This window comes from Oncorhynchus gorbuscha, linkage group LG14, assembly GCF_021184085.1.
Source record: "Oncorhynchus gorbuscha isolate QuinsamMale2020 ecotype Even-year linkage group LG14, OgorEven_v1.0, whole genome shotgun sequence".
Classification (NCBI taxonomy): Eukaryota; Metazoa; Chordata; class Actinopteri; order Salmoniformes; family Salmonidae; genus Oncorhynchus; species Oncorhynchus gorbuscha.
In genome coordinates this window covers 20836476-20907985 of record NC_060186.1, presented here as the reverse complement: position 1 = coordinate 20907985, position 71510 = coordinate 20836476, and the positions used below count along the sequence as shown (strand labels likewise).

General features: G+C 45.6%; 4 protein-coding genes across 6 annotated transcripts in view; 1 reads left to right on the top strand and 3 right to left on the bottom strand.

Moving 5' to 3' along the window:
• LOC123995503 (hyaluronidase PH-20-like) overlaps positions 1-2032 on the bottom strand; it is a 16951-nt gene extending 14919 nt beyond the window's left edge. The window contains exon 1 of the mRNA XM_046299154.1: positions 1973-2032. Within this exon, the coding sequence (XP_046155110.1) occupies positions 1973-2032 (60 nt within the window). The remainder of the gene's footprint in view (positions 1-1972) is intronic.
• A 10245-nt stretch (positions 2033-12277) lies between these two features.
• Positions 12278-38048, top strand: LOC123994626 (neural Wiskott-Aldrich syndrome protein-like). The gene is given in 13 exon segments (XM_046297458.1): positions 12278-12906; positions 19583-19717; positions 19959-20045; positions 20238-20334; positions 23279-23308; positions 29400-29595; positions 33329-33371; positions 34597-34750; positions 35747-35853; positions 35856-35895; positions 35898-36259; positions 36708-36813; positions 36958-38048. Coding segments are annotated over 13 exon segments (1524 nt in total). The 5' UTR covers positions 12278-12801; the 3' UTR covers positions 37020-38048.
• A 3477-nt stretch (positions 38049-41525) lies between these two features.
• On the bottom strand, positions 41526-46737 carry LOC123994625 (leiomodin-2-like). The gene is made up of 4 exons (XM_046297457.1): positions 46168-46737; positions 45225-45911; positions 44474-45097; positions 41526-41903 (listed from the first exon to the last, which is right to left on the bottom strand). Exons 1-4 carry the CDS (start codon positions 46444-46446, stop codon positions 41850-41852), a joined length of 1644 nt encoding a protein of 547 aa, XP_046153413.1. The 5' UTR covers positions 46447-46737; the 3' UTR covers positions 41526-41849.
• A 16167-nt stretch (positions 46738-62904) lies between these two features.
• Positions 62905-71510, bottom strand: part of LOC123994623 (ankyrin repeat and SOCS box protein 15-like) — a 9539-nt gene continuing 933 nt past the window's right edge. For all 3 annotated transcript variants that reach the window (XM_046297454.1, XM_046297455.1, XM_046297456.1), the window contains 10 exons: positions 71005-71133; positions 70721-70879; positions 70333-70439; positions 70045-70183; positions 69639-69810; positions 69050-69210; positions 68524-68668; positions 66344-66611; positions 65884-66037; positions 62905-65719 (listed from right to left, as the gene is read on the bottom strand). In XM_046297454.1, the coding sequence (XP_046153410.1) occupies positions 65544-65719; positions 65884-66037; positions 66344-66611; positions 68524-68668; positions 69050-69210; positions 69639-69810; positions 70045-70183; positions 70333-70439; positions 70721-70879; positions 71005-71133 (1610 nt within the window). In that variant the 3' untranslated portion in view covers positions 62905-65543. The remainder of the gene's footprint in view (positions 65720-65883; positions 66038-66343; positions 66612-68523; positions 68669-69049; positions 69211-69638; positions 69811-70044; positions 70184-70332; positions 70440-70720; positions 70880-71004; positions 71134-71510) is intronic.

The window sequence follows — 71510 nt, the reverse complement described above, 5'->3', positions numbered from 1 at the left end:
CTATTCTCGGGATGGAACATTTATAAATACCGGGACAATATTAAACCCTAGTGTGTGTGTGTGTGTGTGTGTGTGTGTGTGTGTGTGTGTGTGTGTGTGTGTGTGTGTGTGTGTGTGTGTGTGTGTGTGTGTGTGTGTGTGTGTGTGTGTGTGTGTGTGTGTGTGTGTGTGTGTGTGTGTGTGTGTGTGTGTGTGTGTGTGTACGTGACTGAGTGAGTGCTTGTGTGCTAAGGTGCAGGTGGTCAGTCCAGTTTGAGTGTTCAGCTGTCTAATGGCCTCCAGACAGAAACTGTCTCTGAGCCATTTAGTATCAGACCTAATGATCCGTTGCCATCTGCCCGACAGTAAGGGAGTGAACTGCTCGTGGCCAGGGTGTGTGGTGTCCTTGATGATGCTACGGGCCTTCCTCGGGCACCATTTTGAGTAGATGTCCTGGAGGGTTGGGAGCACGGTCCCAGTAATGTAGTGGGCCGTCTTCACCATCCGCTGGAGGGTCTTGTGGTCCTGGACGGAGCAATTCCCAAAACCAGGTCGTGATGCATCCGGTCAGGACACTCTCGATGTTAAGCAGTATTTTGAGAGCACCCTAGTCGGCATGCCGAATTTCTTCAGCCGCCTTAGGAAGTAGAGACGCTGTTGCGCCCTCTAGACAAGAGTGTTGGTTTTGTTGGTCCATGTCAAGTCCTCGGTGACGCAGAGGAACTTCAAACTCTGACTCCTTCTTTTGCAGTCCTGTTGATGTGGATCGGACCATGTTCCTTTGGTTTGCTGACGTTGAGGGGGAGGTTGTCCAGGGGTCTCTGAGGTACCGCAACGCATGAGAAGAAATGTGATGGTGGTGAAATGGACAGTGCTCTCCAAGGTGCTGATTCATTAAAATTATTTTAGACGTCACTGCGGAATATGTACTATGAACACATGCTCGAGCAGAGCTGTGGGGCTTACCCAAGTCTGAATCTCTTACAGCCTTTCAAGACGTAAATGTACAGCAACATTTTTAGATGTCACTGCAGAACACCCATCATATGCATATAGAGCCCCACAGTGGAGGTGTCATAATACCCATAAAACCAAGCAGTCAAACAGGGAAATGGTTCCAATTGTTTTTCCACCATTCATTTTTCCCATAGGGGAAAATTCAAATAAGGGCTGTGTTTCGTGAAGGCTTAACCTGGGGTGACGTTTTGAAAACCATGGAAATCTCGTTCAGACAAGGTGACTTTGATCAATATATTAGTCTCAATTTACTCTCAGATTCTAAAATGCTAATTAGCATCAAAGCAGCCATAGTGCAAAACTATAAATCCTTGCAAGCACCTTCAAGTCATCTCTATCTGATACTTTTGCTAACAGGTATTTTGTCAATTTGAAACTTTCACAAGACAGTTCCCAGAATTGTCCATTTAAAGACATTTTCCCAATGTATTCAATACTACATTTAGCTAACATTCAATAGTTAATCCAGAGATTTCTTACCTTTGCCTCGAGTCATAAGTTTCGTCCAGATCATCATGAAATGTGTAGTTATTTATTTTAGACACATTAGCAGCTAATTAGCTAATTTTTTTTTGGGGGGGTAAATACAGTCGAATATATTTATAAAAGTCATATCGTCCAAGAGAGATTTACACAGTTATCAAAATGTCACGCCAGAGTAAGCGTACACAAAACACAGCCCTTATTTTAGTGTTTCTAAAATCCCCTATGTTGTTGCCGATCCTTGCGGCCTGTGCCTGTCAGGAAGTCCAGGATCCAGTTGCAGAGGGTGGTGTTCAGACCCAGGGCTCTGAGCTTGGAGGGAACAATAGTGCTGAATGCTGAATTATAGTCAATGAACAGCATTCTCACATGGGGCGTTCATCTTGTCCAAATGTGTAAGGGTCGTGTGAATAGCAATGGAAATGGCATCTCCCGTGGATCTGTTGGAGCGGTAGGCAAATTGGAGTGGGTCCAGTGTGCCTGGCATGCTGACCTTGGTGTGGCCCATGACCAGCCTCTCGAAGCACTTCCTGATTACCGGGGTGAGTGCCATGGAGCGATAGTCATTTGGGCATGTCACCTTGTTTTTCTTGGGCACTGGGACAATGTGTGTGTGTGTGCTTGATCACTGAGGCCAGGGTTTGCATTGTAGCTGGGTCTGTGGTGGCTCCATCTCTTACAACGTTCACTCTTGGGTCTATTTTCTTTCTGTGGGAGTTTGCTGTAACTCTTCTTGGGGCATTGAGATTTTACAGAACTCTGAGGAGGACAAGGAGTTGTACTTCAATCAAGTGGGCGGATTGATGATCTTCCCCTGAGCTACAAAGATGAAGGGTCAAGTATCCTGAATAGGCATGGAGTTTCAGGCATGGATGGGGCTCCATGCCTGAAGTTTGAAAATTCACATGACTCTGTTACTGGCACAGCCTGATCAGTTCAGTCATTATACATTTCACAAGATGCCTCATCTCAAGTTGATTGGGAGTGAACCTTGGAAGACCTTTTGTCCGTCAGACTTCCCATTCCTTCAAATCATATTGTGTAATCTAATCCTAGAGGTTAGAGTTTCCAGAGCACTGAAAACATTCTCAGTGTTGTGTGTGTATGCAGTTCAGTAGCCTGGTCCCATCTACATGCCCTGCTTTAGCCAACTATTCTGACAACAATGGCATGCATGACACCAACGGTCAGGGGAGCTGGTTAACACACAAACAGATCTGGGATCAGTTTGATGGGCCACAGCCCTGACTCATCAGTCATCATCAGACAGAGCATACTGTAGTTGATCAGCTAACCTGACCTAGGTCTACTCCCAAACAGTCTGTATGTCAACTCTCTCTCTCATTTGGTGACATACTCTTAAGATCCTTGTGATTCGTACCAAAGAATGGTGAGAATGGTGAGAAACCATAAAGCACCCAATGATATTGAAGAATCACAAAAGACGGTGTCCGAATGTTGACAGCCACGTTACCTTATTACACACATCCCTGTCCTTAATTCGATCCAGCTGTAATGTGTGACTGCAGGGCACTCCTTTGTGCTCTGCTCAGTCCCAACCACAGGGAAACACCTCAGAACACTGAGGGATGTGAAGCGGTGTAACTCTACTCAGAAAACAAAGTTTACATCAGTAACGCCCCATTCTCTGGCTTGGTTTGTGTTTCGTTGGCTTCACCACTACTGCCCTTTATAGACAATACAACAGAGCTGTCATTGTACTTAAGTGAGCAGTTAGCCTCGTCCTCTTCATCATGATCATTATTGTCATCGTCATCATCTTTATCATCGTCGTGATTTCCTTTACACTCTGAAAGAGCATTGTGTGCTACATTCTTCTCCTTGACAACATTCATTCTCTCTGTCGGCATGTTTCCTGATAAACACTTGTTTCCCTATCTGTGTTTGACAGGCCTCCTGTGCTGGCATGCCGTGGCCCTCTCTCCCTCTTTCTCTGTTTCACTGACCCATATTGAGACCTCTGTTCTCGGTGAGGAGGGTCCTTCTCTGCCTGCCTGTCTGGTGCCACGGGTTCTTTCAGTCTGCTCCATTGGGCCACTCAGCAAAACCAGCCTACAGGTGTATGTATCATTTTATGGCAACTAATCATTTTCTGATGGGAGTGGCCTGAGTCCACTGTCATGATGTCGACCCGGAGAAACTATAAAGGCATATTGTCCTGATGCTCTCATCAGGAGTGTGTGCGGGCGTATGTGTGCGTCCGCATGTGTGTATGAATCACTCCGTTAGGGGCTGGGAGCCGAGGCTCTGCATCTCTACCCCCTCGAGCTCCATGATAAAATATGCAGCAAGAAACGTGTATGCTTCTCTCGTAGGCCTACATAGGCTTTGCTTCATTGTGAATATTAAAGCAAAATGAAACTGTGAAAACTGAAAAAAATTATTTAGATGTGTGTTGGGTACTGTACTGTCTGAGTTGAAAGGGCCAACAACAATTGCTGACACAATTGGTTAATGTGTGATTTGTTCCAGCCCTGCCACGTGCACACTATTGCCCTCAAGGGAAAGGAAAGGGGGATACCTAGTCAGTTGCACAACTCTCTGAATCAGAGAGGTGTTGGTTTATTCCAATAAAATAAGGCCTAAACGGCAAATAATAGGAATAATAAATAATTATGCATTTAATTAGAATGAATTATCCATGTAATAATCAACTACTAATACATGTTATCTAATTATGTCCTCCTGCCCATAATATATGGCCTATTAGTGGGGGAACGACTGTCCCCGTTCATTGAAGCCACAGAAGTTCAAGGCAGACCATGCTACTCCAGGCATAGTTTGCAGAAAACAGGATCCCCCATTATAGTGGATAGAACATTTCTATCATGTTGGTTAATCTTCCAGTAAGTAAAAAAGGGTTATGAAGACAATCATGTTACCAATAATTGCTTCTAATACACCAGATGTGTGTCCTTGAACTGATTCTTTAAAAATCGCACACAGAAGGATCAACTTAAACAGGAAGCACCCATGGTAGGGACTATTCGATGTTGGTCTGATCAATCTAAATCTATGCTTTACGTATTGTTTTGATCACGCGGACTGAAAAATATTCTGGGTCACCTCTGAGAATAGTATCGACGTATACACTGACTCGGTGACAGGGTTCATCAGGAAGTGCATAGAAGATGTTGTTCCCACTGTGACGATTAGAATTGATCTAAACCAAAACCGTGGACAGATAGCAGCCTTTGTGCAAAACTGAAAGTGTGAACCACCACATATAACTATGGAAAGGTGACTGGGAACATGGACAGGTACAAACAGACCAGCTATGACCTCTGTAAGGTAATCAAAGAGGCAAAGCGACAGTTACAGGGACAAAGTGGAGTCGCAAATCAATGGCTCAGACATGAGACGTATGTGGAATGAACTCCAGACAATCACAGATTATAAAGTGAAGCCAGCCACGTCGCAGACACCAATTCCTCGCTCCCGGATAAGCTAAACACCTTCTTTACCTGCTTCGAGGAAAACAACATCGAGCCACCAACACAGGCCCCTTCCTCTCACGAGGACAGTGTGCTCCCGTTCTCTGTGTCTGACTTGAGTAAATCACCTGAGTGGGTTGAGTCACTGATGTGATCTTCCTGTCTGGGTTGGCGCCCCCCCATTGGGTTGTGCCGTGGCAGAGATCTTTGTGGGCTATACTTGGCCTTGTCTCAGGATGGTAAGTTGGTGGTTGAAGTTATCCCTCTAGTGGTGTGGGGGCTGTGCATTGGAAAAGTAGGTGGGGTTACATCCTTCCTGTTTGGCCCTGTCCGGGGTTATCATCGGATGGGGCCACAGTGTCTCCTGACCCCTCCTGTCTCAGCCTCCAGTATTTATGCTGCAGTAGTTTGTGTCGGGGCTAGGGTCAGTTTGTTATATCTGGAGTACTTCTCCTGTCTTATCCGGTGTCCTGTGTGAATTTAAGTATGCTCTCTCTAATTCTCTCTTTCTCTCTTTCTTTCTCTCTCTCAGAGGACCTGAGCCCTAGGACCATGCCTCAGGACTACCTGGCATGTGGACTCCTTGCTGTCCCCAGTCCACCTGGCCGTGCTGCTGCTCCGGTTTCAACTGTTCAGCACCTGAGATGCTGACTTGCTGCACCCTCGACAACTACTGTGATTATTATTATTTGACCATGCTGGTCATTTATGAACATTTGAACATCTTGGCCATGTTCTGTTATAATCTCCACCCGACACAGCCAGATGAGGACTGGCCACCCCTCATAGCCTGGTTCCTCTCTAGGTTTCTTCCTAGGTTTTGGCCTTTCTAGGGAGTTTTTCCTAGCCACCGTGCTTCTACACCTGCATTGCTTGCTGTTTGGGGTTTTAAGCTGGGTTTCTGTACAGCACTTTGAGATATCAGCTGATGTACGAAGAGCTATATAAACAAATTTGATTTGATTTAAGCACGTTAACCATTACAAGGCTGCCGGCCCAGACGGCATTCCAAGCCACGTCTTCAAATATTAAATCTGCCAGTCTGTTTCCCAGTCTGTTGTCCCCACTTGCTTCAAGATGTCCACAATTTCTCCATTACCCAAGAAAGCGAAGGTAACTGAACTAAATTGCCCCGTAGCCCTCACTTCTGTCATCATGAAGTGCTTTGAGAGGCTAGTTAAAGATCGTTTCACCTTACCCGACAACCTAGACCCACTACAATTCGCATACCGCCCCAACACGGCTGATGCAATCACCAATGTACTGCACACTGCCCTATCCCACCTGGACAAGAGAAATATAATAATGCTGTTCATCGACTACAGCTCAGCCTTCAACACCATAGTGCCCTCTGAGCTCTTCACTAAGCTCGGGGCCCTGGGTCTGAACCCCTCCCTGTGCAACTTGGTCCTGGACTTCCTGACAGGCAGACCTCCACAGGGGTGCATGCTCAGCCCCGTCCTGTATTCCCTGTCCACCCATGACTGCATGTCTCTAACTCAATCAACAAGTTTACTGACGACACAACAGCGGTAGGCCTGATTACCAACAGTGATGAAATTGCCTACAGGGAGGAGGTGAGAGCCCTGGCGTATGGTGCCACGAAATTAACCTCTCCTTCAACGTCAACAAGACAAAGGAGCTGATCATGGACTATAGGAGACAGCAGAGAGACTCCCCCAATCCATATCGATAGGGCCGCAGTGGAGAGGGTCAAAAGATTCAAGTTCCTCTGTGTGCACATCACTGATGACCTGAAATGGGGGCACACTGCCTGCCCTCTACAGCACCTGGTGTCACAAGAAGGCTACGAATATAATCAATAACCTCAACCACCCGAGCCACGTCATGTTTATCCCGCTATCATCTATGTAGAACAAAGGTTTCAAGCTCACTCAGGATATGCATATTTTTGATACCATTTGAAAGGAAATACTTTGAAGTTTGTGGAAATGTGGAATTAATGTAGGAGAACATAACACATTAGTTCTGGTGAAAGATAATGCAAAGAAAAAACCTGCGTTTTTTTGTACCATCATCTTTGAATTACAAGAGAAACGCCATAATGTATTATTCCAGCCCAGGCGCAATTAAGATTTTGGCCACTAGATGGCAGCAGTGTATGTGAAAAGTTATAGACTGATCCAATGAACCATTGCATTTCTGTTCAAAATGTTGTATCAAGACTGCCCAAATGTGCTTAATTTGTTTATTAATACACTTTCAAGTTCATAACTTCTTTCACTGGAATAGCTTCTAATAAGTTATTAGAAGTTATGAATAAGTTATGAATAGCTTCATAACTTCTTTCACTAACTTCTTTCACTGGAATAGCTACTGTAAATTGGACAGTGCAGTTAGATTAACAATAATTTAAGCTTTCTGACAATATCAGAAATGTCTATGTCCTGGGAAATGTTTTTGTTACTTATAACCTCATGCTAATCACATTAGCCTACGTTAGCTCAACCCTCCCTTGGGGGATCCACTGTCACGCCCTGATCTGTTTCACCTGTCTTTGTGCTTGTCTCCAACCCACTCCAGGTGTCACCCATCTTCCCCATTATCCCCTGTGTATTTATGCCTGTGTTCTCTTTTTGTCTGTTGCCAGTTTGTTTTGTTCGTAGAACCTACCGGCGTTTTGTTTCCCTGCTTCCACCTGTTCATTACTCCTGTTTCCTTCCTCCTTGCTGTAGTTTCCCATTTCTGACCGTTCTGCCTGCCCTGACCCCAAGCCTGCCCACTACTCTGGATTACCGACCTCTGCCTGACCTGACCCTGAGCCCGCCTGCTGTCCTGTACTTTACACCCTAGCCGGCTACCACCCGGTACTGTACCCTGCACCGAGACTGCTTTGCCCTAACAACATAGAGTCATTGAACACTGGTCACTTTAATAGTGTTTACATACTGGCTCATCCTATATGACTACTGCTGTACACACCTTTTCTATTCATATACTGTCCATTCACACCATTATAAAGTGCATTCGGAAAGTATTCAGACCCCTTCACTTTTTCCACATTTTGTTAAGTTGTAGCCTTATTCTAAAATGTATTAAATAATTTTTCCTCCTCATCAATCTACACACAATTCCCCATAATGACAACGTGAAAACAGGTTTGCAAATGTATAAAAAACAGAAACACCTTATTTAGATAAGTATTGAGACCCTTTGCTATGACTGTAAATTGAGCTCAGGTGTATCCTTTTTACATTGATCACCTTTGAGATGTTTCTACATCTTGATTGGAGTCCACCTGTGGTAAATTCAATTGATTTGACATGATTAGGATATGCACACACATGTCTATATAAGGTCCCACAGTTGACAGTGCATGTCAGAGCAAAAACCAAGCCAAGATGTCGAAGGTATTATCTGTAGAGCTCTGAGAAAGGACTGTGTCAAGGCACTGATCTGGGAACCGGTACCAAAACATGTATGCAGCATTGAAGAACACAATGGCCTCCATATCATTCTTAAATGGAAGAAGTTTAGAACCACCAACACTCTTCCTAGAGCTGGCCGCCCGGCCAAACTGAGCAATCGGGGGAGAAGGCCCTTGGTCAGGCAGGTGACCAAGAACCCAATGGAGTTGCAGAGTTCAAATCAAATCAAATCAAATCAAACCAAATCAAATTTATTTATATAGCCCTTCGTACATCAGCTGATATCTCAAAGTGCTGTACAGAAACCCAGCCTAAAACCCCAAACAGCAAACAATGCAGGTGTAAAAGCACGGTGGCTAGGAAAAACTCCCTAGAAAGGCCAAAACCTAGGAAGAAACCTAGAGAGGAACCGGGCTATGTGGGGTGGCCAGTCCTCTTCTGGCTGTGCCGGGTAGAGATTATAACAGAAAATGACCAAGATGTTCAAATGTTCATAAATGACCAGCATGGTCAAATAATAATAAGGCAGAACAGTTGAAACTGGAGCAGCAGCACAGTCAGGTGGACTGGGGACAGCAAGGAGCCATCATGTCAGGTAGTCCTGGGGCACGGTCCTAGGGCTCAGGTCCTCCGAGAGAGAGAAAGAAAGAGAGAATTAGAGAGAGCATATGTGGGGTGGCCAGTCCTCTTCTGGCTGTGCCGGGTGGAGATTATAACAGAACGTGGCCAAGATGTTCAAATGTTCATAAATGACCAGCATGGTTGAATAATAGTAAGGCAGAACAGTTGAAACTGGAGCAGGAGCATGGCCAGGTGGACTGGGGACAGCAAGGAGTCCTCATGTCAGGTAGTCCTGGGACATGGTCCTAGGGCCCAGGCCAGTTGAAACTGGAGCAGCAGCATGGCCAGGTGGACTGGGGACAGCAAGGAGTCATCATGTCAGGTAGTCCTGGGGCATGGTTCTAGGGCTCAGGTCCTCCGAGAGAGAGAAAGAAGGAGAGAAGGAGAGAATTAGAGAACGCACACTTAGATTTACACAGGACACCGAATAGGACAGGAGAAGTACTCCAGATAAACAAACTGACCCTAGCCCCCCGACACATAAACTACTGCAGCATAAATACTGGAGGCTGAGACAGGAGGGGTCAGGAGACACTGTGGCCCCATCCGAGGACACCCCCCGGACAGGGCCAAACAGGAAGGATATAACCCCACCCACTTTGCCAAAGCACAGCCCCCACACCACTAGAGGGAAATCTACAACCACCAACTTACCATCCTGAGACAAGGCCGAGTATAGCCCACAAAGATCTCCGACACGGTACAACCCAAAGGGGGGAGTTGGCCTGGGCCCTAGGACCATGTCCCAGGACTACCTGACATGAGGACTCCTTGCTGTCCCCAGTCCACCTGGCCATGCTCCTGCTCCAGTTTCAACTGTTCTGCCTTACTATTATTCAACCATGCTGGTCATTTATGAACATTTGAACATCTTGGCCACAACCCAGAGTTGCTCTGTGGAAATGGGAGAACCTTCCAGAAGGACAACCAGTGCAGCACTCTACCAATCAGGCCTTTATGGTAGAGGGGCCAGACGGAAGCCACTCCTTTGCAAGAGGTACATGAGAGTCTGCTTGGAGTTTGCCAAATGACACCTAAAGGACTCTCAGGCCACGAGAAACAGTCTCTGCTCTAATGAAACCAAGATTGAACTCTTTGGCCTGAATGCCAAGCATCACGTCTGGAGGAAACCTGGCACCATCCCTACGGTGAAGCACGGTGGTGGCAGCATAATGCTGTGGGGATGTTTGTCAGCGGCAGGCACTGGGAGACTAGTCAGGATCGAGGGAAAGATGAAATGAGCAAAGATATCCTCTATTAAACACTGCTCTAGAGCGCTTAGGACCTCAGACTGGGGCAAAGTTTCACCTTCCAACAGAACTAAGAACCTAAGAACACAGCCAAGACAACACAGGAGTGTTTTTTGGACGAGTCTCTGAATGTCCTTGAGTGGCCCAGCCAGAGCCCAGACTTGAACCCAATCGAACTAGAGACCTGAAAATAGCTTTGCAATGATGCTCCGCATCCAATCTGACAGAGCTTGAGGAGATATGCAGAGAAGAATGGGAGAAACTCCCCAAATACAGGTGTGCCAAGCTTGTAGCGTTATACCCAAGAAGACTCGAGGCTGTAATCACTGCCAAATGTTTTTTTAAAGTACTGAGTAAACCGTTTGAATACTTATGTAAAATGTGATATTTCAGTTTTTATGTTGAATAGATTTGCAAAAATGTCTAAAAACCTGTTTTTGCTTTGTAATTATGGGGTATTGTGTGTAGATCGATGAGGGGGGAAAACAATTTCATCCGTTTAAAATAAGGCTGTAATGTAACAAAATGTGGAAAAAGTCATGATCAGAATTCTTTCCAAATGCACTGTATACTCTGAGTGTACAAAATATTAAGAACACCTCTTTCCTTGACAGATTGACCAAGTGAAAGTTATGATCTGTTATTGATTTCACTTCTTAAATCCACTTCAATCAGTGTAAATGAAGGGGAGAACAGGTTAAAGGATTTATAAGCCTTGAGACTTGTATTGTGTGTGTGTGTGTGCCATTCAGAGGGTGAATGGGCAAGACAAAATATTTAAGTGGCTTTGAACTGGGTATGGTAGTAGGTGCCAGGGGCACCGGTTTGTGTAAAGAACTACAACATTGTTGGCTTTTTCACGCGCGAACAGTTTCCCATGTGTATCAAGAATGGTCCCCCCCCAAAAAAAAAAAAAAAAACATCCAGCCAACTTGACACAACTTTGAAAGCATTGGAGTCAACATGGGGCAGCATCACTGTGGAAATCTTTCGACACTTGAGGCTGTCCTGAGGGCAAAAGGGGTGAGTGCAACTCAATATAAGGAAGGTGTTCCTAATGTTTGGTATAGTCAGCCATACAGTGCTTTCGGAAAGTATTCACTTCGAACAGTTACATTTCAGACTTAATCTAAATTGGAATAAATAAACAATTTTCCTCAGTAATCTACACACAATACCCCATAATGACAAAGCAAAAAAACGTTTTTTTAGAAATGTTTGCTAATGTATAGCCTATATATTTATATTCTGGACTCTGACATTGCTCATTTGGATTTTTCTTAATTTGTTTCTTTTTACTTTCAGATTATGTGTGAATTGTTGTCTATGTATTATTGCTGCACTGTTTGAGCTGGAAACACAATCATTTTACTGTACCTGTGATAACATCTGTCAATAACATTTGATGTGATTTGATTTGATTTGTCCAGGCCTAGGCCTACTCCACCATAGCCTCGTCTCCGAATTATCCTCAATGCTTATCCTTATCCTCAGTGCTGTGTTCACTTTCTAGTCTGAACTCGGAAACTCGGAAATGTCCGACTTAATAACTGGTTGCCGTAGCAAGTCGGAATGTCCAGGTTTCCTAGTTGCGTTCAGGAATAACCACAGATAAAACAATGAGCCAGATATGTCACCGGATGTATAGATGTGAAGCATCCGGTTGGCGTGTCCACTCACTACTAAATATGGTGATGAGAGGAAGCCCAGTGGCCAGCAGTGGGAGAAGATTTTGGGAGAAGATTTTGGCCAATGTTCTGCAAGTTTTCTCATCAATTAAACACACAGGTTTATGTTTCCAAAACCAGAATCTGAAACAAACAGAGTGGACTGCGTTTTGTAGACATTACCATTTGCCAAGGTTTAAAAAAAATGCGTTGTTTAGGAGTGCAAGGTTCAAATAGAGTTATCGCACAGGCGCCTTCCCATAGTATTCGTTCCCTAACGGATATATGTAAATTAATGCTGAAACGCGCCAATAGGATCTCACTAGTTCGTGCTTGCCTCTCCCCACCTCCTTGCTCGTTCTGTGCTTAATTTGTTCCCGTTTCTTTGTTCCATCTTGGGTTAGTTATAAGAATCTTTGGTATAAGCACAGGCGGACTGGATCGTACCGTTCTCTCAAAAAGTATTTTAATTGCGCTTCTTTTGACGAATTTGCATTCATTTTTAATATAAAGATTGTATATGTGTATGTGATGCATGTTGTGTAACAACCGTTTAATGCTCTCAAGATGATCTAGTCCTGCATTTCAAAAAGTGCACACTCCCCCCCGTTAGGTGTTTGGTTTATTCCCACAGACTGCCATGTTGGATTGAGCCACAAATCTGCTGCTGTTCGCGCTGGAGTTCCGATGAAACTTTAGTATCTACCTCCTTTAGGACGTTGCAGTAATGTTCTCATAATTTGGATTGAAGGAGGACCTTGCGTTGTGTTTGGAACCAACGGGGATGTTCGCGTACTAAAGCGGTTTCTATCGGGTTGTGGTCAGACGTGCATGGATGTGAGGGTCCGGTTGCAGGCCACGGCAGATCAATGACTATTTGTTTGAGTTTCATACAACGACGAATCGGAATCATAACACACCTTTTGGTTGATTGTCAGTAATGAGTGGCCATCTGCCGCAACGGCGGCCCGCTAACAATGGATCCATACTGCTAACCCCACAAGAGAACGACTGTCTCTTCAATTACCTCGGCAGAAAATGCACGGTAAGTTTTAGCAGTCATACTTTCTTTACTAATTGCTCATGGATGATGTTTACCCGTTTCAGGGTGAATTGAAAACCTGTGTAATTGATGCCTCGATATATTTGATAAAACAATCGAAAGGGAAACGACTCTCGCCACTGGCACTGACGGTCCTTCCATTGGCTTGGGCTAGACCGGTTGAACAGGGTTAAGGAAAAGGGAATGTTGATATCCCAGGACACAGTGCCATTTGGGCGGTAGAAAGTTTGTCAAGCCCGGAGGCCTCTGGTGTTTCCTGACACACCTGCATAGCATGGAAACACCCAAACGAGGTAAACCACTGTTAACAAGAATGTGCTCCTCGGTTTTGTGGATCTGGTAAACCCATCAACCCGGCTACGATTATTATTCGTACCAGCGTTGCATAATGCCTTGGCAGATTTCGGAAGCCGCCTGTGTGTTAGGAACAATCTGTCTGGCATGCTACAACACTTGCCATTCATTGTTCTGCTGTCCACACGATACTTTCTCATAGGCAATCACACGACTCAATTCAGTTGACTGCTCTCCTCGGGTTTTTGAGATGCAGCAATCAGTGAAGAATGTGTCCAATGTAGCGTTACATTGTATCACTGGCAAATTATCTCTGCTGGGCAAGGCGGTATTTAATGTGACGGCTTGAAATGTATATTATATAACGCGTTTTGTTATCAATTGACACTCAGAGAAAATTATTTCAATAGAAGCAATGTGTCCTCTTGAAATATGATCTGCATTGATTGCACTCTTTAACCATTGGGTATTTTAAATTGGTGTAATGTACAATAGAATTGTAACCTACACTTATGTCAACAAAACAGTACAGTATCTATTCGCTGTTTTTTTTTTTAGATCAAGTTGACACACTGGGGTGTATGTCAATAAACTACCTGGCTGGCCTTGGGTGGTTAACTAATTGTCATCAGATGACAATTCAGAGAGAATGCACCCACCCCTTATTTCACTCTCCATACAGGTATGAGCTTCCTGTAAACACCAGGTTGGTTGATACAATTGGACGCCATTTAATGTTGTTCATCGGGCATGTGGCTTAATCAGATTTCCTCGTGGATATAGGTCAGGATGTGTTGCGTAATGTTTGAAACTAAGTATGGCTTCTTGGCAGGTTTCTGCCCCGTGTGAAGACGGATACTGCTCGCACAGGTTCCCTACGGTGGTTGAGCCAACAGTTTCTCGAGAGTAGACGTTCTCTGTCTCGGTAGTAACTTTCCCATGCCACATTACCACACCATTTACTTCCCCATATTATCTGGCTTTGAGTCATGTTACTGTTGCCATGTTCACAAAGTAGGCTAAGGTGGTGTGGAGGAAGTAGTCTTAACTTACTTCCTACTGCTCACGTGGTGGGCCAGAAGAGAGTCCCGCCTCCTACCTGTCAGTCAGTCACACCTGTCCCACGTGTCTCTGCACATGTGTCGTACACCTGCATACACAGCCAATGATGTCATTCCACAGACATCCAGGCCATGTCACTCACCATGTGACACAGCCCAGGCAGTTGCGTGAGGAACATTCCTGCCTCACTCTCCTCTTGAAAAAAAAAAATGTTGTTAAAATCCGGGAGAGGTGAGTGATTGCTTGTTATGTAGTGGTCTCACGTAGCTAGAGAAGAAAATGCAGGAACTCGTCATTGCTGCTGCAGTCTTTACTCTTCCTCCACAGAGAACTGAACACCGAACAGCCCCTGGCTTCTGTGTTTAACCTTTGGTTTATTCCATTCGTTAAAGGCAAGTAGTGTTATGCTAGCTGAGCCCGAAGCTAATGTCTAATACCTAAGTTGCCTTTTGAGACGTAGCTGTTATATGCTACTCGGAATCAGAGCTGTCAGTGGATTTCAGCTCAGTGTCTCTCTCTCTCTCTCTTCTCTTTCAGTCATTCATACATACAAACAGTGAGCCGCGAACTCTGAAACGCAGGGCCCTGCCAGATGATGAATCACACATGTTAGAGGTCCAACCTGTGTTGCTGTGGCTTTACTGACATTCAACTCATTGATATTCCTACTGCTTCACTTTTTACTATCAGCACCAGGCTAGAGTTGGAAGCTACCCAATTCGTGTGTGTATGTGTGAGACTGCCTGAGCAGCAGTCCTCTCCAGCAGGAAGTGCGGTAGTCAACCTCCTTCAGTGTTTTGTGCAGGAGTGGCAAAAACTTGCCTTTTGATCTTTACCACATACTCTCCTTCCCAACCTCTTCCCTGTTCCCACTGTTTCCCCACTTCTGCCTCCCCTTACCAGCCCTACTCTGGGCCACTGCCTCCCCTTACCAGCCCTACTCTGGGCCACTGCCTCCCCTTACCAGCCCTACTCTGGGCCACTGCCTCCCCTTACCAGCCCTACTCTGGGCCACTGCCTCCCCTTACCAGCCCTACTCTGGGCCACTGCCTCCCCTTACCAGCCCTACTCTGGGCCACTGCCTCCCCTTACCAGCCCTACTCTGGGCCACTGCCTCCCCTTACCAGCCCTACTCTGGGCCACTGCCTCCCCTTACCAGCCCTACTCTGGTCCACTGCCTCCCCTTACCAGCCCTACTCTGGGCCACTGCCTCCCCTTACCAGCCCTACTCTGGGCCTCTGCCTCCCCTTACCAGCCCTACTCTGGGCCTCTGCCTCCCCTTACCAGCCCTACTCTGGGCCTCTGCCTCCCCTTACCAGCCCTACTCTGGGCCACTGCCTCCCCTTACCAGCCCTACTCTGGGCCACTGCCTCCCCTTACCAGCCCTACTCTGGGCCACTGCCTACCAGCCCTACTCTGGGCCACTGCCTTACCAGCCCTACTCTGGGCCACTGCCTCCCCTTACCAGCCCTACTCTGGGCCACTGCCTCCCCTTACCAGCCCTACTCTGGGCCACTGCCTCCCCTTACCAGCCCTACTCTGGGCCACTGCCTCCCCTTATCAGTGTCTGCATGTCCTACTACTCTCCAGTCTCTACTCCTTCCCAACTCCACTCTGACTTCCCCCCTCTCTTTCTGTCCTTCCATGCCATTCCTACCCTATCCCACTTTTTAGGATAAATGGGAAATACTGTCAGGACATGGATGGGTGAATGATGCACAGTTGCCGTGCATTCAACATCCTGTTTGTTTCCCCCTGTGAGCCCTCTATAGTCCCACTGGCTGTAGTGTGTAGTAGCACCAGCAGCCTGGAGAGTGGTGCCATGGCGAGCTTTGATGATGTCACTGGGACTGGGTGCCTCCTGTGGCCAGCGGGGCTTGTTCTGGCTGCCGCTGGTGATCAGAGCTGGAGAGGCTGATGGATGATACAGCTCAGTTCTATGTGACCTCACCGCGGTAGCACAGCCCACTAGATGAGCACAGACAGATATTGCTTTCTTTGAAATGTAGGCTGTCCCCAGACCCTGCACAGCCCATCTGTGTGGAGTTAGCTACTAGGTTTTCTAGTAAACTTGGTTTACCACTTTATGCTCTGGCCTGCCTTTCATCTGCAGGGCAATGGGCCTGAACCCCACTGCGACGAGGCTAGTAAACTCGGGGAAGAACCTGGGCCCCGTTTCCCAAAAGCATTTTAAGGCTAAGTTCGCTGTTAGAACTTTCGTAGGCGCATCGGTAAATCTCTGTGAAGTTTCCCGAAACCGTTGTTACTAAAGTTGCACTTGAAAGCGCTCGTTATTTACCGACGGCCTAAGACCACTCGTAAAACAACTAAGTGTCGTTAGCTGCTTTTTTCACCCTTCTTCGTCACTTTATTCATAGAAGATCTCTGCTAAACATAGAATCAAGATATTTATCTGTTTGATTGTGATCAATGATAAATTCAGAACAAAGTTTGACTGCAAACCTTTGCATTTGTTACAAACAAGTGAAGGATAAAAAGCTTTTAAATGAAACCGGAGATGATTGCATTAAAATATACTTTTGGTCATGTAATGTATGTGAACACCTGGTCATTGAACATCTCATTCCTAAATCTTGAGTGTTAATATGGAGTTGGTCCTACCTTTGCTTCTATAACAGCCTCCACTCTTCTGGGAAGGCTTTTCACTAGATGTTGGAACATTTCCGCTGGAACTTGCTTTCATTCAGCCACGAGCCTTATTGAGGTCAGGCACTGATGCTGGGTGATTAGGCATGGCTCGCAGTTGGCGTTCTAATTCATCCCAAAGGTGTTCAATGGGGTTGAGGTCAGGGCTCTGTGCAGGCCAGTCAAGTTCTTCAACACCGATCTCAACAAACCATTTTTGTATGGACCTTGCTTTGTGCACGAGGGCATTGTCATCCTGAAACAGGAAAAGGCCTTCCCCAAACTGTTGCCACAAAGGTGCAAGCACAGAATCATCTAGAATTTTACTGTATGCTGAAGCATTAAGATTTCCCTTCACTGGAACTAAGGGGCTTAGTCCAAACCATGAAAAACAGCCCCAGGCCATTATTGCTCCTCCACTTAACTTTACAGTTGGCACTGGCATCCGCCAAACCCAGATTTGTTTCCACTGATCCAATGGTGGCGAGCTTTGCAACACTCCACCCGACGCTTGGCATTGCGCATGTTGATCTTAAGCTTGTGTACGGCTGCTCGGCCACGGAAACCCGCTTCATAAAATTCCCGCCGAATAGTTATTGTGATGACGTTTCTTCCAGAGGTAGTTTGGAACTCTGTAGTGTGTTGCAACCAATGACAGACTATTTTTATGTGCCTCAGCACCCGGTGGTCCCGTTCTGTAAACTTGTGTGGCCTACCATTTCGCGGCTGAGCCCTTGTTGCTCCTAGACGTTTCCACTTCACAATAACAGCACTTACAGTTGAACAGGGCAGAAATTTGACAAACTGACTTGTTGAAAAGGTGGCATCCTATGATGGCGCCACATTGAAAGTCACTGAGCTCTTCAGTAAGGCCAGTCTACTGACATTGCCTATGGAGATTGCATGGCTGTGTGCTCGTTCTTATTTTATACACCTGTCAGCAATGGGTGTGCCTGAATGGCCGACTCCACTAATTTGAAGGGGTGTCTGCATACCTTTGTGTGTGTAAATAGACATGTACATATATATTTGTCACATGCTTAGTAAACAACAGGAATAGAGCTCAGCACAGGCAAAGTCCTAGAGGAAAACCTGTAACCAGTCTGCTTTCCACCAGAAACTGGGAGATTAATTCACTTTTGAGTAGGACAATCGCTAATTCACAGGGCCAAATTTACAATGGAGTTGCCTACCAAGAAGACAACAAATGTTCCTGAGTGGCCAAGTTAGTTTTGACTTAAATCTTCTTGAAAATCTATAACATGACCTCAAAAATGTTTGTCTAGCAATGATCATCAATCAATTTGACAGAGCTTGAAGAATTTTGAAAATAATAATGGGCAAATGTTGCACAATCCAGGTGTGGAAAGCTCTTAGAGATTTACCCAGAAAGACACACAGCTGGAATTGATGCCAAAGGTGCTTCTACAAAATATTGACTCAGGGGTGTTTGTACTTGCATTTGAAGTCGGAAGTCTACATACACCTTAGCCAAATACGTTTAAACTCAGTTTTTCACTGACATTTTCATCCTAGTTAAAATTCCCCGTCTTAGATCAGTTAAGATCACCACTTTATTTTAAGAATGTGAAATGTCAGAAGGATTTATTTCGGCTTCTATTTCTTTCATCACATGCCCAGTTGGTCAGAGGTTTACATACACTCAATTAGTATTTGGTAGTATTGCCTTTAACTTGGGTCAAACTTTTCGGGTAGCCTTCCACAAGCTTCCCACAATAAGTTGGGAGAATTTTGGCCCATTCCTCCTGACAGAGCTGGTGTAACCGAGTCAAGTTTGTCAGGCCTCCTTGCTCCCACACGCTTTTTCTGTTCTGCCAACACATTTTCTATAGGATTGAGGTCAGGGCTTTGCGATGGCCACTCTAATACCTTGACTTTGTTGTCCTTAAGTAATTTTGCCACAACTTTGGAAGAATGCTCTGGGTTATTGTCCATTTGGAAGACCCTGCGTGAGGAGACTACCTAGATGTCAGTAAGCCATACAGAGGACAGTACTGGTACACGTATACACACACGAGGACTTTATTCCTGCTGAGAAATGAACAACGCTGCTGTAGTCTAAACTCTGCCAGTGCTGTCACACCTCTGTAGTAGTGTTTCTGCGCATACATTATTTTGCTGACCTTGATTTAAAGGTCGACTTGGTGAGATGAGTTTACCCTGAGCAGATCCGCGGACTTTGAGATGAGCACGATGCAAACATTTTGCGCAGTCAGAGTATCTGCGCAGGTGCGCTTCACACAGTTTCAGCATGACCGCTACGGGACCAAAACAGCGGAGATGTTTAGCCACGCGCTTCCACGCTCTTAGTTGTTGTAGAAATCGGCCTGATATTGTGTTTTACTTGGGTCCTTGAGTGTACCTTTTTTGTTTTTTTTTACTTGAAAGTTGATTCCATCAAGGTCGAATATCTGTTTTTTTTTTAAGTAAAAAAAAGTCACTGTAAACAGACGGTCTGTGGGTCTCGGTTAAATCCCTATTCCATCCATTTTACATTTTAGTCATTCAGCAGATGCTCTCATCCAGAGCGACTTAGTTAGTGCCTTCATTCCTTCTATTGGGGGTACTCTACTCTCATCACATCATTCATCAACCCCTTGTGCCCCTCTCTGTCACTCTCTCTGTCACTCTGCAGTCGCTGTGTTCTGCGGTGGTGCAGGTATATGCAGCAGACAGGAACTCAGCCTGGACCAAGAGGTGCTGTGGTGTGGCCTGTCTGGTCAAAGACAACCCGGCACGATCCTACTTCATCAGGGTGTTTGACATCAAGGTGGGTTTAGTTCACACACAAAACACAAACCAACTCGGACACGGCAGCACCTTTACTATGTCCTTTACTATAGAGATGAGAGAGACACACACACACACACACACTAAATCTGTTGAAGTGCCTTCGAGCAAGGCACTTAATTCTAATTTGCTCCGAGTGTCCCACACTACTATGGCTGACCCTGTAAAACACATTCCACTGCACCTATGTGACAATAAAACCTCTCGCTCTCTCTCTACAGGAGGGTAAAACCGTGTTTGAGCAGGAGCTCTACAACAGCTTCTCAATCACCGTTTCCAAATCTTACTTCTTCACGTTCGCAGGAGATGTGAGTTACACCTTTCTCTATGTACTTGATATATCTTGCTGCAGCCAAGTCCTTTCACATGACATGGCCATTTGTTTATGGCAAAAACCTCTGTGTGTTGTTTTTTTCAAGCCTGCAGTGTTCATTCGTTCTTATGACATTCTACTTCATGCGTTTGTGGGCGTGCGTATTTGTGTGTGGGTGTGTGTGTAGTCATGCCAGATGGGACTGAACTTCGCAAGCGAGGAGGAGGCCAAGCATTTCCGGGTCGCCGTGGGAGACCTGCTGGGGAGACGACAGAGAAAATCTGGTGACTACCGACGCCATCTTTTGATTCTACTGACCCCAGACCTCTATTAAAACCATCTCCTCCCCTCTGACCTCAGCCCGGTCTGCTAATGATTGGACAGGTCCTCTCCATTTTGAGATATATGGATCTCACCTTCTTTATCTGCCATCTCCTTTACTTACTAATTGTTCAATTGACAGCTCTCTCTTCCTTTCTCGCTCTGGCTCTCTTCCTTTCTCGCTCTGGCTCTCTTCCTTTCTCGCTCTGGCTCTCTTCCTTTCTCGCTCTGGCTCTCTTCCTTTCTCGCTCTGGCTCTCTTCCTTTCTCGCTCTGGCTCTCTTCCTTTCTCGCTCTGGCTCTCTTCCTTTCTCGCTCTGGCTCTCTTCCTTTCTCGCTCTGGCTCTCTTCCTTTCTCGCTCTGGCTCTCTTCCTTTCTCGCTCTGGCTCTCTTCCTTTCTCGCTCTGGCTCTCTTCCTTTCTCGCTCTGGCTCTCTTCCTTTCTCGCTCTGGCTCTCTTCCTTTCTCGCTCTGGCTCTCTTCCTTTCTCGCTCTGGCTCTCTTCCTTTCTCGCTCTGGCTCTCTTGCTTTCTCGCTCTGGCTCTCTTGCTTTCTCGCTCTGGCTCTCTTGCTTTCTCGCTCTGGCTCTCTTGCTTTCTCGCTCTGGCTCTCTTGCTTTCTCGCTCTGGCTCTCTTGCTTTCTCGCTCTGGCTCTCTTGCTTTCTCGCTCTGGCTCTCTTGCTTTCTCGCTCTGGCTCTCTTGCTTTCTCGCTCTGGCTCTCTTGCTTTCTCGCTCTGGCTCTCTTGCTTTCTCGCTCTGGCTCTCTTGCTTTCTCGCTCTGGCTCTCTTGCTTTCTCGCTCTGGCTCTCTTGCTTTCTCGCTCTGGCTCTCTTGCTTTCTCGCTCTGGCTCTCTTGCTTTCTCGCTCTGGCTCTCTTGCTTTCTCGCTCTGGCTCTCTTGCTTTCTCGCTCTGGCTCTCTTGCTTTCTCGCTCTGGCTCTCTTGCTTTCTCGCTCTGGCCCACCGTTACCTCCGGTAGAAGGGGAACGGATCTAGAATCAGCTTTACCCTCTCTGAAATCCAAACTAGAGGTCAACCGATTATGACTTTTCAATGCCGATATCGATTATTGGAGCACCAAAAAATAGCCGATACCGATTAATCGGCCGACTATTTATATATATATATATATATATATATATATATATATATATATATATATATATATATATATATATAGACAATTACAACAATATTGAATGAACACTTTTGTTTTAACTTAATATAATACATAAATGAAATCAATTTTGAATGAATACTTTTGTTTTAACTTAATATAATACATAAATGAAATCAATTTTGAATGAATACTTTTGTTTTAACTTAATATAATACATAAATGAAATCAATTTAGTCTCAAATAAATGAAACATGTTCAGTTTGTTTTAAATATTCCAAAAACCGTGTTTGAGAAGAAAGTGAAAGTGCAATAATTGCCATGTAAAAAAGCTAATGTTCAAGTTCCTTGCTCAGAACATGAGAACATATGAAAGCTGGTGGTTCCTTTTTAAAATGAGTCTTCAATATTCCCAGATAAGAAGTTTTAGGTTGTAGTTATTATAGGACTATTTCTCTCTACACCATTTGTATTTCATATACCTTTGACTATTGGATGTTCTTATAGGCACTATAGTATTGCAGCATAATCCCGGGAGTTTATGGGGTTGAAGTCATAAACAGCGCTGTGCTTCAAGCATTGCAAAGAGCTGCTGGCAAACGCAGGAAAGTGCTGTTGGAATGAATGCTTACGAGCCTGCTGCTGACTGAGCGGTGGTAGGCAGACTGCTCTATCAAATATCAAATCATAGACTTAATTATAATATAATAACCACACAGAAATACGAGCCTTGGGTCATTAATATGGTCTAATCCGGAAACTATCATTTTGAAAACAAAATGTTTATTCTTTCAGTGAAATATGCAACCGTTACGTATTTTATCAAACGTGTGGCAACCTTAAGTCTAAATATTCCTATTACATTGCACAACCTTCAATGTTATGTCATAATTATGTAACATTTTGGCAAATGAGTTTGCAACGAGCCAGGCGGCCCAAACGGTTGATTTATATTGATTTTAAGAAAGGCATTGGTGTTTATGGTTCGGTACATTTGTGCAACGAGTGTGCTTTTGTTAAAGCATCACCTGTTTGGCGAAGTAGGCTGTGATTCGATGATAAATTAACAGGCACCGCATTGATTATTTGCAACGCAGGACAAGCTAGTTAAACTAGTAATATCATCAACCATGTCTAGTTAACTAGTGATTATGTGAAGATTGATAAAAAAAAAAATTATACGATAAGTTTAATGCTAGCTAGCAACTTACCTTTGCTCCTTACTGCATTTGCGTAACAGGTGGTCAGCCTGCCACGCAGTCTCCTCGTGGAGTGCAACGTAATCGGCCATAATAGGCATCCAAAAATGCCAATTACCGATTGTTATGAAAACAACTTGAAATCGGCCCTAATTAATCGGCCATCCTTAACATAAACCTGTGCCTGATCAGCTAAGACCAGGGGCAACAGTGTTCCTGAAGATAAGCTTGCTATAATAACAAGGTCAGGACTGTTTGCCCTCTGTCTCAAACCAGCAATAGTCTATGCAGTCTCTGTATGGATGATGGTCCTCGACTCTTTTAGATCTGAGCTCCGTTTTATCAGTCTGCCTGTGATCGTTCTGGTAAATTACTAACTCGTACACCTGCGCTTGACGATTAATCCGCACACACACAAACACCCCTGCTGCTTATAAACTAACTCTGTCCGAACCCTCCCCTTGTTGCAGACGAGTTCCTCTTTGACCCGTGCACTTCAGTCACCTGTAACTCCATGCCAATCCCTCACCTCTCCCTTTCACTAACACACAGCACTATACAGGGGTTTAATTCTATACATTTTGTTTTACAGAAAAGAGACGTGACCCTCCAGGTCAAAATGGTAGGTCCTTCATGAAATTCACTCGGGTCTTTTTATTTATTTATATTATATTTTTTAAATCAGAAATTGATGTAGACACTACTATTTTAAACAACCCAGAAATTATTTGACTCAAAATATTCCTCCACAAACACAATCGTCACTCCCTGACTTCCCCACATGGCTTTGATTGAATGGTTCCAGTGTAAAGCCATTGGATAATCCCCTGGTAGCAGGGTCTTAGAGTGAACACCTCTCTCAAGCCCCTGGCTAACAGATGACCTTTCCCCATTCTTAATCTTAACCAAAAGGGGCATGGAAGTACTGTATATCTGACTGTAGCATCAGTGGTGAGAGGCCATTTCTAAGTACATAGATCCACTATACAGGACATGCTTTAGGTATTCTGCACACACACACTCTCCAGAAAGCCAGTTCCACAGGGACGTTGAGCAGATCCCTCCCCTCAATCTGAAAATACCAAACCTGTAACAACACTCATTCTCCAAACCAGGCCATATGAATAATCAGCCTACATTCACAGTAGATCACTTAGCTATATATATATATAAATATAACCTTGTCGCGTATAAGCGGCATCTCATGCTCAAATCCCCTCTCATCAGCACCCAGGCAGGCTGGGGGTGATACGGTTCATGTCACTTGGTACCAGAGCTTTCCCCAAACTATAGCAGTCAAAAGCTCTTTTTTTTTTAGAGATGCTCTCTGAATTGGTCATGTAGATTTGCTGTTGTGGAACAGTACAGTGGCACACTTTCATAGCACTCCTTGGCATCGCTTGGCAACAGTGCATACTATTGGACTTCAGCTAGTTTGCTCTGCCTGGCTCCCCATAGTATTGAACTGGTCTGACTGGGTGGACAGACTGTGTCAACCCCTGCTCTGCTTAATCAGGCTAAGAGGATTTAATTCAGCTGCTAATGTTAGTTACTGCACAGCGCTCACACTACCCCAGTCCCCTAACACTCATAGCAATGGCTTTGTGGAACGGAAGGAGTTGTGGTGTAGGGGTAGAGGAAACTGGGGAGGTCAGAATTGGTGACATTTTCTCTTCATCATAGCGGTGACCTGTAAACAGATTGCTGAGGGTTGATGTTTCTGCATGGCGCGGCCTAGACCTATCCTGTCCCCTGGGGGTTGATGTTTTTGCATGGCGCGGCCTAGACCTATCCTGTCCCCTGCGGGTTGATGTTTTTGCATGGCGCGGCCTAGACCTATCCTGTCCCCTGGGGGTTGATGTTTTTGCATGGCGCGGCCTAGACCTATCCTGTCCCCTGGGGGTTGATGTTTTTGCATGGCGCGGCCTAGACCTATCCTGTCCCCTGCGGGTTGATGTTTTTGCATGGCGCGGCCTAGACCTATCCTGTCCCCTGGGGGTTGATGTTTTTGCATGGCGCGGCCTAGACCTATCCTGTCCCCCTGGGGGTTGATGTTTTTGCATGGCGCGGCCTAGACCTATCCTGTCCCCTGGGGGTTGATGTTTTTGCATGGCGCGGCCTAGACCTATCCTGTCCCCTGGGGGTTGATGTTTTTGCATGGCGCGGCCTAGACCTATCCTGTCCCCTGAGGGTTGATGTTTTTGCATGGCGCGGCCTAGACCTATCCTGTCCCCTGAGGGTTGATGTTTTTGCATGGCGCGGCCTAGACCTATCCTGTCCCCTGAGGGTTGATGTTTCTGCATGGCGCGGCCTAGACCCATCCTGTCCCCTGAGGGTTGATGTTTCTGCATGGCGCGGCCTAGACCTATCCTGTCCCCTGAGGGTTGATGTTTCTGCATGGCGCGGCCTAGACCTATCCTGTCCCCTGAGGGTTGATGTTTCTGCATGGCGCGGCCTAGACCTATCCTGTCCCCTGGGGGTTGATGTTTCTGCATGGCGCGGCCTAGACCTATCCTGTCCCCTGGGGGTTGATGTTTTTGCATGGCGCGGCCTAGACCTATCCTGTCCCCTGAGGGTTGATGTTTCTGCATGGCGCGGCCTAGGCCTATCCTGTCCCCTGAGGGTTGATTAAATCAAATGTTATTGGTCACATGCACATGGCTAGCAGATGTTAATGCGAGTGTAGCGAAATGCTTGTGCTTCTGGTTCCAACAGTGCAGTAATATCAAACCAGTAATCTAACAATTCCCCAACTGCTGCCTAATACACACAAATCTAAAAGGGGTGAATGAGAATATGTACATATAAATATATGGATGAGCGACGGCTGAGCGACGTAGGCAAGGTGCAATAGATGGTATATAAAACACTATATACACTGCCGTTCAACAGTTTGCGTTCACTGTCCCTGTTCTTTTGAAAGATAAGCAAATGTTTTGTCCATTTAAAATGACATCAAATTGATCAGAAATACAGTGAAGACATTTAATAATGCTGTAAATTACTATTGTAGGTGAAAACGGTTGATTTAAAAAATAATAATAATAATAATGGAATATCTACATAGGCGTACAGAGGCCCATTATCAGCAACCATCACTCCTGTGTTCCAATGGCATGTTGTGTTAGCTAATCCAAGTTTCTCATTTTAAAATGCTAATTGATCACTAGAAAACCCCTTTGCAATTGTTAGAACAGCTGAAAACTTATGTTGATTAAAGAAGCAATAAAATTGGCCTTTAGACTAATTGAGTATCTGAGATTTGTACAGGGTAAAATCCTTCCTCCTTCAAGATCGCTATCACTCCATTTTACAATGTCATGCCATACCCTGTGGACGGCGCGTTCCTCTTACAACAGGACAATGACCCAAAGCACAGCTCCAAACAATGCAAGAATTATTTAGGGAAGAAGCAGTCAGCTGATATTCTGTTTATAATGGTGGCCAGCACTGTCACCAGATCTCAACCCTATTGAGCTGTTGTGGAAGCAGCTTGACCGTATGGTACGTAAGAAGTGCCCATCAAGCCAATCCAACTTGCGGGAGGTGCTTCAGGTAGCATGGGGTGAAATCTCTTCAGAGTACCTCAACAAATTGACAACTAGAATGCCAAAGGAATGCACGGCATTAATTTGCTGCAAATGGAGGATTCTTTGACCAAAGCAAAGTTTGAAGAACACAATTATTTCAATTAAAAATCATTATTTATAACCTTGTCAACATCTTGACTATATTTCCTATTCATTTTGCAACTCATCTCATGTATGTTTTCATGGAAAACAAAGACCTTTCTAAGTGACCCCAAACTTTTGAATGGTAGGGTACATATGATATTAATAAGTAATGTAAGATATGTAAAACATTATTAAAGTGGCATTGTTCAAAGTGACTAGTGATCCATTTGTTAAAGTGGCCAGTGATTGGGTCTCCACATGTCGGCAGCAGCATCTCTGAGTTAGTGATGGCTGTTTAGCAGTGTGATGGCCTTGGGGGTGCCACACTCCGTGCCCTCACCTCCTCCCTGCAGGCCCACTACTGTTGTCGTCTGCAAACTTGATTGAGTGGGAGGCATCATGACGCCTCCAGCTTGATGATGAGCTTGGAGGGAACTATGGTGTTGAATGCTGAGCTGTCATCAATGAACAGCATTCTTCTTCCTCCTCTTGTCCAGATGGGAATGTGCAGTGAGATGGCGATTGCATCACCGGGAAGGTGGAGGTGATATGATCCTTGACTAGTCTCTCAAAGCACTTCATGATGACAAGAAGTGAGTTCTACGGTGCGGTAGTCATTTAGTTCATCTTTGCCGTCTTGGGTACAGGAACAATGATAGCCATCTTGAAGCATGTGGGGACAGCAGACTGAGATAGGGAGCGATTGAATATGTCCGTAAACACACCAGAATAACTACACTGTTTATATTCAGCCATATTCCCAGACCTCTTTCCATGGTTAAATTGGGTGGTTTGCGCTTTCAGTTTTGTACGAATGCCGCCATGCATCCACGGTTTCTGGTTAGGGAAGGTTTTCATAGTCGGTGGGTACAGCCTCTCCAATGCACTTCCTTTAAAAATTAACTCACCGAGTCAGCGTATAGGATGTTATTCTCTGAGGCTGCCCGGAACATATCCCAGTCATCAAAACAATCTTGAAGCGTGGATTCCGATTGGTCAGACCAGCATTGACTGGTTCTAGTCACTGGTACATCCTGTTTGAGTTTCCGCCTATAAGACGGTAGGATCAAGATGGCTTTGTGGTCGGATATGCAGAAGTGGGGCGGGATTTGTATGCATCGCGGAAGTTAGAGTAGCAGTGGTCAAGTTTATTAATCCCGCGCATAGTGCCCAAGCCAGACTGGCATGGCTTGGGCTTTGCCCACACAGACGACATTCCGGTCTGGCTGGCATTGGTAATGACAGGTGAGAATGACCCTGTGGATAGGAAGAGGGCACAGCCAGATCCACATTGGGCAGATGGATGTGGTACCGTGTTTGTTTGTGTATGACTCACTAGTGTGTGCGGAATTAACTGTATTCACCCGGAAGGTTCCAGTTTTCGTTGCCTTGAATGCCCTCTCTCGTTCACCTCTCCCGCTCCTTTATCGCTCTCGCGCTCTCCCTTTTTCTCACACCATCTCTCCTCCTTTCTCCATGCCGTCTCTTGAGTCCTGTCTCCCAGCCAGCCAGCCAGCCTCTCTCTCTGATGTAGATGCATCATGTTTAAGAGAACCTCAGGGATTATGGTGGATTAGCAGTGGGCATTAATGGTTATGTAAAATCCAGCATCATCGTGATTTGCTGGGATTAGAGGTGGGCTGGAGTTGGGGGTGTGGTTTGGCCCACTGGTGGAGAAAGGCAGAAGGGAAGGGATGAGAGAGTAAGGGAAAGAGTCAGGCTCAGATATGGGACCTGGCAGTGCTCCCTGTTGTGAAGGGGAGGAGAGAGTACTCAGTTTGGGGGCGGGGCCAGCTGTTGCTGTGGCATTTGCCCAAACTCTAGGCACCTCACTTAGCCGGAGGGTCTTAGTCTGCCTGGCTCTGCCTGCTGTCTGTCTGGTCCGTACCCTGCGCAGTCTCCTCTCTTGATCTCTCTGGTTGCTCTTCCACCTGGTTCTCTTAATCTGAAAATCCTGGAGTTGGTTGCCTAATTCTGTGGCTCGCACACCCTGTGTTCCTCTTGGGATGTCTCTCTGATTCTGAGGACCAAAAGATCTCTGGATCAGTGGATCTCTAAGCTATAGCCCAGGACTGGGCACCGCGTAGTCTTGCCCCCCCCCCCCTCATGCTGCCGCCATCACTCTGTGATGATGTTCTGTACCACCTTCCTGTCCTCTCCCTCTGAGGACCTATCTGAGGGGGGAGGAGGAGGGATCCATCCAGGAGGGTGTCTCTCCACCCTCCACTGCCTGATCCTTCCCCAGGAGGAACTATATGCGCCCCCCTCTGACCCTACCAACCGCCTCTCGCTGCGCCACGGGGACCAGGCCTGCGGCGTTGTGGGTGAAATGCTTCTGGACGTCAACACGGCAGCTGCCGGAGGGTGTAAGGGGGACAGAGGTGGGAGGAAGGGGGACGGAACTCCCTGTGACTGTAGTCCCTCAGTCTCGCCCTCGGTCAGAAAGAGCCCCCGTGGGGACTCCAGCCACAGAGGTAGGTGGCTGATGAGTCAGGACACTCATGTCCATAGAATTCAGTTTGGTTTGACCACTATGTGGGTGTCACAGGACGTGTGAGCCGCAAGCAGTGGCAATATTATTCCGTGTGAGGTTTCCACACGCATCTCATCCAGTCAGTGTGGTAGTCGTTTTTCTTGTCTGCTGTGCATTGGTTAGCAGACACATCTCTCTGACTGACTGTCCTAAGCCTAATGGGAGGCATTCGAGAGAAGATGGTTGTACACGTTGTACACGAGGAGTGCTTAGTGAGAATGTAATGTGATCCCAGCAGCAGATTGTGTGTTGTGACGCTGGCTGAACTCTCCAGGTGTTAAAAGCCAACGCACTGTGTCAGCCTGTGTGCCCTCTCATCGAACTAATTGGAGGACACGTCAACGATGGAAGTAGACCTCATTAATGAAATGTCAAAAGTCTCTATTGTAATCCAGTATGTTAAACTACCTAGATCTGAGACTCTGGTCTCCCCCAGACCAAGACTCTCTGGGCCTGTTGCATTGTGGGTACTGTAGTTCTGACTCTCTTCTCCTCCCCCCCCCCAGGCCCGGCCCTGCCCATGGCCACGGTGGACATCAAGAACCCAGAGATCAACACTGTGTCACGGTTCCACGGACACACCTCTCAGACTAACATGGTGAGCAGCAGCTTCAACAACAACAACAAGAAGGAGAAGAAGGTGAAGGGAAAGAAGGGCAAGAAGCTGACTAAGGCAGACATCGGAACTCCCAGCAACTTCCAGTGAGTTTTCCCATTCCATTTCTTTCTCATTTATTACTCTATTCTGATTGACAATAAATGTCACATGCTGCTGTGCAAATGGACTAGACAACAGGTGGAAATTATAGGCAATTAGCAAGACGCCCCCAATAAAGGAGTTGTTCTACAGGTGGGGACCACAGACCACTTCTCAGTTCCTATGCTTCCTGGCTGATGTTTTGGTCACTTTTGAAAGCTGGCGGTGCTTTCACTCTAGTGGTAGCACGAGACTGAGTCTACAACCCACACAAGTGGCTCAGGTAGTGCAGCTCATCCAGGATGGAACATCAATGCGAGCTGTGGCAAGAAGGTTTGCTGTGTCTGTCAGCGTAGTGTCCAGAGCATGGAGGTGCTACCAGGAGACAGGCCAATACATCAGGAGACGTGGAGGATTCCGTAGGAGGGCAACAACCCAGCAGCAGGACCGCTACCTCTGCCTTTGTGCAAGGAGGAGCAGGAGGAGCACTGCCAGAGCCCTGCAAAATGACCTCCAGCAGGCCACAAATGTACATGCGTCTCCTCAAAAGGTCAGAAATAGACTCCATGAGGGTGGTATGAGGGCCTGACGTCCACAGGTGGGGGTTGTGCTTACAGCCCAACACCGTGCAGGACGTTTGGCATTTGCCAGAGAACACCACGATTGGCAAATTTGCCACTGGTGCCCTGTGCTCTTCAGATGAAAGCAGGTTCACACTGAGCACGTGACAGAGTCTGGAGACGCCGTGGAGAACGTTCTGCTGCCTGCAACATCCTCCAGCATGACCGTTTTGGCGGTGGGTCAATCAAGGTGTGGGGTGGCATTTCTTTTGGGGGCCTCACAGCCCTCCATGTGCTCGCCAGAAGTATCCTGACTGCCATTAGGTACCAAGATGAGATCCTCAGACCCCTTGTGAGACCATATGCTGGTGCGGTTGGCCCTGGGTTCCTCCTAATGCAAGACAATGCTAGACCTCATGTGGCTGGAGTGTGTCAGGAGTTCCTGCAAGAGGAAAGCATTGATGCTATGGATTGGCCCGCCTATTCTCCAGACCTGAATCCAATTGAGCACATCTGGGACATCATGTCTCGCTCCATCCACCAACGCCACGTTGCACCAGACTGTCCAGGAGTTGGCAGATGCTTGAGTCCAGGTCTGGGAGGAGATCCCTCAGGAGACCATCCGCCACCTCATCAGCAGTATGCCCAGGCGTTGTAGGGAGGTCATACAGGCACGTGGAGGCCACACCCACTACTGAGCCTCAGTTTGACTTGTTTTAACCTCTTGCTCCTACCTGACTCGCAGGCGTCCCATCTAGACATCTGGAAATGCAAATGCGCTATGCTAAATGCTAATAGTACTAGTTAAAACTCAAACGTTCATTAAAATACACATGCAGGGTATTGAATTAAAGCTACACTTGTTGTGAATCCAAGCAACAAGTCAGATTTTTTAAATGCTTTTCGGCGAAAGCATGAGAAGATATTATCTGATAGCATGTAACACCCCAAAAGACCCGCAGGGGACGTAAACAAAATAATTGGCATAACCGGCGCTACACAAACCGCACAAATAAAATATAAAACATTCATTACCTTTGACCATCTTCTTTGTTGGCACTCCTAGATGTCCCATAATCACTATTGGGTCTTTTTTTCGATTAAATCGGTCCATATATAGCCTAGATATCGATCTATGAAGACTGTGTGATAAATGAAGATAAAAAATAGCGTCTTATAACGTAACGTAATTTTTTTATTTTTTATTAAAAAAGTCGACTATAAACTTTCACAAAACACTTCGAAATACTTTTGTAATGCAAATTTAGGTATTAGTAAACGTTAATAAGCGATCAAATTGATCACGGGGCGATGTATATTCTATAGGGGTACGTCTGGAAATAATGTCCGGGTAAATCTCAACTAAAATATCCGGTCCGAGACCTGAAGAAATGGGCTGTCTCTTCTTCGTTTGACCAATAAACAAAGCCTAGGCAGATGACAAGACTGTTGACATCGTGTGGAAGCTGTATGAATTGCAATCTCGGCTCCAGGTAATTTGCTTTCCCATAGACAATACATGCAAGTGGCGCATTGATATATTTTCCAATTTTCAGTAATCAGATTTTCCTGCGCTTTTTGATGAAACTCACGTTCTGTTATCGTCACAGCCGTGATTTAACCAGTTTTATAAACGTCTGAGTGTTTTCTATCCACACATACTAATCATATGTGTATACTATATTCCTGGCATGAGTAGCAGGGCGCTGAAATGTTGCGCGATTTTTAACAGAATGTTCGAAAAAGTAGAGGGACGACTTAAGAGGTTAAGGACATTACATCAAAGTTGGATCAGCCTGTAGTGTGGTTTTCCACTTTAATTTTGAGTGTGACTCCAAATCCAGACTTCCATTGGTTGATATATTTGATTTCCATTGATAATTTTTGTGATTTTTGTTGTCAGAACATTCAACTATGTGAAGAGAGAAGTATTTAATAAGAATATTTCATTCATTCAGATCTAGGATGTTTTAGTGTTCCCTTAATTTTTTTGAGCAGTGTATATACATACACACAGTACCAGTCAAAAGTTCTGACACCTACTCATTCAAGGGGTTTTCTTTAGACTCTTTTCCACATTGTAGAATAATAGTGAAGACATCAACTATGAAATAACACATGGAATCATCTAGTAACCAAATCAAAATATATTTTAGATTGTGCAAAGTATCCAACCTTTGCCTTGATGGCAGCGTTGCACACACTTCCGACAGTCTTGAAGGAGTTCCCACATATGCTGAGCACTTGTTGGCTGCTTTTCCTTCACTCTGCAGTCCAACTCATCCAAAACAATCTCTATTTGGTTGCGTGATAGTGGAGGCCAGATCATCTGATCTCAAATATTAAATCTCAGCCATCATACCGCTCCAGAAGGAGACGCGTTCTGTCTCCAAGAGATGAACGTACTTGGGTGTGTAAATGGCAAATCAATCCCAGAACAACCGCAAAGGACCCTGTGAAGATGCTGGAGGAAACGGGTGCAAAAGTATCTATATCCACAGTAAAACGAATCCTACATCGGCATAACCTGAAAGGCCGCTCGGCAAGGAAGAGGCCACTGCTCCAAAACCGCCATAAAAAGGCCTGACTACGGTTGGCAACTGCACATGGGGACAAAGATCATAGTTTTTGGAGAAATGTCCTCTGGTCTGATAACTGTTTGGCCAAAATGACCATTGTTATGTTTGGAGGGAAAACGGGGAAGCTCTCAAGCCGAATAACACCATCCCAACCGTGAAGCATGGGGGTGGCAGCATCATGTTGTGGGTGGTGATATATATTTTTGATGTTTTTATGAATATCACTAGCAACAGAATAAACACATTTTTTAATTACTAGTATCTTTCTATCCAACTTTATTTCTCAACTCCTAGTGTTGAGCTAATTACAGTCTCTGGAGTGTTTGCCATAGCCTATTCGCAGGTGCTTTTTCAAAGCCTGACAGTGTGGCGGGTGCAGTGTCCAAGGCAAGACATACATTTTTGCCAACACATGATTCGCCCTTGTTTAAACAGCTGCTCTTAGCGAAAATGTGCTTGGAGTTACCTTTCTAGCTTGGCTACTTTTAGAGTTTACACTTCCTCTGTGTGTGAGTTTAGGGTGTGTATAGTAGGTAGCCTATGTGATCATCCCCGCAGGCTCTGTACTCCTCTCTGTCTGATCATGTGTTTCCTTCCAGGCACGTTGGGCACGTCGGCTGGGACCCTAACACAGGCTTCGATGTGAGTATGACTGACTGACCGACTGGGCTCTGACTGAGGAGATATTGTTGTCTACACTGTAGCATCTGACTAGTAGAATCATCCCCTACTTCTAATGGTATGGGAAGATCCTATGTGACCTGTGATCTGCCTCTTCTCACCCGGTGGTCTCGCTAGCCTCTGTCATATAACGTATGGGACATTTTAAAAGTTTTAATGTCGCATGCACAAGTACAGTGAAATGCCTGTCTTGCAAACTCAAACCAGTAGGCCTGGACAGTGGGATGGTTTCTCCGAGGATGTGTATTACTGGAAGGGGGTGGGGGTTTATCCCCCTTACGAGTTCTCAGGCTCAGAACTAGTTTATTTCTGATTTAGTGTTCATCAGACATGGTTCTCCTCAGAACTAAATATGAAATATTATGTTGTCTCTCCTCTCAGCCCCCTGCAGAAGTCACTGCCAGCCCAGGGTTACACAAGGAGATTTCACATTCTAAACCTGTTTCTGCATCGTCCATTCAGTTGCTTCCAAAAAAGGATGATAAGTAATTGCGTGGTGTTCTACACGCACATCGAACAGACTGGGAACCTGATGATTTGTTGACATTTCTAAAATAAGATTTCAATTATTTTTTTTTGCGTTTCAGAGCTTTAATACTTTCAAGAACTTAAGTAGAGAGAGAGAGATGAGCGAGTTTAAGAGAAAGAGCTGTCGGGTGTTTTAACAGGAACAGGAAAGAATACCCCTTACAGCAGTAATTCATTACATCAAAGAACACAACCTGAGTTACATAAACTAAACCAACTAAGCTGTTGTTTTGTGTCTCTGCCCAGAGATCAAGAGTAGTGGTTTAAAGTAGACGTGATATAAACCTGTGTAATCTAGTTCTGTGTGAATATAATCCCACAGCCTTCAATCCACTCTCCCGGCTGGGCTGTGCCAACCTGGCACAGTTCCCCTCAGCCACCAGGTGGCGATGCAGGAGCTGTTTACAACAGGGGTGCCAACATCTGAGCAGTTTACCTGAACATGAGACCGCCAGCTCTGACATGTTTCTAACTGAGTAGTGTTTTATCGTTCTAACTCATTGAGGTTCAAACTAAGTGAAGTTGTAACCAATTGAAGTGCGGAGTGATGTTCTAACTGATAGTGGTTCTAACCCGGCATTGGTTCTATTCCTGTTGGTTTCTTTTCCAGTATTTCAGTGTTCTCTTCCAGAACCCAGTGTTCTCTTCTCTCCTCCAGTTGAACAACCTAGACCCGGAGCTGAAGAACCTGTTTGACATGTGTGGCATCTCTGAGGCCCAGCTGAAGGACAAGGAGACCTCCAAGGTCATCTATGACTTCATCGAGAAGAAGGGAGGCGTGGAGGCAGTCAAGATCGAGCTCCGCAGACAAGGTGTGTGTGTGTGTGTGAGTCGGGGGGAGGGGGAGAACTAAGGGCTTTAGGTTCTGTGTTTGTAGCCTAAACTGTGATAGAGTCCATGTAGATTGTTTAGTGCTCTAATGTTCATCGTGTGTTCCTCAGGTCCTCCACCTCCGAGGTGGTGTGGTAGGTTGGTTTATCTCTGCATGGTGCTGCTGTGGCATTAACCTGACTGGGAGCTGTCTGATAGACTAACTCTGCCCTCTGTAGGACAAAAGAGTAGTTCCATCTCTGTCCCAAAGTCTAACATGGGGTTTCCCCAAACTGGGTCCTGTGTGCACGTTCTGTTGCCCTATAAACTATGATTATTTGAATCAGCTGTGTAGTGCTAGGGCAGACGCCCAAAAATGTGCTCCCAGGAAGGGGGCCCAGGACCGAGTTTGGGAATCCCTGGTCTAACACAGGGGTGCACAACTCAGGCCCCCAAGTTCCTCAGGACTGATGCCCTTGAAAACCAGGGTCTCTGTCCAGTGTCTTGAGTAGGAATGGTGATCTAGGCTCTGTTTTCTCTTCTAGATCATAATGAATAAGATTCTATGGAAAGAGCCTAGATCAGCACTCTTAATCGCAGACGCTTTGTGGAGAAGGACCCGTAGCTGTGCAACCCTGGGCTGGATCTAACATGTCCACCTTGACAGAATAAACCAGGAGTCAGTTTGCAGTGTGCTGAAGAGACGTTTGCCTTTTGACTTTAGAATATCATGTTAGTCAATGCTAAGCTACCACAGAACTTTTGTTTAGAGTTTCTGGGTTAGTTGAGAAGAATAACATGAAGCATAGCTGTCCCTAGTGACTACAGTCATTACTGCATGCTGTCATACCAGCAATTGAGCTGTATTTATTGCTGCCTTTCCTCCTGAGGTTCTTCTGGAATTGAAAGCATGTTGTGAAGTGTACAGTAGGCTCAGAATGTGTATATATGCAATAGTCGATTCCACGCAAAAATCATTTATCTTCTCTCTGGTCCAGCCCCCCCACCCCCTCCTTCCAGAGGTGGACCACCACCCCCTCCCCCACACCAGACTTCCGGCCCCCCGCCCCCACCCATCAGGGGAAGGGGCGCACCTCCACCCCCTCCCCCTCCAGAGCGCCCACCTCAGCCCCACCACCACCTCCCCCTCCAGAACAGGCATGGGAGCTCCACCCCCACCCCCAACCAGAGGCCCTCTGCCCCCTCCTCCCCAGCCTTCCCATGCCTCCCTGGCTCCCCATGCCCCACCTCCTCCCCCGCCTCCCTCCTCCGCCCCAGCAGGTATGGGTTCCGGAGCACCCCCTCCTCCTCCCCCGCCTCCCGGCCCTCCTCCCCCACCCATGCTGCTGGAAGCTGATGGAGGTGGTGCTGGTAAGCCCTCAGCCCTGTTGAGCCAGATCAGGGAGGGGGCTCCGCTGAAGAAGGTGGAGCAGAAGGAGAGGCCCGTTTCCACCAGCACCGGCCGAGACGGTCTCCTCGAACAGATACGACAGGGCAAGCAGCTAAAGGCTGTGAGTGGACATTACCTTATACACTACACTCTAACCCCTATGCCCATGTTCCCTATACTCTAGCTCCTAACTCAACCACTAAAAGCCAATTTATGATTGCTCCGGCATTGCGATCAAGATGCTGAGTACTGAGGGTATGATGCGATTTCAGAGCTTAATCGAGCTCTGTACCGCATCGCCGTGCGCCTCCCAAATTTCGTAACAATGTGGAGGGCTCCGTATTGCGCTGTATAGCTCCGCATTGACATGATTGGTTGACGGTAGGTGGGGGCGGGAAGTCCTCTATAAACACAAACTCACTTCCTTGACATCTTCCTTCACAACAGCTCTGCGAAGCGCAGGAAGTACGAATGGCCTGACTTCTACACTTCCCCTACCCTAGTGATACTAGATGCACATTCCCCTATACTGGAGCGTGTTGACTGGTGTGTATTCCTGCGTGTTCCAGGTGACTGACGAACCAGTGTCAGGAGGACCCGCCAGTCCTTCAGCCGGCATCGTAGGAGCTCTGATGGAGGTGATGCAGAAGAGGAGCAAAGCCATCCACTCCTCAGGTACACACACACACACACACACACACACACACACACACACACACACACACACACACACACACACACACACACACACATACCAGATAAGAGGATGCTGTTATATTCATACCAATGTATTTTCTATGTTCGTGTGTCTCTCCCTAGATGATGACGACGATGATGATGAGGAAGAGGACTTTGAGGATGATGATGAGTGGGATGACTAGTGACCCCCCCCTCCCCCATATTATGACAACACTACATTGTTCCTAAATTGTTTTTCTAAATCTTATTCAAATGATAATGTAAATGTTTTATCAATTTGCTGTATATTTTTGTTGCCTTCATGCTTTTTTAAATTTCGATTCTGTGCAATACCTCATTTAATCTGTAAAGGTTTGTCATGTTCTCTTTCTGTAAAGTTCTTCTCTCCTGCATTAACATTTTTTTTGTTTATGTCAAGTTTCTCTTGATCTGTAGAGTTCAGTCAGTGACTGGAGGGAGAACAAATGAACAAACTGACAGGGCCCTAAATGTTAAGAGTTGTTAAAAATCGAGAACACTATTTTCATACCCTTCTCTTACTTCATTTTTACTTATTCAAAAATCCTAGTTTAGCACTCTGTTGGAATATTTAGTCCCAATCTACTCAGAGTTTGTATTTTTGCACGAATTGAAAGGAGAGGCTCAGTAGGTGAATACGGAGCAGTATCATGGCTGTATCTGCAACGTTATGCTTCAAAGGCTACCGATATCACTTCAATTATCCAATACTGCCAACCCGTACACTACACACACACTCACAGCTGTCTTGCTCTGCGTTTCGGCTTGTTTCATCAGTTCCAGTATATAGTTACAGTATACTCTACAAACATTTTTTTTACTGTAGCAATCGGCCGACTGCAGTTCTTTGTTTGAATCAGGTCGGTGCGGATGCGAAGCTTGAGGATGAATTAGTTTTGGTAACTTAATATGACATCTGAACTGTTTCACTAACAAACTGTCCTTCAGGACAAGTGAACTACACTAACGCTCATCTACCATTGACATTAACCTAGTCTCTACACAGAGGGATACTGCTTTCTCATTGGGGAAGGGAACTAAACGCTGTTTTTTACAGTATCGCTCTGTCTGTTTTCACGGTTAGTGAAACTCTGTTCAGTAACCAGGATATATGGACCTCAAACCTTCAGAAATTAGGTTGGAAGAATAATGGGCTATTAAATTGTACACTCAAATAAATGTTAATATTTACAGTGACGCTCTCCTGTTTTCTGTGGGATGGATGTGAGTATGATGATAAATATGACCAGCCTTTGTACAGTAGGATACGTACCGTACAATAAGTGTTTGTTTGGGCCCAGGGTTGTTTCAGGGAGAGCAACTCCTGAGTGTTTACTTGTTTTGATGTTTGAGCACGTTAAAGGCGTGGATGTGTGCGTGCATGTGCACTAAGCCCTCTGGCAACCCTTCCATCAGTAGTGAGTGATGACCAGAGCTCTCATCACCAGCAGTTTGGCATGATTGAGCAGACAACAGCTGAGACATATTCACATGGGGTCTTTGAACGGTACATATAGCATTTAATGAATAGAGCAGACTTGAATATTGTATGCTACAGAGCTGTCTGATCTACACTTAATAGTTCTATCTGACTGTCCAGTGATGTTCCACGGCCTGTCTGAATACCTGAATAACCCCCTGGTATGTTTGCTCCAGCAAACTGAAATAAGATTGCCTGCATTGTTATTTATATGTAATCGTAGTTGGGTGTTATTTCAATCTGTTCCAGGTGATGCCTGTGTAGCTATGCCAACGATAGAGTGGGTGCAGCAGGGTAGAGCGTGTCCTTTGTCCTCTCCCTTGTGCACTTTGGTAGGCCTGCAGGACCAGCGTCCCCTATGAATGGTTTACGAAAGGGGTTACAGTGGGTATGTCACAGTTCCAGGCCACCAGCACTGTGGGAATTACACCTGGAGCAGTGAGCTTGGCACCCCTAGTGACAATACACTGGGGACAGAGCATGGACATGGCAACAACGGGACTTACTGTAGGACTGGTGGCATGGCAACAAGGGAACGACTGCTAAATGGGAACACATGGACATATGGCGAAAGTCCATGACCGCCACTAAATCTGAGCACTGGAATGCTTGCTGCAGGCCTGTAGACTCATGATGGGAGGGTTGGACCAAGTAGTGAGTAGCAGCCGTTAACGTTTCAGTGTGGCCTATGGTCATTGTGTCTCAGTTCCCAGTACTCATGTTGGCTAAAGCCACACATGAAACTGTGAGGTCGAACTGAGTCCACATAACTCATGGACTATTTGTAGTGTGTATGTAGAAGATATTAAACTGGAATGATTGAATAGAGGGATGAAAATAGAAAGAGCAATTTAAAAAATGTATGTATGAAAATACAGTTTGCCAGGCAGTGGGATTAGAAAAATAACTCAAATGACCTTTCAGTAGACACTTTATTAATTCTTATTTTACCAATCTGCCAGCTACGTTAGGGTCAAGTGCTAAGAGTTACCAATTCTCTCCACATCCTCTTATTGGCTGTTTACACAATCTATTTTTCTGACTGTCCACACCGTTTTATATGTGACCCATGTCAGATTTGCACATTCACACTGATGTAGCCTCTGAAGTAGCACACCGATGCAATGCTAATTTTCTGTCACTAGCTAGTTTTCCATCCAATTGGCGACAGATTTTCATGCGAATATTCTAAAATCCGGATAACAAAATATGCGCAGTTTCCACCAAACAGCCTAGTCGCGGATAAAAATCAGTGCCTGATGACATTTTCCACACAAAATGTACCTTTTTCGCACTAAATAAACATCTCTAGCCAACAGCACGGATAGGCTAGATTGTATTTAATTAACTAGGCAAACCAGTTATGAACAAATTCTTATTTACAATGACGGCCTACCGGGGACCAGCAGGTTAAATGCCTTGTTCAATGGCAGAACGACAGATTTTTACCTTGTCAGCTCGGGGATTCGATCAGCAACCTCGCTGGCCCAACGCTCTAACCACTAGGCTACCTTGCCCCATGATGGATTATAGGTAAGAGCGAGAATATTTGTATTAGTGAAACAGAAGTCAATCATCATGTCACCAGAATAAGACTCTCGACCACCGTACGTGCACTCCACCCTGTGAAGTTCATCATCAATTATTTAATCTGTAGCATAATAACGTGCATGGTTTTGCAAATTATAGTGGGAGGACCACACACCATGTCATCCCGTGACTACTTCGATATTATCGTTATTATATCAATATTTTTTGCACATGTAGGCTTTTCCACCGCCATTTATATCACAATTACTTTTCCCGACACAAATATCTGCATTTATACAATTGTTCCAAAACTTCCTGCTTCCATCACACCTGTCATTTAGTTTATTTTTTATGTATTTTTATAGTATGACTTCACTCATGAAAACTGGATGGAAACAAGTGTTCCTGGGTAGTTTTCGTTGTAATGGCTGGTCATGTAAAAAGACCGAAACACAAGAGGCAAAAAATCTGAGTCAAAATCATAGAGATCCAATTATTTTAATTCCATGGTCAAGGATAGGTCTCATATGGAGCATTACAATTTTATCAGGATTTAAATCCACGTCGGCATATGGTGTACATCTAAACTCAAAAGATCAGATTCCATGATTTTGTTTTCTTCGGTTTACACATTAGGGAAAGATCAGATATACAGTACCTGATGATGATACCGAAAACTGTGCTGAAATTGCTCTTCAAGCTCGTTGTGTTGTCTAAGTGGTGAATATTGTTTCCCTCCAAGTCAGTTCTTTAATGGAACTGAGGTAAACTGTGTTTTTGCTGAGTTTGATGTCCTTTCCAATTCCATGTGGGAAGCTAGGATGGTTATTCAAGGACAGTTGTGGCTGCTGCCAAAAGCATTTCAGTGTTGTGTTTGCTTTTAACAGCTGTGGGGTGGATTTAGAACCATTCTAGAAAACTCTTCCAAGACACACAAATGCTCAGGGGGAGTATTAGGTGTTCCTCTGCTACATACAATGAGTATAAACTACAGTAAGAACACCTGCTCTTTCCATGACAGACTGACCAGGTGAATCCAGGTGAAAGCTTTGATCCATTGTCACCCTTATTAAATCCACGTCAGTCGGTGTAGATGAAGGGAAGGAGACAGGTTAAAGATGGATTTTTAATTCTTGAGACAATTGAGACACATACTGTGTATGTGTGCCATTCAGAGGGTGAATGGCCAAGATAACATTTTCAAGTGCCTTTCAACAGGTTTTGGTAGTAGATGCCAGGCACACCGGTTTGTGTCAAGAACTGCAACGCTGCTGGGATTTTCAAGCCCAACAGTTTCATGTGTGTATCACGCATGGTCTACCACCTAAAGGACATCCAGCCAACTTGACACAACTGTGGGAAGCATTGGGGTCAACATGGGCCAGCATCCCTGTGGAACGCTTTCGACACCTTGTAGAGTCCATCCCAACGAATGGAGGCTGTTCTGAGGGCAGCGGGAGGGGGGATGCTGTCCGACAGGAAGATGGATATAACCTTTTGGCTTTTGGGCAGAATCTTTTTGCCAAAACCTTTTTGGACAGAAGCCATAGGACAGTAACTTCAGAACATTACATTTTGTAGAGAATCTTTTGGACAGTCACAGTACCTTTTCAACTGTACCATGGTTTAATCAGCAATAAAATACCATAACACTTCATTGTGTTGTGACTTTTATCTTCATGTTCAATTCATATAGTATATTCCTCACACACCAAATACAATATTTACAGTTATACAAAGGTTACCTCAGTAAACAATTTAGACAACAATGTCTACATTTATCATCACAAAAATGTAGACAACCAAAAGCATACAGCATAAATACATTTAAAAAAGATATGAATTTCATATTTATTTTTTTCTCCAATAGTAAAGGTGTTATTGCAGTGGTAATTTCCAGTATCTTCTCTGAGGAAAAGTCCAGTTCAATCTGAACGTATTGTTTGTGTCCTCAGTAGTCTCAGGGGTTCCCTGTGTCTTCAGATCAGCTAGTCTCTTCATCAGGGACAAAGACAAACTTCCTCTGTGGAACTTCCACCTGCAATTTAAAAGACAACGATTTCTGTTTTATATGAAACAGGATTTTTTTTTCTTATGCCAGGTTCCCTCGAAAACAAAAGATTCCGTGAAAACTAGAGCTTTTTCAGAGAGAAATACATGTGAGCAGAAAAAAAACATATATTCTGTAGCCTAATATTGTCCGGTCCTTCCAGGATTTTGTGATTCTGCATTGTTTGTAAAATCAACAATCCCCGACATATTATTCAAGGGCTTGCAAATTTGATCATATTACTGCATAAAACTGTCCGATCATCACACTACAGAAAGAGGGCTCACAATTAAAACCAATCACCATACTTTTACCGCATAAAGTGGTTCAATCAAGCCACATGTCAACAAATGTCTTCCCCCGTCAGCGCATCTTCGTGATAAATTGGGCAAAACTCATCACAAAATGTCAGAAATGCAGCAGCAATACCTAATATTTTTGCTCGCAACTATAACAAAAATCCCTCTGCACTTTCCTTATTTACTCTTTGTTGTCAAAGTTCGTTCTGGTACTGTGAGGCCTCTCCCGTTTCCCTTATCATAGCAGCTGTACAACAGTCCTATTTTTAACTCTAGTTAAGTGGCAGGCATTCACATCCTCTAGACCCTAGCCTTCTGAGGGCAACCAGGATTTTCCACAGTAACAACATAACAAGCAGTTACCACACATTAATGGGCCCACAGAAACACTGGAGACTAGACTACTCTTCTCTCACTCCCTACTCCTTCTTGCTCTCTCTCTCTCTCTCTCTCTCTCTCTCTCTCTCTCTCTCTCTCTCTCTCTCTCTCTCTCTCTCTCTCTCTCTCTCTCTGTTATCCCACCCTCTCTCTCTCTCTCTCTCTCTCTCTCTCTCTCTCTCTCTCTCTCTCTCTCTCTCTCTCTCTCTCTCTCACTCTCTCACTCTCTTATCCCCCCTCTCTCTCTCTCTCTCTCTCTCTTATCCCCTCTCTCCCTCTCCCTCTCTCTCTCTCTCTTATCCCCCTCTCTCTCTCTCTCTCTCTCTCTCTCTCTCTCTCTCTCTCTCTCTCTCTCTCTTATCACCCCCTCTCTCTCTCTCTCTCTCTCTCTCTCTCCTATCACCCTCTCTCTCTCTCTCTCTCTCTCTCCTATCACCCTCTCTCTCTCTCTCTCTCTCTCTCTCTCTCTCTCTCTCTCTCTCTCTCTCTCTCTCTTATCCCCCTCTCTCTCCCTCTCTCTCTCTTATCCCCCTCTCTCTCTCTCTTATCACCCTCTCTCTCTGTCTCTCTTTTTATCCTCTCTCTCTCTCTCTGTTCTTATCCCCCCTCTCTCTCTCTCTCTCTCTCTCTCTCTCTCTCTCTCTCTCTCTCTCTCTCTGTTTTTATCCCCCCTCTCTCTCTCTCTCTCTCTCTTATCCCCCTCTCTCTCTCTCTGTTTTTATCCCCCCCCTCTCTCTCTCTCTCTTATCCCCCTCTCTCTCTCTCTTTTTTTATCCCTCTCTCTCTCTATGTGTGTTTTTATCCCCCCACTCTCTCTCTCTTTTTTTATCCCTCTCTCTCTCTATGTGTGTTTTTATCCCCCCTCTCTCTCTCTCTCTCTCTCTCTCTCTCTCTCTCTCTCTCTCTCTCTCTCTCTCTCTCTGTTTTACCCCCCCACTCTCTCCCTCTCTCTCTCTCTCTGTTTTTACCCCCCCCCTCTCTCTCCCTCTCTCTCTCTCTGTTTTTATCCCCCCACTCTCTCCCTCTCTCTCTCTCTCTCTCTCTCTCTCTCTGTTTTTACCCCCCCCCCCTCTCCCTCTCTCTCTCTCTCTCTCTCTGTTTTTATCCCCCCACTCTCTCCCTCTCTCTCTCTCTCTCTCTCTCTCTCTCTCTCTCTCTCTCTCTCTCTCTCTCTCTCTCTCTCTCTCTGTTTTTACCCCCCCTCTCTCTCTCTCTCTCCTCTCTCTCTCTCTCTCTGTTAGGGACTTCAACCAAGGCTTGTGTTGTGTTTGGCTTTGTTCAGACATACCACAGCGCTTGATGATGGAAAAGTGTCATATGATCGACGTCCATCGTAAAATAACATGTCAACCACAGGAGATGACTCCGACAGCGATGTTCCTCTGTCACCTGTCTAAATCACACTGACCTCTGAGGTATGTGTTCCCTTTGACTGTAGGAATCCACCCTAAGGTTCTCAAAGCACGACCTTATTTATCTTAGACCATTTAGGCCAGATACTTTCTCTCAACCATTTTATATGAGTTGTCTTTGACATTTTCCAAGATGACATAGTGTCTCCGTCTGTTGGCTTTGTCACAGAAATAGACACTTTTCCAGATGGAAACATGTGGAAACATGTGAATTAGTCCAAGAATACCCAGCCCAGGATACAGATAGAATAGCCTCCATGTTGTTAAGGGCCAATCGTTTTTCCTGGCCATGTGACCTGACCAGAAAATGACTCTGGGCCCTAATGATGATGTATGAGACTAGGAACTCTCATAGGTTTTTGTCTCAGCAGCTGACCATCTTTAACCCTTAAACCCTTGTTAACTCTTATTGGCTGTGCATGTACACACACACTCATGCACGCACATGTACTCACACACACAATCTCACCTTTCTGAGGGAGCGGACACTGGCGTTGCGGATGGAGTCCATGAGCTGGTCGTGCGAGGAGCGCAGTGGAGTGGGTGGCCTGCTGTGCTCCTGGTCTCTGGTCTCTGCCACTGGCCGCAGAGCGTTCTTCAGCTCCTTCAAGATACTGTTGGTCTCTTTCAGTCCTTTCTTCCCCTTCTTCCCCTTCCCTTTCCCTTGCTTCTTAACGACCTCCTCGTGGAGCCTGATCACCTCCGCTATCTTCCTAGTCGGCTTCTTCTTCTCTGCCGGGGGCTGGCAGGGCATTGAAGGGGGTGGGGGAGGAGGTGGGGGAGGCGGCGGGGGAGCAGGAGGGGTCTGTTTTTTGGGGAGTTTGGGGGATTGCCAAGGAGACACCCGCGGGGAACCGTAGGGCGAAGAACCCGGAGTGGCCTTCAACAGAGCAGTGGTACGGGGGTTAACGGGCCCCTCTGGCCCCGCCTGCTGGTTCTGTCTCTGCTCCTGCAGGCGTTTCTGTCTCTGACGGTCCATGTTACGGGTCAGGATGCCCGTCATGCTCATCCGGGGGCCTGGAAGGTGGAACTGGTAACCCAGCTTGATCAGGGCGTGGTTCTCCCTCAGAACCTTCACCATCTCCATCTCCACCTGACAGAGAGAGAGAGAGAGAGTGAGAGAGAGAGAGAGGGATCGTGAGTTTGTGCTTTTACTTTTGCCTGCGCATGTGTGTTGAGCAGCTGCATCAAGATCTAATACCAAGTCCAGACTGACTGACCTGTCCTCCACACATGTGTCTCTGGTTGTGGAAGCGTAGCTCAGTCAGGGTGCTATTGCTAGGCAGAGCCTGAACCATAGCCAGAACCCCTTTCCCTGTCACATAGTTGGACTCGATGTTCAGGCTGACGATGGAGGTGTTTTCGCACAGCGTCTTGGCAATGGCCAGCGCCACGGGGTCATCAGCATGCGTGTTGGCCAGGCTGAAGACACGCACGTGTGTGTTGGAGCGCAGTGCCTCAGCGAACTGGATTAGAGTGTCCTGTGAGATGTCCTCGATGTTGTTGAGGTTGACCTCTTTGAGCTCAGGGTCGTTATTAAGGACTTTTTCCAGGGCCTCGTCGACAACTGTTGGGTTGCCATCGGCGTTGGGGTCAAGCGGAGGTGGGGGCGGGGTTAGTCTCATAGGCTCCACCCTTGGGAGTCTCAGGAGGCTAGGGGAGGAGATGACGACTGACAGCGGTGATGGAGGACCAGGATCCTTTGGGTGCGCTGCTTCTGGCCTTTCCTCTTCTGGCTCCTCTTTATCCTCCTCATCCTCTGTTTCAGCTTCCTCTTCCTCACTCTCCTCCTCCTCTTCCTCTTCATAATCTTTATTTTCTTTCTTGTTCTCGTCATCCTCCTCTGCTTCGCTGTTGCTTTCTGTCACACATTCTTCCTCGCTCTTTTCGGCATCGTCATCGTCATCCTGTTTAGACATAAGGTGTAAATCTCTCATTAATCTGACTCAGACACATGGTCATGTTCTCTTATAACTGTATTATGTCTAAAGTTAAAGTGGATGATTTGCATTTTTTTGTGTGAAGGTCCTAACTGGTTCTCCGTTGTGCAATAAAGTGATCATTATTGAATAATGAAGCTTCTTAATTGGTCAAACAGAATTTAAGGTTATATAGATCTGAGAGTAGCAAGCTAGCGGAGTTCAGACTCTCCTGATCACTGACCTGTTTGGGACTGCTGGCTTCCCCTCTCTCATCCTCCAGTATCCTCTTGGTCTCCTTCTCCCAGTACTTCAACAGAGAGTCTCTACTGAAGGTGCCAGTGGGGCTCTTCTCCGTCTGGTCCCTCTGTCTCAGACCGATGGGCACGTTGGCATCAGGGTCAATGTCTGCCAGCTCCATCTCCAGCTCTGCTAGCTCCTCTGGGCTGAGAGAAGCCAGTAGTTCATCCTCATCCACATCCTCATACTTACTCAACTCCCGACGGTACCCAAAACCGTTCATTGCTGAAGAGGTTGGCCCCTTGGCTGAGCTCCAGGTAGATGGGGCTCTGTGTGCCGTACGAGTCCGATCAGGATGGGATCTTTCTGGGATAGGTTTCCGGTCAGAGTGGAGTCTTTCTGGAGGTGTGGGTCCAGTCAAGTTCAGTCTCAGCCAGTTCTGTTTGTCCTCTACTGCTTCAGTGAGAACAGTACCAGTGGTGTGTGCAAGGGGCCTAGCTGGGGTGTCTGTGTCCGTAGTGTGTGTGTTGAGTGTGTCTGTGTCGGTGGTGTGTGTGTGAGTGTGTGTCCTGTTCTCCTCTCTTCTAATCTCTCCAGCTGCTGCAGAGGTCTTAAGAGAGGGATCAGTGGGGTGCAACAAAGCGTTGGACCATGATGCACAGTGCTTTTTTGGGAGGCGCTGCTCAGAGCGGTAGACTAGAGCCACAAAAAGCATGTGAGCTCAGAGAACAGAGCGGCCCTGGTCAGGCCTGTCAGCGGATCCCAGCAGCGGCCACATTGTTCATGGCCAAAAAAATGCCCAACCGGACCCAAGAGAGACAGACAGCGAGTCATCGAGGCACATAACGACAAGCAGAGACACAGAGACACATAGCAACACGAAAACACATATTTACACACATAGGGACATCACATCACACATAGAGAAACCCACAGATATAGAACGACATTCAGACTAAGAAACCCACAGAGACACACACCATGACATAAATATGTCTCAAATAGTACACTTTTCCCTAGGTGGCTCTGTTCAAATGTAGTGCACTACTACATAAGGAATGTGGTGTAATTTCAGATGTGCCTCTAGTAAAGACCAGAGAGGTTGGTTATCCCATAAGGGACAGTGTGAATTAGGCTGTATTGAATAGGTTACTTTTCAAGTGGCTTTATCACCAATCAACATTGTTGTGTGACACCACTGGCCATCCCGTGGGATTAACTACTACAGATAACAAGGTTTCTATGGTAACATGTTTCCATGGAGCAGACTAATAGAGCAATAATGTGAAAGTAGAGCTGTATCTTTTAATGGGCTTTGATTTAGTCAAATGGTTCCTGAAATACTGGGAATAACAGTAGACGATTGCGTTAGTGGGCTGTTTTAAAAGAGGGTTATGTTATCATTTTAGGCTTGTCAGAGTAGAGTGGAGGAGCTTCTCTGAGAGCTGGCAGACAAGACAGTGGGATGTTCTCTATCTCTTCTATACACTGCTGGCTTTGGGCTTTTAATCTGACCTCTTTATACATCACCACTCTGTCTGGATTAATTAATGAAAAATAGTATTTGGTTGGAGAACAAAAATGGTCTGTTTATCTAGTCACTTTAAACAATGCCACTTTATATAATGTTTACGTACCTTACATTACTCATGTCATATGTATACAGTGGGGCAAAAAATTATTTAGTCAGCCACCAATTGTGCAAGTTCTCCCACTTAAAAAGATGAGCGAGGCCTGTAATTTTCATCATAGGTACACTTCAACTATTACAGACAAAATGAGAAAGAAAATCCAGAAAATCTCATTGTAGGATTTTTTATGAATTTATTTGCAAATTATGGTGGAAAATAAGTATTTGGTCACCTACAAACAAGCAATTTGGTCACCCCTTCCATTACAACAGTTGGATTTTCAAATCCAAACAAAGCAGTCTTAATCCCAGAGGGGGAACAAAACATTTGAGAGAACCAATCAAACCCGTCGCTCAATTTCAGAGTGAATACTGCATTAACAAAAGGCCTCCTTTGCAGACTAGTGTGTCACAGCTCTCCCTGCTCTGGGTCACGTGGACCGCGTCAGCCAGGCTAGGGTAATAACTCTCTTTTGGTAAAGGGCTTGTTGTTGTAGGTGCCTAATTCCAGAAATCCAAAATGGGTTTGACGTGTGTAGATGTATGATGTTTGCATACTGTTTCAGGCAATGGGTAATGATGTGGAGCCTATGAGACTTTTCTGTACATATATTTCTACGTACAGCAGAATTGTGTGTCCAAGGCCTCCCAAGTGGAGCAGTGGTCTAGAGATTCTGTTTGAGTCCAGGCTCTGTCGCAGCTGGCCGTGACCGGGAAACCCATGGGGCGGCGCACAATTGGCCCAGAGTCTTCCGGGTTAGGGGAGGGTTTGACCGGCAGGGATGTCCTTGTCCCATCGCGCACTAGCGACTGCTGTGGCGGGCCGCTGACACGGTCACCAGGTGTACAGTGCTTTGTCTGACAAGAAGCAGTGCGGCTTGGTTGGGTTGTGTTTCGGAGGACGCATGGCTCTCGACTTTCGCTTCTCCCGAGTCCGTTCGCCAGTTGCAGCGATGAGACAAGACTAACTACCAATTGGATCCCACGAAAAAGGGGTCAAAAATAATAATTAAAATGTAAAAAATTATTGTGGGTCCAATACATTTTTCCCTTGGGGACAATAAAGTGTATTGTATTGTGTAATGACATCCAGAAAGGGGCTATTGTGAGTGAGGAGGATGGAGGATGGGCTTTAGGTCAATGTGGTCTCAGGGCAATTCATATTATTCTGTATGTAAATCTGTGACAATCCATTTAGTATGATGTGTTACGTAACATTAGGTTACAGTACACTATGAATGGAATAGCGATCGTACATATGTTACAAATTAGAGGATATATAGTATCATCCCACTGGGCACACAATGTCATTTCAACATGGATAATTGGGTAATATTTGGTTAAGACGATCAAAAAGACAGCTAAAAGTTAGTTGAATGTCCAATGTGTTACCACTATGCTTTCAACCATCAAAAACAAAACCAAATTCCAATGAAAAAACAATGACAGATTTTTTAAAGAACAGCATAGTTAAAATGGGAATATAATGTCAGATATTTTGTTTATTTATACAACATATTATCACTGTGCTTCATCTAATAGCGGAACCAAATGACCTGGATTGCAGTTAAAATTACATTAAAAGTACATGTTGCAAGTCATCAATGCTGTTCAAGATTCTGCTTCGATTATTACAGCAGTTTTGAAGATCTCCACAGTCCTGCGACAACCCATGCATGCGACTGTATCTTGAACATGCACACTCTATATGATTACATAAGTAGACATTTATAGTAACAGGAACCTCAGAATGTGCCCATGGATGTGTTACTCATTTAAAGGTTGAATGTTACGTTAGTTTGTAAGATAGTCTTAACTTTAGGCTATTTACTCTATTTTGAATATCCTACCGATCCTTTACTTCTGTTATGCTGGTGAATGAGGACCCAAAAGCGACTTAACAGAAACAGAGTCTTTATTCCAGTCTTAAACAAAAACGATAATCCTGGATATTATCTTAGGTAAATACAAAACAGGAAAACTGAAATCCTCTCGTCAGTAGAGAGGAACGACTGGAGACGCGACCACAGACTGCAGGTCGCTTCGGGAAGGCACAGGCCGTAGCTGACATAGACACCTGCTCACACGCAGCATCTGAAGAAGGCAAAAACACGACAGGGCGGAACAAGGACACAGAACAGCAAACATCAAACAAGGATCCGACAAGGACAGAAGCGGAAAACAGAGGGAGAAATAGGGACTCTAATCAGAGGGCAAAATAGGGGACAGGTGTGAAAGAGTAATAATAATAATAATAATATATGCCATTTAGCAGACGCTTTTATCCAAAGCGACTTACAGTCATGTGTGCATACATTCTACGTATGGGTGGTCCCGGGAATCGAACCCACTACCCTGGCGTTACAAGCGCCATGCTCTACCAACTGAGCTACAGAAGGACCATTAAATGAGGTAGTTAGGAGAATGAGGAACAGCTGGGAGCAGGAACGGAACGATAGAGAGAGAGAGCGAGAGAGGGAGAGAGGGAGGGGGAGAGAGAGGGATAGAAAGATGGAAAGAACCTAATAAGACCAGCAGAGGGAAACGAATAGAAGGGAAGCACAGGGACAAGACATGATAATCAATGACAAAACATGACAGTACCCCCCCACTCACCGAGCGCCACCTGGCGCACTCGAGGAGGAACCCTGGCGGCAACGGAGGAAATCATCAATCAACGAACGGTCCAGCACGTCCCGAGATGGAACCCAACTCCTCTCCTCAGGACCGTAACCCTCCCAATCCACTAAGTACTGGTGACCACGTCCCCGAGAACGCATGTCCATGATCTCCCGTACCTTGTAAATAGGTGCGCCCTCGACAAGGACCGGGGGGGGAGGGAAGACGAACGGGGGCGCGAAGAAAAGGCTTGACACAGGAGACATGGAAAACAGGGTGGACGCGACGAAGATGTCGCGGAAGAAGCAGTCGCACTGCGACAGGATTGACGACCTGAGAGACACGGAACGGACCAATGAACCGCGGAGTCAACTTGCGAGAAGCTGTCGTAAGGGGAAGGTTACGAGTGGAAAGCCACACTCTCTGACCGCGACAATACCTAGGACTCTTAATCCTACGTTTATTGGCGGATCTCACAGTCTGCGCCCTGTAACGGCAAAGTGCAGACCTGACCCTCCTCCAGGTGCGCTCACAACGTTGGACAAAAGCCTGAGCGGAGGGAACGCTGGACTCGGCGAGCTGGGACGAGAACAGAGGAGGCTGGTACCCAAGACTACTCTGAAACGGAGATAGCCCGGTAGCAGACGAAGGAAGCGAGTTGTGAGCGTATTCTGCCCAGGGGAGCTGTTCTGCCCAAGACGCAGGGTTTCGAAAAGAAAGGCTGCGTAATATGCGACCAATCGTCTGATTGGCCCTTTCTGCTTGACCGTTAGACTGGGGATGAAAACCGGAAGAGAGACTGACGGAAGCACCAATCAAACGACAGAACTCCCTCCAAAACTGTGACGTGAATTGCGGGCCTCTGTCTGAAACGGCGTCTAACGGGAGGCCATGAATTCTGAACACATTCTCAATGATGATTTGTGCCGTCTCCTTAGCGGAAGGAAGCTTAGCGAGGGGAATGAAATGTGCCGCCTTAGAGAACCTATCGACAACCGTAAGAATCACAGTCTTCCCCGCAGACGAAGGCAGACCGGTAATAAAGTCTAAGGTGATGTGAGACCATGGTCGAGAAGGAATGGGAAGCGGTCTGAGACGACCGGCAGGAGGAGAGTTACCTGACTTAGTCTGCGCGCAGTCCGAACAAGCAGCCACGAAACGGCGCGTGTCACGCTCCTGAGTAGGCCACCAAAACCGCTGGCGAATAGAAGCAAGCGTACCCCGAACGCCGGGGTGGCCAGCTAACTTGGCAGAGTGAGCCCACTGAAGAACAGCCAGACGAGTAGAGACAGGAACGAAAAGAAGGTTACTAGGACAAGCGCGCGGCGACGAAGTGTGAGTGAGTGGTTGCTTTACCTGTCTCTCAATTCCCCAGACAGTCAACCCGACAACACGCCCTTCAGGGAGAATCCCCTCGGGGTCGGTAGAAGCCACAGAAGAACTAAAGAGACGAGATAAGGCATCAGGCTTGGTGTTCTTATTTCCCGGGCGATATGAAATCACGAACTCGAAACGAGCGAAAAACAACGCCCAACGAGCTTGACGTGCATTAAGTCGTTTGGCAGAACGGATGTACTCAAGGTTCTTATGGTCAGTTCAAACGACAAAAGGGACGGTCGCCCCCTCCAACCACTGTCGCCATTCGCCTAGGGCTAAGCGGATGGCGAGCAGTTCGCGGTTACCCACATCATAGTTGCGTTCCAATGGCGACAGGCGATGAGAAAAATAAGCGCAAGGATGGACCTTATCGTCAGAATGGAAGCGCTGGGACAGAATGGCTCCCACGCCCACCTCTGAAGCGTCAACCTCGACAATGAATTGTTTAGTGACGTCAGGAGTAACAAGGATAGGAGCGGATGTAAAACGCTTCTTGAGGAGCTCAAAAGCTCCCTGGGCGGAACCGGACCACTTAAAGCACGTCTTGACAGAAGTAAGAGCTGTGAGAGGGGCAGCCACTTGACTGAAATTACGAATGAAACGGCGATAGAAATTAGCGAAACCGAGAAAGCGCTGCAACTCGACACGTGACTTAGGAACGGGCCAATCGCTGACAGCCTGGACCGTAGCGGGATCCATCTGAATGCCTTCAGCGGAAATAACAGAACCGAGAAATGTGACAGAGGAGACATGAAAGGCGCACTTCTCAGCCTTCACGTAGAGACAATTCTCTAAAAGGCGTTGGAGTACACGTCGAACGTGCTGAACATGAATCTCAAGTGACAGTGAAAAAATCAGGATATCGTCAAGGTAGACAAAAACAAAGATGTTCAGCATGTCTCTCAGTACATCATTAACTAATGCCTGAAAAACAGCTGGAGCATTAGCGAGACCAAACGACAGAACACGGTACTCAAAATGCCCTAACGGAGTGTTAAACGCCGTTTTCCACTCGTCCCCCTCTCTGATGCGCACGAGATGGAAAGCGTTACGAAGGTCCAACTTAGTAAAGAACCTGGCTCCCTGCAGAATCTCGAAGGCTGACGACATAAGGGGAAGCGGATAACGATTCTTAACCGTTATGTCATTCAGCCCTCGATAATCCACGCAGGGGCGCAGAGTACCGTCCTTCTTCTTAACAAAAAAAACCCCCGCTCCGGCGGGAGAGGAAGAAGGCACCACGGTACCGGCGTCGAGAGAAACAGACAGATAATCCTCGAGAGCCTTACGTTCGGGAGCCGACAGAGAGTATAGTCTACCCCGAGGGGGAGTGGTCCCCGGAAGGAGATCAATACAACAATCATACGACCGGTGAGGAGGAAGGGAGTTGGCTCTGGACCGACTGAAGACCGTGCGCAGATCATGATATTCCTCCGGCACTCCTGTCAAATCACCAGGTTCCTCCTGAGAAGAGGGGACAGAAGAAACAGGAGGGATAGCAGACATTAAACACTTCACATGACAAGAAACGTTCCAGGATAGGATAGAATTACTAGACCAATTAATAGAAGGATTATGACATACTAGCCAGGGATGACCCAAAACAACAGGTGTAAAAGGTGAACGAAAAATCAAAAAGGAAATGGTCTCACTGTGGTTACCAGATACTGTGAGGGTTAAAGGTAGTGTCTCACATCTGATACTGGGGAGAAGACTACCATCTAAGGCGAACATGGGCGTGGGCTTCCCTAACTGTCTGAGAGGAATGTCATGTTTCCGAGCCCATGCTTCGTCCATAAAACAACCCTCAGCCCCAGAGTCTATCAAGGCACTGCAGGAAGCAGCCGAACCGGTCCAGCGTAGATGGACCGACAAGGTAGTACAGGATCTTGATGGAGAGACCTGAGTAGTAGCGCTCACCAGTAGCCCTCCGCTTATTGATGAGCTCTGGCTTCTACTGGACATGAAATGACAAAATGTCCAGCAGAACCGCAATAGAGGCAAAGGCGGTTGGTGATTCTCCGTTCCCTCTCCTTAGTCGAGATGCGAATACCTCCCAGCTGCATGGGCTCAGTCTCTGAGCCGGTGGGAGGAGATGGTTGAGATGCGGAGAGGGGGAACACCGTTAACGCGAGCTCTCTTCCACGAGCTCGGTGACGAAGATCTACCCGTCGTTCTATGCGGATGGCGAGTGCAATCAAAGAGTCCACGCTGGAAGGAACCTCCCGGGAGAGAATCTCATCTTTAACCTCAGCGTGGAGTCCCTCCAGAAAACGAGCGAGCAACGCCGGCTCGTTCCAGTCACTGGAGGCAGCAAGAGTGCGAAACTCTATAGAGTAATCCGTTATGGATCGATCACCTTGACATAGGGAAGCCAGGGCCCTGGAAGCCTCCTTCCCAAAAACTGAACGATCAAAAACCCGTATCATCTCCTCTTTAAAGTTCTGATAATTGTTAGAACACTCAGCCCTTGCCTCCCAGATAGCTGTGCCCCACTCCCGAGCCCGACCAGTAAGGAGTGATATGACGTAAGCGATCCGAGCTCTCTCTCTTGAGTATGTGTTGGGCTGGAGAGAGAACACAATATCACACTGGGTGAGAAAGGAGCGGCACTCAGTGGGCTGCCCAGAGTAACATGGTGGGTTATTAACCCTAGGTTCCGGAGACTCGGAAGACCAGGAAGTAGCTGGTGGCACGAGACGAAGACTCTGAAACTGTCCTGAGAGGTCGGAGACCTGAGCGGCCAGGGTCTCAACGGCATGACGAGCAGCAGACAATTCCTGCTCGTGTCTGCCGAGCATAGCTCCCTGGATCTCGACGGCAGTGTTGCGAGAATCCGTAGTCGCTGGGTCCATTCTTGGTCGGATCCTTCTGTTATGCTGGTGAATGAGGACCCAAAAGCGACTTAACAGAAACAGAGTCTTTATTCCAGTCTTAAACAAAAACGATAATCCTGGATATTATCTTAGGTAAATACAAAACAGGAAAACTGAAATCCTCTCGTCAGTAGAGAGGAACGACTGGAGACGCGACCACAGACTGCAGGTCGCTTCGGGAAGGCACAGGCCGTAGCTGACATAGACACCTGCTCACACGCAGCATCTGAAGAAGGCAAAAACACGACAGGGCGGAACAAGGACACAGAACAGCAAACATCAAACAAGGATCCGACAAGGACAGAAGCGGAAAACAGAGGGAGAAATAGGGACTCTAATCAGAGGGCAAAATAGGGGACAGGTGTGAAAGAGTAAATGAGGTAGTTAGGAGAATGAGGAACAGCTGGGAGCAGGAACGGAACGATAGAGAGAGAGAGCGAGAGAGGGAGAGAGGGAGGGGGAGAGAGAGGGATAGAAAGATGGAAAGAACCTAATAAGACTAGCAGAGGGAAACGAATAGAAGGGAAGCACAGGGACAAGACATGATAATCAATGACAAAACAAGACAACTTCAGCGAAATAATTTACAAAATAGCCTCCAACACTCTACTCAGCAAATCGGATGTAGTCTACCACAGTGCCATCTGTTTTGTCACCAAAGCCCCATATACTCCCCGAGGGCTAGCCCTCGCGGCAGGGTAGACTAGTGGTTAGAGCATTGGACTAGTAACCGAAAGGTTGCAAGTTCTAATCCCCGAGCTGTCATTCTGCCCCTGAACAGGCAGTTAACCCACTGTTCCTAGGCCGTCATTGAAAATAAGAATTTGTTCTTAACTGACTTGCCTAGTAAAATAAAGGTAAAATTAAAATATTCATCACCAACCCCACTGGCTCTAGGTCATCTATAAGTCTTTGCTAGGTAAAGCCCCACCTTATCTTAACTCACAAGTCACCATAGCAGCATCCACCCGTAGCATGTGCTCCAGCAGGTATTTTACACTGGTCACGCCCAAAACCAACTCCTTCTTTGGCCGCCTTTCCTTCCAGTTCTCTGCTGCCAATCAAATCAAATCAAAGTTTATTTGTCACGTGCGCCAAATACAAACTTACAGTGAAATGCTTACTTACAGGCTCTAACCAATAGTGCAAAAAAAGTGTTAGGTGAACAATAGGTAAGTAAAGAAATAAAACAACAGTAAAAAGACAGGCTATATACCGTAGCGAGGCTATACAAGTAGCGAGGCTACATACAGACACCGGTTAGTCAGGCTGATTGAGGTAGTATATACATGTAGATATGGTTAAAGTGAATATGCATATATGATGAACAGAGAGTAGCAGCCATTTGATTACTTGTTCAGGACTCTTATGGCTTGGGGGTATAAACTGTGGAGAAGCCTTTTTGTCCTAGACTTGGCACTCCGGTACCACTTGCCATGCGGTAGTAGAGAGAACAGTCTATGACTGGGGGGGCTGGAGTCCTTGACAATTTTTAGGGCCTTCCTCTTACACCGCCTGGTAAAGAGGTCCTGGATGACAGGCAGCTTAGCCCCAGTGATGTACTGGGCCATAGGCACTACCCTCTGTAGCTCCTTGCGGTCGGAGGCTGAGCAGTTGCTATACCAGGTAGTGATGCAACCAGTCAGGATGCTCTCGATGTTGCAGCTGTAAAACCTTTTGAGGATCTCAGGACCCATGCCAAATCTTTTTAGTCTCCTGAGGGGGAATAGGCTTTGTCGTTCCCTCTTCACGACTGTCTTGGTGTGTTTGGACCATTCTAGTTTGTTGTTGATGTGGACAACAAGGAACTTGAAGCTCTCAACCTGCTCCACTATAGCCCCATCGATGAGAATGGGGGCGTGCTCGGTCCTCCTTTTCCTGTAGCCCACAATCATCTCCTTTGTCTTGGTTATGTTGAGGGATAGGTTGTTATTCATGACACCACCTGACCAGGTCTCTGACCTCCTCCCTATAGGCTGTCTCGTCGTTGTCGGTGGTCAGGCCTACAACTATTGTGTCGTCTGCAAACTTAATGATGGTGTTGGAGTTGGGCCTGGCCATGCAGTCGTGGGTGAACAGGGAGTACAGGAGGGGACTAAGCATGCACCCCTGTGGATCTCCAGTGTTGAGGATCAGTGTGGTAGATGTGTTGCTACCTACCCTCACCACCCGTCAGGAAGTCCAGGATCCAGTTGCAGAGGGAGATGTTTAGTCCCAGAATCCTTAGCTTAGTGGTGAGCTTTGAGGGTACTATGGTGTTGAACGCTGAGCTGTAGTCAATGAATAGCAGTCTCACATAAGTGTTCCTTTTGTCGAGGTGGTAAAGGGCAGTGTGGAGTGCAATAGAGATTTGCATCATCTGTGGATCTGTTTGGGTGGTATGCAAATTGGAGTGGGTCTAGGGTTTCTGGGATAATGGTGTTGATGTGAGCCATTTCCAACATTTCAAAGCACTTCATGGCTACGGACGTGAGTGTTACGGGTCTGTAGTCATTTAGGCAGGTTGCCTTTGTGTTCTTGGGCACAGGGGCTATGGTGGTCTGCTTGAAACATGTTGGTATTACAGACTCAATCAGGGACATGCTGAAAATGTCAGTGAAGACACCTGCCAGTTGGTCAGCACATGCCCGGAGCACACGTCCTGTTAATCCGTCTGGCCCCGCAGCCTTGTGTATGTTGACCTGTTTAAAGGTCTTACTCACATCGGCTACAGAGAGCGTGATCACACAGTTGTCCGGAACAGCTGATGCTCACATGCATGCCTCAGTGTTGCTTGCCTCGAAGCGACCATAGAAGTGATTTAGCTCATCTGGTAGGTTTGTGTCACTGGGCAGCTTGCGGCTGTGCTTCCCTTTGTAGTCTGTAATAGTTTGCAAGCCCTGCCACATAAGATGAGCGTCGGAGCCGGTGTAGTATGATTCAATCTTAGCCCTGTATTGACGCTTTGCCTGTTTGATCGTTAGTCGCAGGGCATAGCAGGATTTATTGTAAGCTTCCGGGATAGAGTCCCGCACCTTGAAAGTGGCAGCTCTACCCTTTAGCTCAATGTGAATGTTGCCTGTAATCCATGGCTTCTGGTTGGGTATGTATGTACCGTCACTGTGGGGACGACGTCCTCGACGCACTTATTGATAAAGCCAGTGACTGATGTGGTGTATTCCTCAATGCCATCGGAAGAGTCCCGGAACATGTTCCAGTCTGTGATAGCAAATCAGTCCTGTAGTTTAGCATCTGCTTCATCTGACCACTTTTTTATAGACTAAGTCACTGGTGCTTCCTGCCTTAATTTTTGCTTGTAAGCAGGAATCAGGAGGATAGAGTTGTTGTCGTATTTACCAAATAGAGGGTGTGGGAGAGCTTTGTACCCGTCTCTGTGTGTGGAATACAGGTGATCTAGAATTGTTTTCCCTCTGGTTGCACATTTAACATGTTGATAGAAATTTGGTAGAACTGATTTAAGTTTCCCTGCATTAAAGTCTCCGGCCACTAGGAGTGCCACCTCTGGGTGTGTGGTTTCCTGTTTGCTTATTTCCTTATACAGCTGACTGAGTGCAGTCTTAGTGCCAGCATCTGTCTGTGGTGGTAAAAAAATAGCCACGAAAAATATAGCTGAAAACTCTTCTGCACATCTATCACTCCAGTGTTTAATTGCTAAATTGTAATTATTTTGCCACTATGGCCTAGTTACCTCCCTAAACTGACTACATTTGCACACACTGTATATAGACGTTTCTATTGTGTTATTGACTGTATGTTTGTTTATCCCATGTGTAACTCTGTGTTGTTTGTGTCGCACTGCTATGCCCTATCTTGGCCAGGTCGCAGTTGTAAATGAGAACTTGTTCTCAACTGGCCTACCTGGTCAAATAAAGGTGAAATAAATAAACAACTTTTTTTAAAGTAAAATTGAATTGTGTTTGGTTGGCAATGCAACCAAATATCAACATTTGACAGATGTATTTTCTGCTTGGATAGTTCCATCAGTGCCACTGACTCTGGCTTTAATTCCAGTTTGTCTACAAATTAATAATAGACATTTTGGATTCACATCTACACCTCAACCGAAAATTACAGTTAAAAAATGGGACTAAATCAAATCATATTATACTTTAAAATAAATGCACTTTAAATATGGATTTGGTCCTATTTTTTTCCTTCGATTTTTGGTTGAAATGGAAATGTGAATCCAATATATCAAATATTCAAATTGTAGACAAACTGCAATTAAAGCCAGACTAACTCAGTGGCACATATGGAACTATTCAAGCAAAATAAACATCTCCTTCAAATGTTGATATTTGGATCTGTTGACAGCCAAACACATTATTTTTAAGTAACACAGCATAATCCATCGCCCCTGAGGGGGAATTGACTGACGAAGCTCTTGAGAGAAAAGGAGGAGGGGAAAAAAGGACCGTCTTTTATCCTACTGTTTTGACCGAACAAATGTCAGTGAAAAGCATCACTAATGATCTATGAGTGATGAAGTATGGTCACGTTTCATTTGCTCTATTAAACCTACCCTTTGGAATGACTTCGATAGCAACAGTGAATCTACAGTATTTAGTTTTTAAGTGGAGGTCTCGCAACAATCACTCTCACGATAGGACATTGGTAATAGTCAGTGACAAATAGCTAAGCAGAGCTGGGCTTGGTTAAAGCCCAGAGATGGGAGACCAAAGGGTACCTGTAGATAGATCAATTCTCCAGTAGGAGGTGCTGCCCAGCATGTATTTTCTTTCTGATAGTGGATATGACAATGAAAATCTGACGTTGTTTTAAAGGTACAAATCAAATTCAACATATTTTAGACAAGGTTTGTCTATGTTGAAATTTGGTTACCATGATGACATAATACCGTGGTAGAAATCTCATCCTCAAAACTTTCTTTTTTCAAATCAAATGTATTTTCCACCACATTCCACGTCACAACACGTCGACAATTACATTGAAACAACATTGATTCAACCAGTCTGTGCCCTGTGGGATACGTCTTACCCGGTTAAAAATTGGATGATAATCATTATCTTATTATACTTCTTTCTCTGAGACCAGGTTGCTTGTTGCGTCTTAACAACAGAGGAGAATTATGGGGAGAATTTAAGTTGGTGGTGAGGTGAACTAATGATAAAGGTTAGGATCATTTATGTGAAAGGTTAGGGGAACTAAAACGACAAAGGTTGGGCAAGTTACGTTGCAGGTTAGGTGAATTGGGTTAAGTTAAGAATAAGGGTTAGGGGAAAGATTAGCTAAAATCCTACAGTTGTCTCCGATGTTGACTCAAATGTGCAACCTTTGGAATGCTAGATGGTTGCGGATTACTCTCACCCATCCTCCTTGAACAACTTCTCTACTTTTATTTCTGTCTCAAGTAACTAGACCATTAGTAGGTATCATACGTCTTGGAGGTGCTAAAAAATGCGTAATATGTTTTGTATGGCTCTGAGGCCAGGCTGTTTAGGTAGATGACCAAAGACTCATAGTGCTCATAGTACTCGTAGTACTCTCTTTGGTGTGACCAGCGAGGTCTATGGCGAGTTTTCCAACCCGGTTCCTGGAGAGCTACCGTCCTGTAGGTTTTCACTTCAAAACTAATCTAGATGGCTTATTCATCACAAAACCATTTGATGTTTGCAATTATTTTAATGAATACTTCATTGGCAAAGTGGGTAAACTTCAGCAAGAAATGTCAACAACGAACAGAGAAACATCATATTCATGCTTCAAATATTGAAAGAAAAGCATTGTAAATTTGAATTTTGTAAAGTTAGTGTGGGAAAGGTGGAAAAATTTATATCGATCAATAATGACAAACCTGGCATTGACAACTTAGATGGAAAGCTACTGAGGATGGTAGCTGACTCTATGGCCACTCCTATCTGTCATATATTTCATCTGAGTCTAGAGGAAGGTGTTTGTCCTCAGGCCTGGAGGGAGGCCAAGGTCATTCCGCTACCCAAGAGTGGTAGAGCGGCTTTTACTGGTTCTAACAGCATACCTATCAGCTTGATGCCAGCTCTTAGCAAACAGTTGGAAAAAATTGTGTTTGACCAAATACAATGCTATTTCTCTGTAAACAAATTGACAACAGACTTTCAGCATGCTTATAGAGAAGGACATTCAACATGTATGGATGGCACTGACACAAATGACTGATGATTGGTCGAAAGAAATTGTGGGAACTGTACTGTTAGATTTCAGTGAATCCTTTGATATTATTGACCATAACCTGTTGTTGACAAAACTTATGTTTTATGGCTTTTCAACCTCTGCCGTATAATTTATTCAGAGCTATCTATCTAAAAGAACTCAGAGGGTTTTCTTTAATGGCAGTCTCTCTAATGTCAAACATGTAGGGTGTGGTGTACCACAGGGCAACTCTCTAGGCCCTCTATTATTTTCTATTTTTACCAATGACCTGCCACTGGCATTAAATAAAGCCTGAGTGTCCATGTATGCTGATGATTCAACCATATACACTACCGTTCAAAAGTTTGGGGTCACTTAGAAATGTCCTTGTTTTGAATGAAAACATACATGAAATGAGTTGCAAAATGAATAGGAAATATAGTCAAGACGTTGATAATGATTTTTAATTGAAGTAATAATTGTGTCCTTCAAACTTTGCTTTCGTCAAAGAATCCTCCATTTGCAGCAATTACAGCCCTGCAGACCTTTGGGATTTTAGTTGTCAATTTATTGAGGTACTCTGAAGAGATTTCACCCCATGCTTCCTGAAGCACCTCCCACAAGTTGGATTGGCTTGATGGGCACTTCTTACGTACCATACGGTCAAGCTGCTCCCACAACAGCTCAATAGGGTTGAGATCCGGTGACTGTGCTCCAATTAAGCGCTGTCCACAGGGTATGGCATGGCGTTGCAAAATGGAGTGATAGCCTTCCTTCTTCAAGATCCCTTTTACCCTGTACAAATCTCCCACTTTACCACCATCAAAGCACCCCCAGACCATCACATTACCTCCACCATGCTTGACAGATGGCGACAAGTACTCTTCCGGCATCTTTTAATTTTCTCTGCATCTCACGAATGTTCTTCTTTGTGATCCAAACACCTCAAACTTGGATTTGTCTGTCCATAACACCTTTTCTAATCTTCCTCTGTCCAGTGTCTGTGTTCTTTTGCCCATCTTAATCTCTCTTTTTTTTAAGGCCAGTCTGAGATATGGCTTTTTCTTTGCAACTTTGCATAGAAGGCCATCATTCCGGTGTCGCCTCTTCACTGTTGACGTTGAGATTGGTGTTTTGCGGGTACTATTTAATGAAGCTGCCAGTTGATGACTTATGAGGCATCTGTTTCTCAAACTAGACACTCTAATGTACTTGTCCTCTTTCTCACTTGTGCACCGGGGCCTCTCACTGCTCTTTCTATTCTGGTTAGAGTCAGTTTGCTCTGTTCTGTGAAGGGAGTACTACACAGTATTGTACGAAATCTTCAGTTTCTTGGCAATTTCTCACATGGAATAGCCTTCATTTCTCAGAACAGGAATAGACTGACGAGTTTCAGAAGAAAGCTCTTTGTTTCTGGCCATTTTGAGCCTGTAATTGAACCCACAAATGCTGATGCTCCAGATACTCAACTAGTCCAAAGAAGGCCAGTTGTTTTGCTTCTTTAATCAGCACAACAGTTTTCAGCAGTGCTAACATAATTGCAAAATTATTTTCTAATGGTCAATTAGCCTTTTAAAATGATAAACTTGGATTAGCTAACACAACGTGCCATTGGAACACAGGAGGGACGGTTTCTGATAATGGGCCTCTTTATGTCTATGTAGATATTCCAATACAAATCAGCAGTTTCCAGCTACAATAGTCATTTACAACATTAACAATGTCTACACTGTATTTCTGATCAATTTTATTTTAATGGACAAAAAAATGTATTTTCTTTCAAAAACAAGGACATTTCTAAGTGACCCCAAACTTTAGAACGGTAGTGTACGTGTCAGCAACCACAGCTAATAAAGTCACTTAAACCTTTAACAAAGAGTTGCAGTCAGTTTTGTCATGGGTGGCCAGTAATAAACCGGTCCTGAACATCTCTAAAACTAAGATCATTGTATTTGGCACAAATCATTCCCTAAGCTCTAGACATCAGCTGAATCTGGTAATGAATTGTGTGGCTGTTGAACAAGTTGAGGAGACTAAATGACTTGGTGTTACCTTAGATTGTACACTGTCATGGTCAAAACATGTAGATTCAATGGTTGTAAAGATGGGGAGAGGTCTGGCCGTACTAAAGCGATGCTCTGCTTTTTTGACACCATATTCCAAAAAGCAAGTCCTGCAGAGTCAAGTTTAGTCTCCTCTTGATTATTGTCCAGTCGTGGTCAAGTGCTGCAAAATACCTAGGTAATAAGCTGCCGTTTGGCCCTGAACAGAGCGGCACATCTTATTCTTCATCTTGCTCTTCACCAGAGGGATAATATAAATAGTATGTATGCCAGTCTCTCTTGGCTAAGAGTTGAGGAGAGACTGACTGCATCACTTATTTTTATAAGAAACGTGGTTGAAAATCCCAAATTGTTTGCGTAGTCAATTTACACACTGCTCTGACACACACACTTACCCCACCAGACATGCCACCAGGGGTCTTTTCACAGTCCCCAAATCCAGAACAAATTCAAGAAAGCGTACAGTATTATAGGGAACCATTATTGCACGGAACAGCTTTCCATCTCATATTGCTCAAATGAACAGCAAACCTGGTTTCAAAAAACAGATAAAGCAACACCTCACGGCACAACGCATCTCCCCTTTTTGACCTAGATAGTTTGTGTGTATGTATTGATGTGTAGGCTACAGTATGTTTGCCATTTTTAAAAGGCATGTAGTTCTGACCTTGAGCTGTTTATGAATGTTATGTCATGTTTCATGTTTTGTGTGGACCCCAGGAGGAGTAGCTGCTGCTTTCACAACAGCTATTGGGGACCTAATAAAATACAAAATAACAAATCGAGCTCACATGATTCTAATAATCAGCTGGTGAATCAGGTTAGATAAAATGGGGATTAGAGCAAGAGCCTCCAGTAAGTTAGCATTAGATAAAACAGGGGTTAGAGCAAAATCCTCCAGGAAGTTAGCTTTAGATAAAACAGGGATTAGAGCAAAATCCTCCAGGAGGCTAGCTTTAGATAAAACAGGGATTAGAGCAAAAGCCTCCAGGAAGTTAGCTTTATATAAAACGGGGATTAGAGCAAAAGCCTCAAGGAAGTTAGCTCTCCAGGAATAGGGTTGGAGAGCCCTGGTCTATGGTATGACTAGTGGGTAGGAATACAGTGTCCACTCCACTGTGTCTCGATGAGCGTTAGGCTGGTGTTGACAGGGCAGGAATGCTGCTGTTCAGATAACAACAACAGTCTGGCAACGCTAGAACTCCGCTAGCTGTGAACTCTGCTAGCTGTGCCTTCACAACAGCAGAACCAACGTTTGGTTCAGTCAGTTAACTGGGGTGTTATTCAGTTTAAACATTTCATGATATGATCTGAATACAGCAATTGTTGTTCTGCTACTGTAAAGGCCCAAGGCTTGGTTGGAGTGGAGGATACCAGGCACTGCACAGTGCATAGGACTATAGTCATATGCGTGGATGCCGATTGTAACATTGCCACCCAATGGTGTTTTAGGGTTACTCAACTTTGCTTTGGGAAAATGGATGAAATCCTAACATGTATTTGGGGAATGTTACGAGATTTGCCTCATATGCTCTCTGTGTTCCAGGATGAGTTGAGCTGAGGGTTGTACTACAAAGCAGGATCATTGAGTTAGCCAGCTAACTCCTAAATATTCTGAAATAACTTCTTTAAAAAAAAATGTATTTAAAAAAAGCTTGAAATAAGCTTGGAAATTAATAGTTATTTGTGGTTGTTTATCAAAGTTAGCTGGCTAACTCATTGATTCTAGTTTGTTGTACACCCAACAGGTCTCAGTAACCTTGTTTTTACCTGCTGCAAACATGCATCCTGTCCTGATCTTGTCAACAGTCACATTTTTAGACATTCTTTCAAAAATCATGTGTATTTATTTATTTTAAGACTCATATTGATGCCATAAGTCAATGCTCCAACTTGTCAAGGATTTTAGAGTGCTGGATAATGATGATTTAAATGGTTTCACTGTCCATATCTGTCTACACTTGCAAGCCTGACTACCTCCGGAGGTTGTCAGAGAAATCTGATCACAATCAGATCACAATGCGTCTTTTAATCTTCTACACCCGTCTAAAAATGTGGGCACAATCAGAATGTGGACAAGACCAGGACAAAGAATGCATGTTAGCAACAGTCACGGGGCTAGTGACAACACAACTCGTTCCCAGAACTTTGAGGGTATAATATGGATGAGATGTTGTCTAGATCTAGGTCTCTCTAGATTTAAACCCTGGTCTTATGAGTCAGGTAGGTGTCAGGGTCACTGTAAAAGTCAACAGTCCATTGCAGCAGAGTCATTCAGACCAGTGTTCCGTGAGTGTTTAGCCCCACTTATAAACTGAATGAGCTCTCAGAGAGTTATTTTTTAGACCTAACCTGCTCTTCCCATGGGGAGATCTTGAAGAGTACATCACACTACATGCACTGTACCATGCTGCACAGCTGTGCGGTCTAAAGGATGCAGTCTAGTAGAAGTAGCAGTACTATGATAAGTACAATTGGCACAATTCAGAGAACATGAATCAGTGTGAAAAGAATTGTAGTTATTACAAACATTACATCACAAGAACACTTGCCATACTTCATATAAGCATAAGTATATGAGCTGATGCATTATTCACGAGAAAGAGCGTAATGTGATTGATCAGTTATGCACAGAACAGGATGACTTTTTGTTCTTCTAAACATGTTTTCATTGATTATAGTCCAGTTATGAGTGTGAGGCTTCCAACCCACCATACTCGTCGTACTCCCTGTAGGTGAGGTAGTGTTTGAGTGTCGGGGGAAACGGGACGGTAGCCATGACCTGTGGGTCATTCAGTCTTCTAGGGGTCATCTGTCTCCGAATGACCAAACGACATTGGTGCTGCAGGGACCGAGGGTTGTCTGGGGATACACACACATGGACGGGCACACACACACACACACACAAAAAGTCAGGTTATTCTGTTCATGATGATGGAGAGTTGATCTGTAAGATATTTCAGTCTTTCCATTCCCACTGTTTTCTGTCCACTACTATTGTTTATTAGCAATGATTGCTGCCTTACCCAGAATGTCACAGATGTCTGGCCACTCTTTCTGTTTCTCCAGGACCCGTAGGAGGTTGGGGCAGATACGTGGGTGTCTGACGTAGTCCAGAAGCATCCGTACCACACTCCCCGCCAGGTTGACCACCGACGACAGGGAGATGATTTCACAGAACTGGAGCAGAGAGCGAACAGGACAGCGAGACTGACATCAGAAGGACACGCAGTGGAACTGGACAAGGTATTAGCTACACTTGCTGTTATGTTCTAAGTTAGACCAACACATTCTACATCAGTGGCGGCCAACCCTGGTCATAGAGGACCACAGTGTGCGCAGGCTTTAGCTCCAGCCGAGAACAAAAACACAGAACCTGTCTTCCTCCAGAACCAGGACTTGCCTACTTCCTGTATTCTAAATCAAAGATTGGGGGCCTACTCCTGTTGTACTGGAATAGGCCAGAAATAAGTCTACATGACTTACCGAGGCTCTGTAGTCCTGGTTATAAAATAAAGTTCTTCTATGGTTATGTTGGTAGTCGACCCAGGAGTCGCAGTCCATATCCTGTCCGTTGCCGTGGTTACACAGGAAGCACTTCTCTATGTCGTAGCCGTTGTTGAGCAGCAGGCGCAGAATCATGTGATCTCTGAGACAGTACTGCAACGCGGTGGGAAACAGTGTGTCACTGATCATTCTGAAGTAGCAGTTGACTTCGGCACCCCGGGACAATAGCAGACGCACCAGCTCATACCTGGGGTGGGATGGGATAGGGTTAGACAGGTGATGTCATAGAAGAGACCAGGAAGTAGGAAATATATGGGAGCTGGGTTGAAGATAAAAGGTTAAGACAACGTCATAATTACAAAAAGGAAGCTTTAAAAAATAAACAAATTCATCGGACCTAGCATGGGAGCCAACAAACTGTTCCAATATATACAAGTTGGTGATGTCACTGCTGTGTTCTATTCAGTTTCATTTATACAGTGCATCTGGAAAGTATTCAGACTCCTTGACTTTTTCCACATTTTGTTACGTCACAGCCTTATTCTAAAATGTATTAAAATGCCCCCCCCCTCATCAATCTACACACAATACCCCATAATGACAAAGCAGAAACACTGTAAAATACTTTATTTACATACTGTAAGTATTCAGACCCTTTGCTATGAGACTCGAAATTGAGCTCAGGTGCAACCTGTTTCCAATGATCATCCTTGAGATGTTTCTACAATTTGTGGTAAATTCAATTGATTGGACATGATTTGGAGAGGCACACACCTGTCTATATAAGTCACACAGTTGTCAGAGCGAAAATCAAGCAATAAGGTCGGAGGAGTTGTCCATAGAGCTCCGAGACAGGATTGTGTCAACACACCAAAACCTTTCTGCAGCATTGAAGGACCCCAAGAACACAGTGGCCTCCATCGTTCTTAAATGGAAGAAGTTTGGAACCACCAAAACTCTTCCTAGAGCTGGCCGCCCAGCCAAACTGAGCAATCGGGGGAGAAGGGCCTTGGAGAGGTGACCATGAACCCAATGGTCACTCTGACAGAGCTCCAGAGTTCCTCTGTGGGGATGGAAGAACCTTCTAGAAGGAAAACCATCTCTGCAGCACTCCACCAATCAGGTCTTTATGGTAGAGTGACCAGACAGAAGCCACTTCTCAGTAAAAGGCACCTGACATCCCGCTTGGAATTTGCCAAAAGGCACTTAAGACTCTCAGACCATGAGAAACAAGATTATCTGGTCTGATGAAACCAAGATTGAACTCTATGGCCTGAATGCCAAGCATCATGTCTGGAGAAAACCTGACACCATCCCTATGGTGAAGCATGGTGGTGGCAGCATCATGCTGCGGGGATGTTTTTCAGCGGAAGAGACTGGGAGACTAGTCAGGGTTGGCAGAAATATGAACGGAGCCAAGTATAGAGAGATACTTGATGAAAACCTGCTCCAGAGCACTAAGGACCTCAGACTGGGGTGAAGGTTCACATTCCAAGGGGACAACAACCCTAAGCACACAGCCAAGTCAACGCAGAAGTGGCTTCGGGACAAGTCTCTGAATGTCCTTGAGAGGCCCAGCCAGAGCCCGGGCTTGAACCCGGTCGAACATCTCTGGAGAGACCTGAAATTATCTGTACAGCTACACTCCCCACCTAACCTGACAGAGCTTGAGGGGATATACAGAGAAGAATGGGAGAAACTCCCCAAATTCAGGTGTGCCAAGTTTGTAGCGTCATACCCAAGAACACTTAAGGCTGTAATCGCACCAAAGGTGCTTCAACAAAATAAAGGGTCTGAATACTTTTGTAAATTTGACATTTCAGTTTTTTATTTTTAATACATTTGCAAAAATTTCTAAAAAAAAGTGTTTGTGTTTTGTCATTATGGAGTATTGTGTGTAGATTAAGGGGGGGGGGGGGCAATTTAATCCATTTTAGAATAAGGCCGTAACGTAAAATGTCAAGGGATCTGAATATTCTCCGAATGCACTGTAGCTATTGCAGAGGTAGTTGGTGAAACACGGACTACTCTCAAGTGAGGAATATCCTTCCCCGAGGGAGACATTAAGAATTGTGTTATCCCAAAGCTAACACCTACTGTCGGCTTAGTTCAGTGGTCTAACATGGTCTTGAGTTACCCATACAGATACAGTCTCATACCTCCCAGCGCGTACAGCCACAAGAAAGCAGCGTAGCGGGTCCAGGTCAGTTTTGGCCCCGGCGGCCAGCAGCATCTCTGTGCAGGTGATATCACTGTTGGATACGGCGAAGTAGAGTGGACTCCGCCTCATGTCCCCGTAGCTCTCTGGTAACACAGTAATAAAAACATGCTCAATTATCCAAAACATCCTAGGAACTCAGTCGGGTTGAGAGTTAGAATAGTAGAATACACAATGTGCCATTTTGAAATGTGGTTGTACATCGGCAGATTTTCTCTTGTAATGTCAGTCACTCAATTAGCCCATGTCAACATTTCTTTTTTTAGATAGTCTAGACAGCGTGTAAGTTAAGGGCACGTACCCAGGGGCCTTGACCTCCAGAGGGCCCCCATTGGCCCACACAGGAATCAACCTCACAACTCCGAAGTTACAAGCACCTTCCTCTTGAGCAGGGCTCCCTTATGAAATAGATTATGTGTCCATGTGTTTGCCCAATTGTACTACCTGGGTATGTCCATGGATTGTACCTGAGATGTGTACGTCCAGCTGAGTGTTGACATCGAAACCTTTTTCTATGAGCAGCTCCAGACAGTCAACATGGCCGCCATCTGCTGCAGAGTGGACTGGGCTCTGGCCAGACAGACGGATGGCCCTCTTAGTGGTGATGGGGATGAAGGTCCTCAGAGCACTGGGACAAACACAGCATCATAGATCAGATTGTTGATTATACCAGCACTATTGATTATGTTGTTGAAACAGGATCTAGACTATGACCTGAACAACTGCTTCTAGACCCAGGGATGGATAATTCCTCAGGGGCAACACTTTCCAAGAACTGGATAATCAGATAACTCTCTAGCCGATGTCTTGATCAATTGATTTCCACAAAGACCAGCATGCTTTCCAGTAGTTGTTCTTGGCATCCCTGTTCTAGACTGTTATATATGCCATTTAGCAGACACTTTCACACAAAGCAATTTTACAGTCATTATGTGCATACATTTTACATAGGGGATCATCTACGTTCTGGGAATCGAAACACAGTTCTGGCGTTGCAAGCGTCATGCTCTACCAGCTGAGCTACAGAGGACCGCGTAGTAAGAGTCAGCCACTCACAGGATGTGTCCCTCATAGGCGGCTCTGTGTATGGGCAGCTGGCAGGCCAGACTGGCAATGTTAGGGTTGGCTCCAGCTTGCAGGAGGAGGTATATGCAGTCCAGGTTCCCTGAGCCGGCTGCATCGTACAGAACAGTGTCTCCGTTATATGCCTGGGCGTTCACGTCGCCACCTGGTGGGAAAGGAGGACGATTAACCCTACTGTAGTCCTGTAGACTTGTGTTCAAGCCAAACATTTATGGAAACTGATATGAACAATCAGTTGATATCAACTATTTTTCAGTTCCTTGTAAATGTCTTTTTGGCTGTTCTTCGAGAATGTTTATTTGCCTTTTGGTATGACAATACGTTTAAAATGTTTACATTATTCATCAAGGACAATCTAAGGCCTCTGATTGGCTCGTACCGTTCTTTATGAGTATATCCAGGACCTCGGCATGGGCGTACTCTGCTGCGATGCCCAGCGGGGTGACATTGTGCCCATCTACAGCTGTCACCTTAGCCCCATGTCTCAGCAGAAGCACCAGGATGGCACTGCAGCCCACCTGGCAAGATAACACACACTTTTTAAGGAGAAGGGAATTACAATAAAACGTTGTTTTTATGACATGTTTTGGCATTCCTGGACCTTGATGATAGGGTATACGGCTGAAGAAGAAATATAAACAAGACTACAGGTGTAACTCAAACTCACCTTGGCTGCCTCGTGAATGGCCATCCACTTCTTCAGACACACCTGTTCCACGAAGGCCCCACAATTGATCAGAGTGGACACCATGTCATATGATCCCTGTCTCACCGCTAACACACATCAACACAGGACGACACATAACAAAACAGAACTTGCATGCTTGATTGAGTGACGACATTGTGCTTGAATACAGTACTGTGTGTGTGTGTGTGTGTGTGTGTGTGTGTGTGTGTGTGTGTGTGTGTGTGTGTGTGTGTGTGTGTGTGTGTGTGTGTGTGTGTGTGTGTGTGTGTGTGTGTGTGTGTGTGTGTGTGTGTGTGTGTGTGTGTGTGTGTGTGTGTGTGTGTGTGTGTGTGTGTGTGTGTGTATATATATATGACTGTGCGTGTACCAAGCAGCAGTGGGGACTCATTCAGGCTGTTGGTTTTGTGTGGAGATGCTCCATGCCGCAGTAGAATCCTGACATTCTCCAGCAGACCCTCCTGAGCAGCCAGAATCAACGCTGTGTCCCCGTCTGCAGTCACATCATCCACAGTCACATCACAGGAAGCTGCAGGGTCACACACACAAAAGTAATGGGAATTAAACACGTGTTATAGAAGCAGTACTGTAAGTGGCTACGGGTATTTCAGGTACTAGTTGTGAGGTACTGCTGGTGGTATGTGGGCCTCTCACCCAGCAGGACCTGATCCAAGACCTGTTCCTGGGACTGCACAGCGGCTCTGTGTAGGGGAAGCCACCCTCTGATGTCCCTCTCTGTGAAAGCCTGCAACCCAGACAGCTCCTGCAGGGTACACACATCACCTAGGGAGAGACACCACACAGAACCCTACGTTAGGATTATGGCTAGCGTTATGGCTAGGGTTAGGGTTGAACCCTGATGTGGACATACAGCTAGGGTTAGGGTTGAACCCTGATGTGGAAATAAAGCTAGGGTTAGGGTTGAAACCTGATGTGGACATAAAGCTAGGGTTAGGTTTGAACCCTGATGTGGACATAAAGCTAAGGTTAGGGTTGAAACCTGATGTGGACATAAAGCTAGGGTTAGGGTTGAACCCTGATGTGGACATAAAGCTAGGGTTAGGGTTGAACCCTGATGTGGACATAAAGCTAGGGTTAGGATTGAACCCTGATGTGGACATAAAGCTAAGGTTAGGGTTGAAACCTGATGTGGACATAAA

Bases quoted from the DNA above. Each gene is read 5' to 3' on its own strand.
- LOC123994625 (XM_046297457.1), bottom strand. From the start codon at position 46,446: ATGAACGGTTTTGGGTACCGTCGGGAGTTGAGTAAGTATGAGGATGTG. The intron at 45,912-46,167 runs GTCAGTGATCAG...ATGTCTAAACAG, and splicing joins AAGCCAGCAGTCCCAAACAG to GATGACGATGACGATGCCGA. The intron at 45,098-45,224 runs GTCAGTCAGTCT...TCTCTCTGTCAG, and splicing joins GACACATGTGTGGAGGACAG to GTGGAGATGGAGATGGTGAA.